The following is a 72,089-nucleotide window of genomic DNA, read 5'->3' on the forward strand; positions in this document are numbered from 1 at the left end:
TATCCAAACGCTGCTTGCAGTCTGTGTGCCATCGCTGTCGATATCGGTAGGACCTGGGCCATGTGGATCATCTTAGTCGCCACGTGAAGGTTGAGGTATTCCACACGCTGTAGGAGGTCCATCCGTCGAAGTAAGTTCCGGCGAACTTCTGTGCGTATGGCCTGTAGTAATCGTGCATAGTTCGTTGCAGCCGTGCGGCGCACATCCTGTGTAAATGTTATGCCCAAGAACCGGATCTTGTTAACTAGTGGGAGTGGGGCTAAAGCGTCCTCCTGTAGACCTCTCCCAATCGGCATCGCTGCCGACTTGGCCACATTCATGAGGCTGCCCGCTGCCAATCCATAGCGATTGATCCATTGTATCACCGATCGTACCTCGTCACCAGATCTGACAAGTAATAGAAGGTCATCAGCATATATCCTGCAGTGAAAGGTGTGATCCCTCAATGACATTCCCGAGAGCCTGTTTTTCAACCCTCCGACAAGTGGTTCGAGTGCGATCGCGTAAAGGATCATGGACAGTGGGCATCCTTGGCGAACTGACCGTCGGATCGGAAAGGGACCCGCAATCCGTCCATTCACCAGTACACGGGATGCAGCTCCACGGAAAAGGCGCTGAAAGATGTCGAGAAAGTCAGGCGGGAAGCCCATGCGGGCCATAACGGACAGAAGGAACTTGTGGTGAACTCTGTCAAAGGCGTGGTCGAAATCAATGGAGATCAGAGCAGCTCGAAGGCGACAGCATGTGGCGATGGCTATTAAATCCCTGCACTCGCTGGTTGCCGTTTGCATGTTGGTCACTCCGCCCTGTGTCGTTTGCTCCATTGAGAGGAGTAGGGGCAGAACCTGCTTTATGCGGCTGGCGAGTAGTCGGGCGAAGATTTTATAGTCCGAGTTGAGCATTGTAATGGGCCTGTAGTCCTCGACCGTCCGACCTCTGGAAGGCTTGCGTATCGGTATAAGGAGACCTTCCACGAATGCAGGTGGCACGTGGGAACCGGGGGTCATTAGTTCTTGGTACATGCTGATCCATCGGGGCATCATTAGATCGCGGAAAGTCCGATAAAACTCGAGCGGCAGTCCGTCTGGCCCAGGAGATTTGTTGAGTGCTCCCTTGTCAAGCGCGTCCTCGATGTCGTCCCGTGTAATTCCACCTAACAGCGTCGCCGCTGCTGCATTGTCGAGGGTGTGCGACACGTGCTGCAGTATGTCGTGATCGTCCGCTTCCTCTTCCTCTGTATTCACCTCGTCGTAAAACTGGCGATAGTGATCTGCAAAGGCTTCTGTAACCGCGGCTTGAGTCAGTACGACCCTACCACCTGGCAATACGAGGTCCGTGATCAGCTGCTGTCGGCGTCGGCGGCTGTCGAGCACGATGTGATGCATAGACGGGTTTTCTCCTTCCGCTCGGTCGTGACGTCGCGATCGCACGACGACCCCCTCCAAACGTTTCCTCGTAAGAGACAATATTTGATCTTTAATTCGGCGGCTTTCCATTTGTCGGTTTGGAGATGGTGGTTGGCCGTCGAGTTCGCGAAGCATCGTGTAATAAAAGTCCAATGTGTGACGATGCCAAGCTGCGATATCTTTACCGAATTGAGTTAGCACACGCCGAAACGCTGGTTTTGCACAGTCCACTCACCATGCTAGAGTCGAAGGATATCGGGGAAGACGACGTTCGCAACCCAGCCATGTGTTGGCGATAATTCGACGGCATTCCGGGTCTTGAAGATGTGCCACATTCAGCTTCCAGGGTCCTCGGCTGCGCCATATTCGCTGCTGTTGTAGAGTGAGTGTGCATATGAAAGCGCTATGATCGGAGAAGGCAAGCGGCCAACGTTCGGCGTCCAATACTCCCGGCGCTAGAGCTCGTGAGACATAAATGCGGTCTAGGCGACTGGCCGAGTGACTAGTAAGGTATGTCGGCCCGGGACGGTCACCGTGCACTGTCTCCCACGTGTAAGTGAGAAGCAGATCACGAACCAGGAGCCGAAGTTCTTGACAAGTCGAGAAGTGTGGGTCTTTGGGGTGGAGCACACAGTTAAAGTCGCCGCCGAAGATATATTGATCGTAACGGCTGATGAAGAGGGGGGCAATATCCTCCGAGTAGAACAGCGATCGTTCGCGGCGTTGGTCAGTTCCTGATGGAGCGTAGATGTTAATGATGCGTGTGCCCAGTGCTGTGATCGCCAGCCCCCTTCCTGATGGAATGGAAGTCACTTCTTCGATGGCAATTCCGTCGCGCACTAGTATTGCCGTACCGCTGCCATTCCGGTCCGCCGGTGACAGATGTGTCACGTAACCGTAGAAAACGGGCAGGGCCGCTATATACACTTCTTGCAACAGGGCAATGTCAACATCCGCAGAACGAAGCATCTCACGCAGCAACTGGATCTTCACGGCCGTTCGTATCGTGTTGAGGTTCAGCGTGGCGATACGATATGCTTGTTGCCGAACCGTAGGTGTCAAGTTATCCATTAAGACTGGAATTGCCTATGGCGCTTCTGCCTCTATTGACACCTCCGCATCCCCACAAACCGCACCTGCCGTCCTTTCTAGAGAGCCGGCGCCAATGGCGTGGGCCCTGTTGGCGTAACTTGCATGGTTCCGTCGTCGTCGTGGTCATCCGCCCACGTCGGGGAACTCAATGCAAGATCTGCTTCCCTAGCGTCCTCAGGACTCGGCATGGGTGCTTGCACTCCAGAAGGTGGTGGGCAGCATCTGTCCTGCATATCGGCATCCGATGTTGCCACTGTAGGTATATGTGGTTTGTCCTCAGTTCCGTTCGGTGGTGCCACACTGCAGCAAATGGCGGCTGCCTCTGTGGTAGCATCGTCATTGAAGGTGGAGTCGTCGTCCTCTGGAGGCTGCGTCGCATCCCGTTCGGAAGTTGCTCGACGCCTCCGCTTCCGTCGCTTCGGGGAGCGTTGCTTCCTGGAGTGTCCTTCAGTGTCAGACGACGGCAAAGATTCCCGACGTTCCGGCACAAAGGCAGCTGTAGGCACAATAAGCGAGTCTACGGCCATGCTATCGTCATGTATGTTGTTATCCGTCGACGGGGGCGGCGGCATCGGAATTGAATCCGTAGCTTGTGGAACGGGTGTGTCGTCATCGCCCTGTATTGGAGGATGGAGCCGCGACCCAACAGTGGACGTCGGCCGTCGTGGTGAAGTGGTAGCTGTCGTGAGGGCTGCTGCATAAGTCACGGGAAGCAGCGTCGGCTGCGATGGCGGGTCTGCGTCAGCCGGCGGCAGTTGCGTGATTCGACGTTGGAGACATTCTGATCTAAGATGTCCCTCCTTCCCACAACCAGAGCAGGTCTTTGGTTGCCCATCGTAGATGACGATGGCACGGCAGCCACCGATAGTCAGATATGAAGGTACATGTCTTTTAAGTTCTATTCGGACCTGGCGGACTCCATTCAGCACAGGATATGTCTGGAATTGCGTCCATTTTTCCGCAATATGATCATGGACCGTGCCGTAGGGGCGCAGCGCTGTCACGACGTCCTCCGCCGGTAATTCGAAAGGAAGTTCGAAAATTCTGATCGTGCGAAGTCCCATGCCAGAATAATCGACGTGTACAGTCCCCACATTGCCATCAGCATGGCAGAAACGGAGGCCCTGTTTCGTGTCCCGAAGGATCCGTTCACATGTTGCGTCGTTGATGATCTTGACATATACGATACTACTCACAATGGACAAGTGAATGCCGAGAATGTCGGTCGCCGGGATTTTAACTTCTTCTCGTAGAAATCGTTCGACTTCGAGTGCTTTGGGCCGTGCGAATTCGTTGCGGAACGTAAATTTGAGCGTCGATTTTCTGTATTGGTGCGCCATGGTGATCTATATGCTGAGTACGGCACGCGCGAAACGGCCGAGTACGATGTAAACAACACAAGCGCTCGCTACGCGGCAGGAACACAAACAGCGCGTCCTCACCGCAGCACAGCCAAAGGCCAACTGTCCATCTGAGCCACCGAGGACACAGAGGGTAGTGCGAATGCAAGGATATATCTCTGGCACGCCTCCCGCGAAACCCACATTCTCAACGTATTGTCCCGCACTACATTTCGTAGTGCCCCCGCCCATTATACTCATTACTCGCGGCGCGTTGCCGATTCCCGTAAGATTCTGTCCGAAAGAACAGATACCATCTTAGAATATATATAATTAAGGCTCACCGGCCCCTTGACCATCTTCTTCTTCTGTGCGAATGCACAAACAGTGCCCGAACTCTTATACGACGCTCCAACAAATTAGTAACAAAGTCACGAAAATAAGTTAAAAGATTTACTTATCTTTGTGACTAGTTGAATACCGAAGTCTGCGACACTGCTTATAGCACAAAAAGGTCCTCAATGGCTAAGTGCAAATAATAGCTGGTTAGCGTCAGAGTACATAGGAAATGCAATTACGATAACTGTCTGTTCAATTCTAAGAGTTCACTAAACGACGTTCCCTGCGTTAAGTCAGCCCTGGACGATGAGCTGTAACCAAGTGCGCGAGAGCTGCTCTTCAATCTTCCAAGTAGGCTTCTTCATCCTCACCGCCGCCCGTGGCGCTGCTGGAACTCGCGCAAGTGACGACTGTATATGGTACTCGCACCAGCTTCCGCCTTGGCTGTGTCTTGTTCGGACGACGCAGCAGTACTTGCCTTCACTTAGGTCAAATACGATTTACAAACATAATATAACACTGCTAATTACACAATTCTACACAACAACCATCCTCACAAAAAGAAATATGTCGATACGCAAGTTGCAACAAAAATTCATACTTCCCACTAGCAAAAATATACCTTGATATGTGAGATTAAATGCAAATAACCTTACTGTTAACAAATAATAGATACCAAATCACGTATCAATATCTTGTATTTCTACACATCCTGCCATACACTCTGCGAAAAAAAAATGACCAGAAAGGAATTTGCAAATGGGACAGAGATCGGTAAATGTGATGAACAAGTACAAACGCCGGTCGTTGTGGCCGAGCGGTTCTAGGCGCTTCAGTCCGGAACTGTGCTGCTGCGGTCGCAGGTTCGAATCCTGCCTCGGGCATGGATGTGTGTGACGTCCTTAGGTTAGTTGGGTTTAAGTAGTTCTAAGTTCTAAGGTACTGATGACATCAGAAGTTAAGTCCCATAGTGCTCAGAGCCATTTGAACCATTTTTGAACTTCTGGTCTGGTGAATGCAGGGTTATAAATACAAAATCTAACAGGGGTGATGCAGGAGGGGTTTGACAACGAATAAAAAAAAATAGGAAATGCAGATAAGCTACTACGAACAGCGTAGTGAACGCATTATTGTAGCCAAGATAGACACGAAGCCCACACCCACCACAGTAGTACCAGCTTATAGGCCAACTAACTCGGCAGCTGATGTAAACATTGAAGAAATGTATGTTGTTGTTGTTGTGGTCTTCAGTCCAGAGACTGGTTTGATGCAGCTCTCCATGCTGCTCTATCCTGCGCAAGCTTCTTCATCTTCCAGTACCTACTGCAACCTACAGAAAAATTCAACTATCGAGAGAAAGAGCTTCATAAACTGAGCAAGTCAGTAACGCTTTGGTCCACCTCTGGTCCTTATGCAAACCGCTGGCATTGAATGATAGAGTTTTTGGATGTCACCTGAGGGATATCGCACCAATTTCTATTCAGGTAGCGCGTTAGATCGTAAAAAATCCAGAGATTGTTGGAGGGCCCTGCCATAATGCTCCAAACGATGTCAACTGGGGAGAGTTCCGGTGACCCTGCTGTCCAAGGTAGGGTTGGGAAAGCACGAAGACAGGCACTAGAAACTCTCGCCGTTTTCGGGCGGGCACTATCTTGCTGATATGTAAACCCAGGATGGCTTGCCATAAATTGAAACAAAACGGGTCCAACAGTATCGTCAACGTACCTTTGTGCTATAAGGATGTTGCGGATGACAACCAAAGTGGTCCTGCTGCTACGAAATGAAATGACACTCCAGACCATACGCCCTGGTTGCGGGGCCATATGGCGGGCGATAATCAGGTTGGTATTCAGCTGCCACTGTCACCGCTCACTAAAATTATGTCCATGACTTCGATTTACAAAAGTTTAGAAAATGATAATCACTACGTCCACTAGATAGGCAACGGAAAACAGCCATTAGTGTTCTTCATTTTGATATAACGTCTTTTTTTTAACTAAGCTCAAAGCGTTAGAAACTCATGGCACTAATTGGTATTTTCACTACACACATAAGTGATCACATAAAAAATGTGGATAAGCTTGCATATTACCACATTTCAATACACTGCTCTCGTTTACGTCACAGTCATCAATACAGCGCCAGTGCGTGGTGCCTGTTAGTACAGGGTTGTCCCACCACAACAAATCGTTCAAAATCCAGTTTCCCTTGGCCTGACTTCTTTTGCAGCAACTCCAGGAGTTCCAGTCAATTAGGTAGTACGGACATTCGCCTGGTTGATGGGTCATAAGTCATCCCATCATGCAAGGTGTCCATTGTGTGGAGTGCCCGGTGCAGCAAGACTGAACCTCCCAGCTCTTCAAACTGTAGGAAACAACGTCAGTCAGTCGCTGCCAACAAGGTCGCCTGGAGTCTGCTGACTGCAGGTAGACTGCCGTCACGCCGTTAAGAGCCACAAACGTGCCGCAGGGAAGGTGCGGGTGTACCCTGCCTAATGCTTTACAGTGAGAGTCAGTATGACTGCCATGTGTATCTGCTCACCAATATACAGCTGAGGTGCCTCTGCGGGAAGACTCTGCTGACGCCCTCTGCGAGATTGGCACCACTTCACTATCGAGAGGCGAAATGCCTTTCAAAATATCAAAATACTTAGTCTGCTTACAAAAGAAATCTTTGCGCTTAATATTAATACAGTCTTCATTCAAATGGCTCTGAGCACTATGCGACTTAACTTCTGAGGTCATCAGTCGCCTAGAACTTAGAACTAATTAAACCTAACTGACCTAAGGACATCACACACATCCATGCCCGAGGCAGGATTCGAACCTGCGACCGTATCGGTCGCGCGGCCCCAGACTGTAGCGCCTAGAACCGCTCGGCCACTCCGGCCGGCACAGTCTTCATTACTTACCAAACAATCTACAAAGTTTATTACAAGCTATAACTGAGTACCCTCTCATCTCTCTCTCTCTTTCATTATTATACATACCCGAAGTAAACTCCTGTTTAACAGTATAAAAAGGTTACTTTTCCAAATGAAATTTCCCTAAAAGCCATTTTTGTATGTACCAAACAAATGGTTCAAATGGCTCTGAGCACTATGGGACTCAACTGCTGAGGTCATTAGTCCCCTAGAACTTAGAACTACTTAAACCTAACTAACCTAAGGACATCACACACATCCATGCCCGAGGCAGGATTCGAACCTGCGACCGTAGCCGTCTCGCGGTTCCAGACTGCAGCGCCAGAACCGCGCGGCCACTTCGGCCGGCTGTACCAAACACTTCAGCATTCAAGATAGTGTGGCCCCAATTAGGACAAGAAATGGATCGTTGTGGCTTAAAAGACCAACACCATAATCATACTAACTTGCAACTCATAATAAAAGGAAAACACAAACAAGACCACAAAACTGTGTATGTCCATCTTTCTAGCGATGGTTGCCGGACTCGGCTGTTCGGTAGAGAATGTCAAATTAAACGACTTTCAGCTGTCAATTTTTAACGTTATTTTATTGGGTAACATGTTTCAGCGTTTTGCTACTCCATCTTCAGGCCCCTGACCGACGTGTAGGAACAGTCTAAATCACTTGTGGTCAAAGCAGGTGCCAGGTGGTGATCGATTAAGATGGGAATGGCACAGTAATATAGAATGCTTTTCTCTTACATTTTTCTTGTGTAACTTCTAGTGTTGTTCAATACTAGTAACTTTGAATTGTTTTTGATTGGTTTTTGGATTATGAGAATAATGTGTGTAATGTGGTAGATATGCTAGTTGTTGGTTTCATCGAATGGTAGAAAATGAAGAATGAAATCAGTACCAATGACCATTACGTAATTTGTAGTACTGTTTGTGGTAGTAGATTAGAATAAAAGAGACGGTGACAAGATGACTCATTTCTCTGTCAGTGGAACTCTTAGGTAATGTAACGGTATAGTCGATAGGAAGTTTTGTGGTGTGTCATCTGTAGGTGCCGTTTTGCTTACGAGTACTACCTGTGTCTATTGCGTAACTTACCGGGTATATTAAATGATACAACAGGTTTAGTGTAACCAGTCACTGTTTATTTATCTCCATGACACTTTTAAAAGGTTCAGACTTCCATCAGGTGGATTTGCATTTGTTAGGATGACATATGTGTGTGTCTGTGCTGTGCTGCGATATTTTGGAGGACTTGTGGTACTGCCTAGTGGAGAAACAAACACTGTTTTAGCCCACAAGTTCCCCAAAAAAATCGTAACACAACACACACACACACACATATGTCATACTAAGAAATGCAAATCCACCTGATGATGGAGTTTTAAACCTTTGAAACTTGTCGTGGAGATAAATAAACAGTGACTGGTAACAGTAAACCTGTTGTTTCATTTAATGTCAGTAACAGTCACGGTGAAGTCCAACCTAAAATATTAGCATTTAAAGTTACTGGGTCTAACTAAGAAAGGCTGTGCAAATTGTTCAAACTGTACAGAACTTGCGTCCGGGAAATGTTTCTGCAGTAATATCTGTTTATTTAAAGCCGAATGCCTCGCAAGTACAATAAGCGCGACTGTGGTAAAGTCTGTTATGTTGTTTGAAGTATGTTGAATTGAATAGCAGCGTGTGTAGTCTTAATTGCAAGTCAGTGAAGTTACTGGTAACCATGGTTCTTGCAGTTCTTGGTTACGTACTGGCTGCCTCTGCTCAACTGTGTGCGAAGTAGCTCAAATTATGCAGTGCCTTTTTAGTTGTAATTTTAAACGTATGAGTTTATCTTAATCCTATAATGAGCTGTGCTTTTACTGCCTTGCGCGCTGCTTGAGCATTTCAGTAAGCCTCCTACTTTCATCATTTCATGGTTAAAGTTGCAATGAAAATGTCTTACGTATTTAAAAGTATTGCAATTCGCTATAAGAACTGGAGGCTTGTTGGCTTCTTGCAAGTCTGTATGTTAACATCTGATTTCACAACTTACATGCAAAGGACTGGTTGGCTTCACAGTAGGCGTAAAACGGGTCATGTTCTAATAGTCTGTTTGGTGTGTTATAGAAGGAACGTGCTGTTTTCTAAGCCGGCTATGCTGCGCCTCACGCGTTGCTGCGTGACCAGTACAACTAAGCTGGTCCACGACCGCGGAAGGTTCCTAAGTTCGAGCAGTACTGTATCTGATGCATATATTCTACATTTAAAAATGTTTTTTCTTATTTAAAACTATAACTTGTAACTAATGTTTTTGGTGTTTTAAATAATTCAAAATATATCAAACCCTTTCGGAGCCACCAAGCTTGTTAGTCCTATTTTTGCCTAAAGTGTTTGCATTGAACAAGTAGAATATCCGTAAACTCTTTTCTTAAAACTTCTTGTCCCTCTTTTTTTTTTTAGCTAAGTTTTGTCACAAGCAAAAGCATAAGTTCTAAGTTTAAAAATATTCTTTTTTTGAAAGAAGTCATTGCCATCTGTCTTAAATTAAAATATGTATTCTTAAACGTTACGCTTGTTACTTTGCAAGAGTATTCCGAATTTTTGACTTTATGTATTATTTGAACGAATAGTAAGTTGAAATATCATTGTGTCTCAGTGCTAGTACCAGTGTTAGTTGTTTCGATGCCTGGTAAAAAAAGTTCATTGTTGAGAATCCTCTATGGACGTGGGCCTTTCACTCCCCATAACCTTGAGACCTGCTAGAACATACAACTTATATCTCTCAATTCTCTCATCCTCACTCCGTGGAATAATTCCATTTCTTGATGTATTCAGACTCTCATCTTCTTGCGGCGATCTTCCCATGGTCCCAATCACACAAGGACAGTTTATCTAAAACGCTACCATAAAGGAAGTTTCAATCCTTTTCGTTTCTACATCTACACCGCTCTCCTCATCTCTGCATCAATTTTCAGGGACTAACCTCAAAAATCAACACAGCGCTCTTTCCCATACTTGTACTTCAAATCATCAAATTCTTGCTTCACATCAAAAAGTCGTAATCCTGCTACAGGTGTGCTTCTGATTTCACTAAAATCTTACTCTTTGTTACTCAACCAGACGATCAAACCAGTGAAAAGAGGATGTGAAAATACCCCATCATCCGCAATGCCTCTCAGACATCAAGACGAATTAGTATTTATCTTCAGAAAAAAACAATGACTTTCCAACATTTCATTGGTTAACACATCAATTCCCTGTAATTGATTTATCTGACATTTACCTACCAGACTCTATCTTACAAGGCTACTCCCGAAAGATCTTGATATTCAGTACATGATGTGTGCTATCTTTTCGTGTGAGACATATCCACTTCAACTACATTTGGGTAAATGTCTCTGTGGATCTAAAACAATATACTATAGACATTAAAAAATTTATTACAAAAGCACCTCTGTTTCCCGTATAAACGTCTGTTATCAAACGTATATTATGAAGTGTTTCCATCCATGTTACTACGGCATGTCTTTCTCTCGCTATTGGGGGGGGGAGTCAGTTACGTTCCTGAACTTACCATCCGGCCATTTCGTTGTCAAAACTACGATGGATGCCATCCCCATTGCCCCATGCGGCGGTTCATTAATCGCTAGTGGGAAATCTGCCAAGAAGATATCCCTGTTCCTATGATGTGCATCACACTACAAGCGAATCATCTTTCCAAGCTCTTTCATCATTCTCTGTGTAGGATCTGATGCAGGATGATAGCGATAAATATGTATTGTGGTAATTGTCCTCCTACGTAAAAGGTTTTGCCACATGTCTCAGAAAATGGCTCTGAGCACTATGGGACTTAACATCTGAGGTCATCAGTCCCCTAGAACTTAGAACTACTTAAACCTAACTAACCTAAGGACATCACACACATCCATGCCTGAGGCAGGATTCGAACCTGCGACCGTAGCGGTCGCGCGATTCCAGACTGATGCGCCAGAACCGCTCGGCCACTCCGGCCGGCTTTGCCACATGTCTCACCCGAACTGAGGTCTATTGTCTGATATGATCTTGTCTACTTTTCCCACATCTCTTAGAAATCCCTCTGCAAATGCCTTCACCTAGTCTTCAAAGGTCGCATAAATCTTGAGCACAAAAGAACTCCACACATCGAAAAATTAATGGCAAGGAAACGGTACAACTTGTTCTCCCCAAACCATATCCTGTTAATACAATATCTCTGGAACTTTATTAGGTGTCACAGGGATTCGATGTATACTCCTCGAGTCATACATTAAACGTCGTGATGATATTCGTACTATTCCCAAATATTGTGGAACAGGTTGTGTGGCAGTAATATGATCTGTGCCTGTTATTGTAATCTCTGTTCCTTTCGAAAAAGGATCGACAGACTTCCCTTTTGTTTCTTGGTAGTGTAAGAAGCCATTTTTTGTCGAGGCATGAAAACGTGTAAGTTTCATGTAATATTTAGACTAAATATAATCAAATATTGCTTAAAAGTGTCGCTAATATTTTACTGTAACAACTCCTATGAATGAAGTGAATGATTTAAATAATTTATACAAATTTTGCAGGAGAACATTGGTGCAGAGGTGAACACCATTGTTCTAAATGATAACGGCACAGAGTCGTAAAAATATTTTAATAATTGCTAATTTTGACAAATAACAAAAAATAAATGTAAATGTAGGAGATTTCTCTTGATTAGCGGTTCTTCCTTTGAAACAATAAACGTAATCAGTTTTCCAATATTAAATCATATTTAAGTAAAGTGAGTTCAGTAATTTTTTTTATCCCCACTTAACGGAAATGGCGTGAATCTCCTCAGCATTGGAATTTCACAAAAGTAAATCAAATAACTAACAACTATCATAGTAACTGCTGCTGTATTCTGGAATATTGTGCGTTCATGGTGTCTTTTGGTTCAAATGGCTCTGAGCACTATAGGACTCAACTGCTGTGGTCATAAGTCCCCTAGAACTTAGAACTACTTAAACCTAACTAACCTAAGGACATCACACACGTCCATGCCCGAGGCAGGATTCGAACCTGCGACCGTAGCGGTCGTGCGGTTCCAGATTGTAGCGCCTTTAACCGCTCGGCCACTCCGGCCGGCCATGGTGTCTTTTAATGTAAAACAGTGAGCCGTGCTGTGGCTCGCGTTAGTGCGCTGTGTAGGTTTCTGCCATACCATATCGTTTAGTTGCAATGGTTGCGTTGTTTGTCTTCTTCTCGTGTTCACTGGTGCCACTCGGTTTCGTAAGCATTGCCTGTACACTAGTGGCAGCAGCGGCGCTTATCGATATGTAGTTCTGCTGCCCTATCTTTCAAAGACCTCGTTCTTCTTCTGTGTGGTGTGAGTGAAGATTCGGTTGGGGACACAGCAGCAGCGAGGTCCGTGCAGAGCGACAACACACCGGGACCGCAGGCAGCGTGTATGGACCAGCGGATCGAAGGGCTGTGGTCACGAGGGTGCACGACCTCGTCGAAACCGGATCCTGCATGTTTAAGTTGAGTGCACTGCTATTCGCGTAGAGAAACCTCCACCATTGTGACATCTCGCGATTTTTCAGTGACTTTGGCTCGTGTTGCTGCTCGTAGTGTCGCCGAGACGGAAAGCAGCGAGTGGAGTACCTGGGGACGGCGAATCTGATTAGCCTTCCTGAGCTTCTAATTGCTGTTTACTGTTTTCAGCTTCTTACATTGTTAAGTTCAACCAGCGGTATTTTTCTGTCTTGTCGCCGCTAATGCCCCAGTTACGTGCCTTGGGGGTTAGTGTATGTAACGGCAGTGTACATTACCTCGCCTTGCCGTCGCTGTCCGGTGAGGTGTGGAAGTTTGGCAGCTTCTTGGTTGTAGGTTGGGTGGTGTTCTTCTACCTTACTGGGAGTCATTCTTTCTTGTTCCAGGCGCTCTAAGCACAGTATTCTGCCGGCCAGAGTGGCCGAGCGGTTCTAGGCGCTTCAGTCTGGAACCGCGAGACCGCTACGGTCGCAGGTCCGAATCCTGCCTCGGGCATGGATCTGTGTGATGTCCTTAGGTTAGTTAGGTTTAAGTAGTTCTAAATTCTAGGGGACTGATGACCTCAGAAGTTAAGTCACATAGTGCTCAGAGCCATTTGAACCATTTTGAACAGTATTCTGCGAGCGGAGCCCAGACTGCCGGTTCCGGCTTTGGCGTAATTTTAGATCTTGCATTTGTTTTGTTATGTCAGGTAGCCTCACCAAAATTATCATTAGTCGCTCGTTAGACTGCCACTAGTCCGAGTTACCATCTTGTTATCTAGATGCTACTCTTGGCTGTCTTTCTCTTCACTCGCGAAAGTGTTTTTGGTGTGAACTACTCAGAGGTCGATTCCCGGAGCACCGTCTGTCACTGGCTCTTGTGTTTTATTTTATTATTGTATTACTAAGTTACCATCATCTGTCTCGCCTGTTTGGTGATCTGTTGTTTTTTTAAAATTAACTTGTGCTATGCCATTCGCCATTTGACAGTATATTTGTTAAACTTTTTATAATTGCCATTTTGGCGTTAAAAGACCTTCAGCCGTGATTGTGGTTACTTGTTTTAAAATTCTGATTGGGACCACATTGGCTTGTTTTCAAAAATTATTTACTACACTAAATGCGTGAAATTGCAAAGCAAACCAATAGTAATTGATTCAGGCCCTGTCCACAATCGTCACCCAGTCCTGGCATCCTTAATTACCAGGTTTCAAACAGCGTGTCGGGAAAACCGACTCACTGATGTAAATAATTTTCCAGTTGTGAAGCAGGCAGAATAATACTAACTCCAGCTTTACATAACAAACAAAAACCAACAGTACACATACGTAAAAAGAACCACCACAGTTGGTGGCGATGGACTCTACTGCAGTTGGAACTGGCTGCAGTAGCTGTGGCAAGGATTGTGACAGAAGCGGAACGAACACACTGTCACATAACACCATAAAAATTACGAGGGTTTCAGTCAGGTGATTATGGTTGTCACTGAACCGCCATCAAATGACCTGCTTGGTCGATGCATCGTTGAGGCAAATTTGTGTTTAGGTGCTATCATACAGCCTAATTGAAGTACAGAGGCGCAGGACCTTATTCCCTGTCCTCCACTTCGTCTTTAAATGCTTCAGTATTTGGTCCTGTGAAATGTCCGATACCGTCGCCCCAAAAAAGTTCTCAAAGGATACTTGCTTCGAGTCTTCTTGCAATTGATGCAGAAACCAGAAGATAGCGTGTCGAGGTAGCAAATGTCTGTGATGTCATAGTTTGCTCCGTGTAAGGGCTGTAAATCTTCTCCTTTGGCACTACACAAAACACATTGTCCTTCGGTGAACACTGTTCATGTTCGATGGAGAAATGGAGGTTTTCTGTTCCCCAAAAATGAAAATCTCATCCAATCAGTTCACCTAAGCTTCATCGTAACAAGTGATTGTAATGATCTCACCCAATTTTTTCAACATTGTAGATTCTCCAAAACAGCTCAGATCGACACCAAATGAGCCAGTCATCTGCTCAAAGCAGAATTCTTCCTAGAACAAGAACAGGACGCAGCAAGACAGAATAGGAGAATCACGTTCAAGCAAAGAAACCCTCATGGCTTTCAAACTGCAAAAGTTTCCCGTTAGGTAATAGATAAAACAACCAACCAAAAACGCGTAAGTGTCGCAGTGAACAAGAAAAGAGGTTGCTCAAACATTTTATTTGGAATAATCGAGGTGAGTATAACTGAGGTACGCAAAGTATTCCGAAGGTAACTGTCACGATCTTCTGAAAGGAAAATATAGTGGGTAAAAATGGAAACTGCAGAATGAACAGGCATCAAGTTGTTCTGTTGTAAGATGTTTGGCAGTAAATGCTTCGTTCTTATCAGTACAGACCCGGTTCTGTTTACTGCAGAAATAGCAACATGGAGATTGCATTACGTATGTGTACGAATGTGCCCTTCCAAAATCAGTATTACTCGAATTTGCAGCTTGATTCACATAGTCTAGAACGAAACTGCTAGCCAATACAATCACAATAATTTCGCGAAAAGACATCAGTTTAATGATCTCAGGGATATGATGTGGGAGACGGGTGCTCGGTGCGGAGGAGTACTGCTGACACCGTAATTTCAGTAGTGGAGTTAGTTTCTGGAATTCAGTGGGACTTTTCAACAGTGCTGTAGGTCCAGACTTCCTGTTCATAGAATATGATACCCAACATCCTACGATCCAAGAATTTCTCGGGACTAAAGCATACACTGCAAAGAATTGCTAGCGTGGTCTCTGAAATTAAGTTCTTTAGTTGATATTTGAACTAAGTAAGAAAAGTGCAACACGTCAGCCGCCACCAACGTCTCTCAGACCAGAGAAGGTCTCTTTCAGGAGTGGTATCATCTGCCAATAGACCTCACGGTAAGAATTCCACGTTGCTGCAGAGCGTGTGTGACTTTTATGAGTTATTATACTCTGAGTTAAGCAGCAAATTTTGAGGAGAATTTGTCGCTACCGCGTTTCAAAAGACCAACTGCTGGGATTAAGTGGTCTACGCAGCCTGCACTAAATCGTAGCTGAAAGAAGACTGAAGCTTGTGGGGCACGTTCTGCACCTGAAAGATGGGACATTCCCAAATCAGTACAATAGCGGGAACTAACGGTCAGATGCTAAGACCCCTAACACCTGCTGATGAACTGTTGCAAAGGATCGTCAGAGCGTGGACATGAAGTGGAAGGAAGCTGGAAACTTGGTTGCTGATTGAGGTCGTTGAAGGAAGCTTGTTCCCGACTATGCTAATTTTCACTGGAGTAGATAGGTAAAACTTTGGTTTCAGAGCTTTTCTTGTTACATATTTTGGGCGCTGTACGACAACTATTGTTTAGCGAATTTAGATTTATATTTTTGTTTACTCATTCTATGAATTTTCCATGAAATACTACCTCGTTTCTTAATCTCTTACTGTAGAAGCTTCACGAAATCTGTATCAGGTTTCTCTCCTAAGAGATGTGAGGCACAAAATCTCTGGTGTTTCGGCAGATATTTCCGATTTCGTTTTTGCACTGTATAGCTGCAGTCAGCCCAAACAATTGCCGTTAGTCATGTCTTTCATGCGACGTCCAGTATCATCATAAAGCGTCCCCCTGTTTCCCACTAAAAACCAAATCATTTTAAAATCCGAATTTAGCGTGCCCATTCGATAGACCGCTCCAAAATTTGTCTTGCGTTATATTTGGTCTAGCGATATGTGTTTTCAGGAACATTAAATGACGAAGAATAAACAGCAATCCCACAGTGACTCAGTAGCGCTGCATGCTTGGCGGTAGCAACGAGTGCTGTCCCTGCTGGAGTGCTTGTTTATTCTCCGTGCTCTGCTGTCCCTGTTAATACAGGACGATAAAACAAATATAGCACTAGACTCGTCCGGAATCACTCTATCGAGTGGGCACGTAAATTCCGATTTAAAAATCACGTTGCCGCGCGGGATTAGCCGAGCGTTCTGAGGCGCTGCAGTCATGGACTGTCCTGCTGGTCCCGGTGGAGGTTCGAGTCCTCCCTCGGCCATGGGTGTGTGTGTTTGTCCTTAGTATAATTTAGGTTAAGCAGTGTGTAAGCTTAGGGACTGATGACCTTTGCAGTTAAGTCCCATACGATTTCACACACATTTGAACTTTTTTTTTTTGAATTCTAGCCGGACAATGCGACACACCAACACGTCCACAACTCCAGGAACAGACTTCTGAGTATAAACACTTCCACTGGCCACCAAAATCCTAAGACGTGACCATTATTGAGCATATCTGGAATGCCTTGCAAAGTGCTATTCAGGAAAGATCTCCATCCCCTCGTAGTCTTACGGATCTATGGACAGCCCTGCAGGATTCATAGTGTCAGTTCCCTCCAGCACTATTTCAGACATTAGTCAAGTCCATGCCACGTCGTGTTGTGGCACTTCTGCGTGCTCGTGGGGCCGCTACACGATATTAGGCAGGTGTACCAGTTTCTTTGGCTCTTCAGTTAGTCGTTTCCCGCCGGAAACGGCTGATGGCCCTGCTAAGACATTCAGTGTCACGTGCTGTGACGCACGCGCCATGACCTGTGTTTCTCGTGGACCTCGATAAAGCACGATCCTGGCAGTTAATTTTTTCACTGACGCCGACCGCTGTTAACAACTATCTTTCTTCCATTATCTAGATGTTTTGCTCCATCCACAGATCTTAAAATATCATCTGGGAAGAATGTGGTGCCGTGTTTCGTCTCATGGTATGTTTCGGAATGATGACGGTGAAGAGATATTTATTTCAAGAAGCTCACAGTATTTGAAATAAGAATGTACCGTCAGTTTCTGCTGCAAATAGAACTGGAATAGAACTGTAGTGTTAAAGATCAGTTTTGCTGTTTTTCGGATCGATAGATAGTGGTCTGTCCGCCAGTGTAGCTGAGCGCGCTAATGCACTGCTTTCTGGACTCAGGTAGGCGCGCCGGCCCAGGATCGAATTCGCCCGGCGGATTAAAGACGAGGGACAGTGTGCCGGCCAGCCTGGATGTGGCTTTTAGGTTCAAAATGGTTCAAATGGCTCTGAGCACTATGGGACTTAACATCTGTGGTCATCAGTCCCCTAGAATTTGGAACTACTTAAACCTAACTAACCTAAGGACATCACACACATCCATGCCTGAGGCTGGATTCGAACCTGCGACCGTAACGGTCACGCGGTTCCAAACTGAAGCGCCTAGAACCGCACGGCCACACCGGCCGGCGTCGCTTTTAGGCGGTTTTCCACATCCCGCTAGGTGAATACCGGGCTGGTTCCCACGTTCGACCTCAGTTACATGCGTCGCAGAAATTTGTAACACGTTCGCACTATTTCACGGTTTACACTAGACGCAGACAGTTGGGGTGCACTGATTGCCTCCTGGGGGGTACGGGGTGGCAGCAGGAAGGGCATCCGGCCATCCCTAACACTTACATTGCCATATCCGTTGTAACCACGCCGACCCTGCGATCGCTGCTGGACTATGGCGTACGCGAAGGAAAAAAAAAGAAAGAAAGATAGTCGTCTCTCATCACGGAAACATTTTTGCGCGAGAAAGACGTTGATGATTGATTAATGCAGAAATTAAGTGTGCCGCTTTTTGCTGAACAGCTCGGTGCATTCGGCGAGAGTGAACGGCGTGTTAATGACGGCGCTGTGTGCAGGTAGCTCGTCGTGACGTCAGCGGCGCGGCGCGCGCCTCCGCGGAGGCAGTGGCGGCGGCGGCGGCGGCGGCGGCGGCACGCATTAATTTAATTGGCTCCCCGCGTGCGAGGCTGCCGGAGGAGGGTGGCGCGCAGCGCTGTTTGAACCGCCACTTAACCAAGTTTGGAGACACTTAGCGCACTCTTTTGTTGCCGGCGGCGGCAGTGGGCTGTGTGTGTATCGAGTGCCCATATCAATTACAGCGCAGCCGAGGGCCACTTGAGTCCGGGCCCTGCCCGGCAGCCACCGGCGCCCGCCGTCTCCCGTCCTCGGCCAATAAGCCGCTCCTCCGCCTCCGGAAGAGCAGCTGGAGTGTTTCCCCGCGAGCAAACACTCGCGCCTGCTTACGGGCCGTGATGGCTACCGCGTTAATACCCTGCAGTACCGTCGACTGCTTGCCGCTTTTTCTAAAACTCATCCTCGTGACCTACAACATCGTTACCTTTATCAGAATTGCCATCATCATAACTGTATATATTATTTCTCAACTCTATGTCCCTTTTTCTCAACAAGTACTGATCGTAAAGGGATGAATGAGGTGTCGTTAGACAGGTTTTTTCCTACCATCTTCTGACATTGCATACTGATTTTGCTCTAGAACTTACCATTTGTGGAAAATGTTAACAGAAAAGAGACTTTTAACTATTATAGGCAAAAGGGCGTCGTGGATGCACAGCTTCATATATATATTTCAGGAAGCTAACTTATTAACCCAGAATAATTAGCTTTCCCTAACGGCCTTGCCGCAGTGGAAACACCGGTTCCCGTGAGATCACCGAAGTTAAGCGCTGTCGGGCGTGGTCGGCACTTGGATGGGTGACCATCCAAGCCGCCATGCGTTGTTGCCATTTTTCGGGGTGCACTCAGCCTCGTGATGCCAATTGAGGAGCTACTTGACCGAATAGTAGCGGCTTCGGTCAAGAATACCACCATAACGACCGGGAGAGCGGTGTGCTGACCCCACGCCCCTCCTATCAGCATCCTCCGCTGAGGATGACACGGCGGTCGGATGGTCCCGGTAGGCCACTCGTGACCTGACGACGGAGTGCTTATTATCTTATTACAAATATCAATGTGCACTGAAGAGCCAAAGAAACTGGTGCATTTGCCTAATGTCGTGTAGGGCCCTCAGTGACCACGCAGAAGTGCCGCAACACGTCGTGGCATGGGGTCGACTGATGCCTGAAGTAGTGCTGGAGGAAACTGACACTATGAATCCTGCAGGGCTGTACATAACTCCGTAAGACTACGAGGGGATGGAAATATCTTCTGAACAGCACGTTGCAAGGCATCCCAAATATGCTCAATAATGTTCATGTATAGGGGGAGTTTGGTGGCCAGCGGAGGTGTTGAAACTGAGACGAGTGTTCCTGGAGCCACTAAGTAGCAATTCTGGACGTGTGGGATATCGCATTGTCCTGCTGGAATTGCCCAAGTCCGTCGAAATACAAAGTGGACACGAATGGATGCAGGTGATCAGACAGGATGCTTATGTACGCGTCACCTGTCAGTCGTATCTAGACTTATCAGGGGTCACATAGCACTCCACCTGCACACGCCCCACACCATTACAGAGCCTCTATCAGCATGAATGGTCCCCTGCTGACATGCATGTTCCATGAATTCATGAGATTGTCTCCATACCGGTAAACGTCCATTCGCTCGACGCAATTTTAAACGAGACTCGTCCGAGCAGGCAACCCAATATCGGTGTTGACGGGCCCAGGCGTAGCTTCGTGTCGTGCAGTCATCAAGGGTGCACGAATGGGCTTTGCCTCTGAAAGCCCTATCGATCATGTTTCCTTGGATGGTTCGACGCTAACAATAGTTTTGATGGCCCAGCACTGAAATTTGCCGCAATTTGCGGAAGTGTTGCACTTCTGTCACGCTGAACGATTCTCCTAAGTCGTCGTTGGTCCCGTTCTTGCAGGATCTTTTTCCGGCCGCAGCAATGTTTTACCGGATTCCTCATATTCACGGTATACTCGTGAAATGGTCCTTTGGGAAAATCCCCACTTCATTGCTACCTCGGAGATATTGTGTCCCATCGCTCGTGCGCCGATTGCAACGCCACGTTCAATCTCACTTAATTCTTGATACCCCGCCATCGTAGCAGCAGTAACCGATGTGATAACTGCACCAGACACTTGTTGTCTTATACAGGCGTTGCCGACCGCACTGCCGTATTGAGCCTGTTTACATATCTCTGTATTTGAATACGCAAGCCTATACCAGTTTCTTTGCGCTTCGGTGTATTTGTTTTAAAGTCCTTATTAACTATATGATTTGTATACAGTAGTGTCATAGGTAACAACCGTGACCACTGCAGTAGTCCACTATTTCTGCCAGTCGTAGATGCCGACTTTCCTAAACGAATATACAGGGTTAGTCCAAAAGGACTTTATTGCTTTGAAGTGATATAGAATTTATTGAGATTACGTTTGTGGCTAACAATCTCAAGTTTCACATAAAAATGTCAAGTGTCATTTTGGTTCGATGTGTTTACCATTTGTAATGTGGCAATCATTCCACCGGTAATCAATTTCTTTCCACACTCGTTGTAGAACTTGTGCAGCGGCAGCCTAGACTCAATTTTTCAGGTCGGCTAAATTGTTTACTAGGCGAGGAACATACACACGCTCATTAATGAAACCCTAGAGAAAGAAATCCACTTTTGTTAAGTCTGGGGAGCGAGGCGGACCTGAGACTGGTCCTTCACGGACATTCGACCGACGTGGGAAGCGATTATCGAGGAAACTTTGAAGTTTCTTGAGGAAATGAGGCGATGCATCGTCTTGCTGGTAATAAACCATCCCATCTCTGTTGTCTTCATCGATTTGTAGAATTAAAAAGTTTCTAAACATATCCAGATGCACATTTGACCAGTGACAGATTTCTCCATGAAGAAGAAAGGGCTGTACGCTTTCAAATTGATAAGGGCACAAAACACATTAACTTTGGAGCTGTCATGAACGTGTTTCAGGGTTGTGTGTGGATTTTTGCTGCTCTATTTTCTGCAGTTGTGGGTGTTCACTATTCAACTAATATGAAATGTTGACTTATCGCTGAAGATTACTGCCTTCAGGAATGTCTCATCGTTCCCTACCCAATGCGACGTTCCCTCACAGAGGCTCCCATGAGCAACCTTACTTGCACCGCTACTGTGCTGTGCCGCCGTGAATCTGTATGGTTTCAACAGTACACGTCTACGCAGTACTCGCTAAAAAGTGTTTTGTGGAATTCCAGTCCCGCAAGACGCACGTCGCGTAGTTTTCTTGTTGTCTGCGGACAAAGCTCTCTCTGCCACGTTCGACAAAATCATCAACACGTGGGCGACCTAGTGATTTATCACGTCACAATGAAGAACCTGTCTCTACGAAGTTCTTGTGCCAAGAACAAATTATTGGTAGGATTAGAGGTTCTTTAACGTACTCGGTGCGAATTTTACGCCGGACAGTTGTTGCAGAGTTCGTTTCTTGAAACCAAAACACACAGCAGAAGTAGCGATTTTAGCGTGCACTACGCCAGCGATCCTGGTGGCCGAATGGGATACTCATGCACTACATAAATCAAAGCCGAGGTTCTTTGCTACGAAACATCTACCGATTCTGTAAGTTATCCCAACAAATGTCTACAGGACATAAAGAATCCTCCGCGGAACAATATGAGGTAGGGAATCTGGTGTCGGAAAAACCGACTAAAGGAGATATGGAAGTAAACTTGTCTACCGTTTTGTTTAGCATTACTGTTTTCCAGTTTATTTACAGCTAACATGCATACAAGTTTACATGTACTGTGGTGTTCATTTACATGTACATTCTTTATTTCCTGCAAGAAAACATGGAGGACGAGTCTGATTACTAGTAAGTCATTAAGGAGGGTTTGTTTACTTTACTTGTCCGTAAGGTGGCTCTGTTGTATCGTGTTTACATTTTCCCTTGACAGAATGTGCTATGAATCAACGACAGACACATTCATTTTTCAGTGCTGTTCAGAAACGTACAGTACAATACGATGGAGCAGTACTGGTGCCGTTTCGCAGAACTCTCTGACATGCACCTTGTACATGGGGAGTACATTGCAGTCCTCTCGCTGCTGAAAGGCGGCACAGGGAACTATTTGCTAATAGGCATCATACGTCACGATGAGCGTTTAGATGGACGAATAAGGGAGACTGGTTCACTGAAAAGAAGAAACGAGGGACCTGCCAATACGATGACCATTCGCACACCCGATTTTGAAGTCGAGGTTTTGGAGGGTATTGCAATGAACACCACTACAAGTACTCGTCGTATTGCACGCGCGTGAAATGGGCGCTGCATATACTAGCGTGTGGCATAACGTGCGCGTGGGGCACACAATACTCGTTAAAGCCTGCACTATGGTAAGTGAGCGGGGTTCACCTTATGAGAAAGGATTTTTGTATAGATATCGACCGCGTGTACCTAAGTGGTGGCAAATCAGACTTACACCCACTCTGTAATAACAATGATCCGTCAAGTAAGTTCGAAATGCAATTACACGTCAGTATGGACCAAAAGCAACACTGAAGATGCTACTAATTTAATAATAATACGGTCGCCAGCCTAATTAGGCATTAACTGAGTTTCTTCCCTCTACAAGTTGTTATATATTCATGCAAAACAACAAGTAGTAACACTGCATAATATAGTAGAATTTTAGAACCAGAAAATCTATTGAACTGATAGTTTCACGTTCTGTACTGATATGGAAAACCCATGAATACATAACACTACACTACAATGTATACTACAAAACTTCGTACTGTCTATTGATCTGATTAAAATCGGACATAGGTTACCCTGGAAATAGCACTTTAGAGCCACACACAAAATGTCAATTTTCATAAAGATAAAACACTGATAAATTTTGGCTTTTATATTGACTTTAACTTTTGCTGGTCAAACCAATTTAGAACACTTCAGAATTCAAATGAATAAAAAGGGGGGGGGGGACCCTGAAACAGTATAAAAACATTTGATTACTGAAATTATTATGCGTACAAGATTTCCAGTATATGAGTTACTACTCTTTTTTTTATTTAATGTCCATTTAAATACCTTTATATCTGTCTCGAAATAATTAAACTTCATTACTATATCAATATTAAAGTTATCTTTCAACTTCGTTAGACCTTCGTTATTCATTTACTGGTTCATTAACAAAACAGTTCTTTAAACACCATTCTAACATAACTACGTCTGCAAGTAATTATTATTAACATAAAATTTAATTTTTCATTTCGGTACACTCGGATTGCACAACATTTGGAAAGGACCGTGTCTAGGTTAGTTGTGATGATACGAGGGCTATTCGGAAAGTAAGGTCCGATAGGTTGCGAAATGGACACCACGGTAAAAATCAAAAATGTTTTATTTGCAACAGTTAGATACACCTTGCAGCTACTTATCTCCATAGTCGCCGATCCGACTTAGACGTGTATCGTAGCGTTGTACCAACTTTCCAATACCCTCGCTATAGAAGGCAGCCGCCAGTGCTTTCCGCCAATTCTCTACGCTGGCCTACGGCTCGTTGTCTTGTGCCAAAATCTTGTCTTCATAGCCAGCGGTTCGTGTGAGCAGAGATGAAACTCAGAGGGAGACAATTACGGGCTGTATTGTGGATAATCAAACATTTCCAACTGAAAACGATGCAGGATCATTTTCATTGCCCCTGCAGAATGCGGCTGAGAATTGTCTTGAAGAAGAAACAGCACGACAGTTATGTAATGTTGATTGCATAGCTTCAGGGGAAATTTCTCACCAGGCCCTCGTACTTGGCGGCAGACACTATTTTCTAGACATCTTTACGCACTCACTGCGAGCTCAGAAATGAGAAGAGCGACGTGATGCTAACTGGGGTTATACTAGAGACACTACCCAACACATCTGTGCAAAGCTTTATCGGATTTTCACTGTGGTTTCCATTTCGCGACCGATCGGACCTTACTTTCCGAATAGCCCTCGTAACTAAATGATGGGAAAGTTCTGGTAAAATTTAGGTTATTATTGAACAGTTCACTCTATGGTCCATACGAATACAGTACTAAAAGTTTCAACCTGTTCGTATCGATGCGGCGGTTGGCGAGCGGCGAGATGGCGAGGCACAGAGCACACATACAGCCACAGCTATGGCTCTTGACGTATCGGCACTTTAATTCTTCTTAGCGTCGCAATACTTTTCCGTTTAGTGCCTATGAAATTTTGCCATGCTGTGTGGGATATGGAACGGCATACCCGAGGCTCAGTGAAACTACGTCTTCCAGGAGATCCTCCTCGCTCCAGAAGGTGTTGCTCAAACCAGTGCCAAACTCCAACTAACTACTGCTGAGCCCGTTGTGCCGTGCAGTGCCCGTGTGCATTTTCCCGCGCTCGCCTGCCAACCACCTTTTACCGCTCCCTGACAGACCGGGTATTCACTCGAGGTTTTGCATTCTACATATCCTAACACATTGCCTACGTATGGACCAGACGCACAGTTACAATTTTAAACATCTTACAACAGTTCCAAAATTTGTTACATTTCAATTCTATCACAATATTACTTGACATTTGACATAAACATTAATCTTCACATTGAAACTTGTTTAAAGTTTTCTTAACACAATGGCATGAAACACAAGTTTATCGAAAAATCACAAGAAAAAAACTACTTGTATGTTGTTACACATGCCCCTGTTTCCAGTAAATTTCAGTAAGTGCAAATTTGATGGGAACACTGAACTTTGTATTCATACATAGGTTCTGATTCTTTGTGTGAATGTACCATCAAAAAATTTTATATCACAAAACCTCCTTTCACTCATTTTATATACGTCTATACTCTTTAATATATCGAGAACATTTACCTATCATTTACTTAAGTGCCTTTGGCACAGTCCAACCTCCTATCACAACATGATTTAAATAGCAAATTACTTATCATTATTAAATTTCTCAGAGAAATAAATTCAAAATCTGGAACACAAACACTCAACTACAAAGCATATACAAATACCTATATACACTATAAAATAATTTGTTGCTGCTTGCATTGAATGGCAGTCCATTTCCTTATTTACTAATCAACACACAATACTATTTAGAAAAATCACTACATATATTTGCTGCCTATTATTCAGATTTGGGCAGTCCATTCCGCATCATTTTATCACATCAGCTGTAACACACTTACAATTCTCCTTTGACTATTTATCTGCCCTCTTTGGGGTTTGGCAGTCCTTTATATTATGACTCACATACTGCCCACTTTGATTTTTGGCAGTCCCTTCTTATATTTGGCTTGCAGCATTTGCTTTTTCTTTTCAGCCCTTTTTTCCATACACCTTTAAATTTGTAGCACATTTGGTAATCTGAAACTTACGTAAGTACATTAGCACACTGACAATGGTATACATACATTTACAAAGATTTGTTGGATTTAGAATAAAATAGTTTCATCGTAAGATACAGCACATTTACTGCAGATTGATTTCTGAGTGTACTTAGGTCACTCACTCGTAGGAACATACAGTTTCAGGTCCACAACGTTTCTCACATCTAAAGGTCTCTTGGATTTTGGGTAGATCAGGTAGTAAGCATTATCGTGTGGAATGTTCTGTATTATATACGGTCCATTATAAATATATTTAAATTTGGAAATTTCATGGTTCAGTTCACTAGATTTTTCGTGGGTTTTTAAAAGAACATAATCCCCAATTTTAAATTTTGAAACTTTCAGGTTTTTATCATGTCTTTTAGATCTAGATTCAGCTTTTTGCTTTGCCCTTTTTGTGACTAATTCTTTCTTTTGACTCAACCCCAAGTGTGTACAAGGTGGAAACTCTAGTTTTTCCTCAATTAAACTTTTACTTCTGCTGCCTAACAAAATTTCTTCCGGTGGGAACCCAATAGTTTCATGATGTAAGGAGTACATGACATTCTCAAAGTCCAATATAAATCTGCCCCAGGCTCTAAATCATGCCCCTTCCTGTTTTTTCCACAACGCACCTTGGCCGACTGTGACATTGTCCCAAGTTACGCTCCTGACCTGTGAACCATTTATATCTGGCGGCTTTCTTGGTTTCTGGAGTTCAAAGTCTTTGCTTACTTGAACTCTTTGCAAAATAGACACTGAGTCATCCGGTGGCTCCTTTTTTCTGTGTTCAGTCTCAACATCTGGGTTTTGTTTTGAAACTTCGTCATCAGCATGTACATTATTGCAATTAGCTGTATTCCCATTATTTTCACTAGTACCGAAATACTCGTCATCTGAACTATCGTCAGAATCCGACCATTCTGAATCGCTTTCAGGTTCTAACATAAAAGCTTTTCTGAGACAGGCACTAAGTTCTTCCTCTGCATTTTCGTCAGGCTTTAATTTTAACTCAATATCCTCTTTAGGCAAAACGACCTCATTATCAGCTTTACTCACATCCACTGATACTTCATATTTAGTGTAATCCTCGTGGACTTCAATTACTCTTAGGTAATTACCTGCCCCTTCCCCTGGTGCCTTTCAGTAACAGCTTCTACTGTTGGCGGATCGTTAACAGAAGTTACTTCCTCGTCAATGCTTAGGATTTCATCCTCCAATTCCTTCCTATCTTTAACCATCGTCCTATCGGCAGCACGTGTACTTCGCGCGGCGCTATTTACTCTCTCCTCATTAAATTCGGGCCACGTCACCTTATCAACGTCCCTACTATCTCCATTTTCACTAATTAACCTCCTTGCCTCATATCCCTTCTTAAAATCCTCCCAATCACGTTGCTTGAGGCCCTTGTACAGATCGTCGATCTGCACACGCCAATCAGTTACTTCTGCTAATTCATTCTCGCCATTTACTTCATTGCTAACACTGCTAACCGCACCTCTCTATGTATCCGCTGTTCCATCTACTATTTCCTTCGCCACGGAATTACCACTCGTAATGTATTCACCAGCTCTTACGGCAATGTTTGTACCTAATTCTGCCGCCTTGCTAGCGGCTTCTCTCTGAACAGCTGTTCTGCTAGGCTGGGCCATTGCCCTCTGATGCTCCACTCGCCTGTTAAAATGTATCGCATTGCGCGGCGAAGATGAATCATCTGCACACGCACCTAACGCTTGTTTCGCAACAACACGCTGTGTCGTTCCACTCCTATCCCTAACCTGTTTCATAACTTTACTGTCAGTCCGGTAATGTTTCTTAAATCGGGGCCGGTATGTTCTGTCCGCTTCTGTTTGGCCCGCAACGTTCGCGGAAATCAGTTTCCCGCGTCGTTATTACTTTGCGTGGTGTATCCTCTACTGCGACCTGGATAACCCCCTCTTCCTCTGCATTTACCTCTCTGTATCATGTTGACGCGAAAACCATCGCCGTCATTCCTCTCGTCATTATTACGGTTATTCCTGAATGAGATTTTCACTCTGCAGCGGAGTGTGCGCTGATATGAAACTTCCTGGCAGATTAAAACTGTGTGCCCGACCGAGACTCGAACTCGGGACCTCTGCCTATCGCGGGCAAGTGCTCTACCAACTGAGCTACCGAAGCACGACTCACGCCCGGTACTCACAGCTTTACTTCTGCCAGTACCTCGTCTCCTACCTTCCAAACTTTACAGAAGCTCTCCTGCGAACCTTGCAGAACTAGCACTCCTGAAAGAAAGGATATTGTGGAGACATGGCTTAGCCACAGCCTGGGGGATGTTTCCAGAATGAGATTTTAATCTGCCAGGAAGTTTCACGGTTATTCCTGTTACTAAAATTCTGATAATTGGCACGACTTTCGCGACAGTGGTCTTCGTCTTCGACCCTTTCGAGAAACGCTTGGAAGCTGCGATGATTGCTTCCCACATATCTCTTCGAATCTTCTGGAAGCTTTGTTATATAGCTCCCATACGATTTCAGAATCGGATCTTCTCCCTCTTAAATGTGTCAACTTTCGGTACCAATATTCGCAGAAATCTTTCAAAGAATTCCTGCCCCTGTTATCATGAAGTTTGGCCATGATAAACTCTCGCCACAAATGATCCTGTTTTTGTTCGGACCGGTATTCTTCCGTAAACTTTTGTTTAAACTCTTCGAACGTCATTAGTTCGGTATTCAAGTTAATTCCCCAGCGCTTAGCGTCACCTGCTAAGGCGCTAATTACTACATTTATCTTCTCCTGACCAGATAAGTGTTTAGGAAACATTCTCTCGCAGTTTTTGATGAAATCCAACGGATGCCTTCCGTTATGTTTCTTGGCGGGATCGAAACGTTCCTCACCTTCCAACAGCTTCGTAAGTGGCGTGCCATTACAGGCAACACCAGGCCTATCTTTGATTTTACTCATGAGATCGAAAATTTTGCCTTGAATTTTCGATATATTTTGTTCACACTTCTGTACACATCCAGTAACTTTTTCGCCTAAATTTCTTTCAGTATCTGAAACTGCCTTTTTCAACTGTGAGATTCCATGTTGGCATTCGTTTACGATCTCAGTTTTAAGACCGAAAACTTTTTCGTCTACTTTTGTTTCAACTAGAGGCTCCACTTTCTCTTGGATGTTGAGAATTTCAACATCAAACCTACTGTTAATGTCGTCAATTTACCGGGAATTGTAGGCGACAATCTCAGTGTGCCATAGCTTCTACCTGCCCTTCTGTACTTTAGGTTCTTCCAAAGAATTCTACCTGAGTTAATGGAGTATGTACCTTCGTTGTTCGTGAAGGATGTGGATACAACGTGACTATGCACCGCCTCACTTCAGTGTGGATGTCCGCAACCATCTTAATGCTGTATTTCCTGATCGCTGAAATGGAACAGGAGGTCCTATTTCACAGCCTGCAAGGTCATCTGACATGAAATCGCTTGAGTATTTGCTATGGGGATATCTAAAGTCACTTTTTCATGAGATTCCACTGGATACGGAGATGGAATTAGGTGCCAGAATTGTAGCTATCTGTGTTGTGATTCGAAACACCCCAGGGATATTTGTCACGGTGCGTCAAAATGTTGTTTATCAATGTCATGCTTGCACTGAGATTAATGGCCGTCTCTTTCAGCACATTTTGTAAGATACAGTACAAATGGTAAGTTCATTGTGTCAATCATGGTATTTTCAATTAACTGTAACTAATGAAAATAAGAAAGTACACAGTAATGTGGTTTTATTCCTACTATCTCCTTAAGCTGGCTTCTTCGACCCCAGTTTCCCTACCTCATATTGTTCAGTGGAACGTCCTCTATGTTCTGTTAAATTTTTGCACGCTGTTACGGAAACAACCTGTACATCATTCCAAAGTTGTGAATCCTTTTTGCCTCGTCCTGTACTTTCGGAAGCGACATACATATTTGTCACTGTCGCCTTGAATTGTGATTTACCTATTGCTACTACGACGTAAGGTGCTTACTGTAACTGAGAATGCTTGTCGAGTTAAGAGTTATGTACGCCTACTGACAGTCACAGATCTCTGCGTGCTGTACAAACTGGTACAAACATTCCGAATGCAAAACACATTTTTGGTTATATGGCAATGTATATACAAGGATGTACGAGGATCATTTAATAATTAAAGAGACAAACAGGTCTGGATAAAAAAGCGTTTGTTTTTACAAAACAATACTTTTTCTACTTTTCAACATAATCCCCTTGAACAAATATGCACTTGTTCCAACTGGCTACAAACTTTTATATCCGGCTGCGAAGAACTCTTTATCTTGATGTTTGAAACAATTTCTCATAAAATTTTTCACGTCCTCGTTGTCCTGGAACCTCTTCCCACATAACGCCTCCTTCAGTGCACCAACGAAATGAAAACCACTAGGTGCTAAATCAGGACTGTAAGGGGGATGAGGCAGTACTTCCTAGCCCATTTTGTCGATGGTTTCACAGGTTAGTTGCGCAATATGAGGACGTGCGTTGTCTTGCTGGAGAATCACACCTCCCGTCTTAGATCCACGACGCCTCTCTCTCATGGCTGGCTTCACCCTGTTTAAAAACAAATCCTAGTAGTATTGGCTGTTCATTGAACACTGCTCTTCGAGATAATCACAAAAAACTGAACCTTTAGCATTCCAAAACACCGTCAACATGACTGCTGATGCTTGGGTTTTGAATTTTTTCTTGACAGGTGAGTTGGTGTGCTTCCACTTCATGCTTTGTCTTTTTGATTCTGGCTCATAATAGTGAACCCAAGTTACATCACAAGTTAAAATTTTGCTGAGGAAGTGCACACCTTCTCTTTCATAACGTTCCTTTAGCTCTGTGCGCATTCTCTACCTCGTTTCCTGTTTGGCCGCGTCAACCCCTTTGGGACCCGTCTTGCACCTGTTTTGCGGTACTTTGACTTGTTACAGATGATGTTATGAACTGTACCAGTACTAACTTGAACCTTATCAACTATCATTTCCACAGTCACAGGTCGATCGGTACGAATAATATCATCAATTCGACTTTCAAGTGAGGGATTTGAAACTGCAATTGGTCGGCCAGAGCGGCGTTCTTTAGTTACTGAGTCGCGACCATTTTTGAACTGCTCTACCGACTTGTAAAAATTTGCACAATCCATACAACCTTCACCATAAACTTTAGACATTCTACAGTATATATTCACTGGTTTCTCGCCTACAGCAAGTAAAAAACGAATAACAGAGCGTTGTTCAACTGCTGTGGACGTTTCAAGCGGACTCGCCATCTTGAAATGTATTCTCCAGGTTATAAACAAAACACTGTTGATACATCAGCTGATCAGGGCTCATCCCCGTGATGAAAACTTAAAGCCACAAAAGTAACAAACTTGCCCTACTAACGGTTTTTTCCCCAGACAAATTTGTCTTTTTGATTATTGAATGACCCTCGTGTTATAAATTCATGATGATTGTTTCACGCTTTTCTTTTCATTTTAAAGATATTTTGTCTTCTTCCCACAACTTATCTTAACCCAACGAGTACACTTATTCCAAATACCGTTATTATTTAAAAATGTGAAAGTGTAAAAGTTTCTCATGGGTCCCCTCGTCACCATAATTTTTGTATCACGTATCTATACCACCCGTTGGGTGTCACAGTTGATAACAGAATAGAAAGTTTCCGTTGGTCTGATAGCGGCCGTGCGATTTCTGGCAGACCCAATGGTGCGCGCCCGCTGCGCCACGCATCGAGCAGCTTGGACTACGAGCGTCCTCTGCGACCGCTATGCTGTATAGCACGGCCAGCGGCAGTCGTTCAGCCCACTTACACTTGGAGCCCCTTCGCTATGACTCCATTGGTCGAGCTTACTGCAGAGAGCTTCGCCGTTGTTGCTGTAATAATAGCTGGACTTATTTCTCGCTGCGTTACCTGTAATGAGTCTTTGTATGTTTGGAGAAATGCTAGTTAAGTAAATCTTCTGTTTGCTTTGTTAACTAGTTCGCTAATCATTTCTGCTTCTCTCCAGCTTCCCTACGACGCCAGTTGTCGCACCACTCTGTAGCCAACCTCTCCCTACCGTTGTGTACGAAGTAGAACACAGCAGTTTGAACTCCCTGAGACGTTCCGTTCGTTAATGTTTCGGAGCGTCCGTTGCGTCGCACTCAATCACACCAGCGACCGCAGTCAAAATACATGCTCTCTAGGAGATCTGCGGTGCGCGAGACAAATTATGCGACGTACGGATCCGTGGATTTAATCCGAAACTTTTATCGGTGCACCTGGATAAATTCCTTGCAGGGCTATACTTACATCAGTTTAAAGAAGGGTCGGCAGCCTCGTTTTGACCCGCGAGGGCCCTAAAGCTTCCGAAACAATAACCACCGTAAAATACAAACTTCATGGCAGACCACCGTCCACTTGCCACCTCAGACCAAAGGCCAATCCCCGTCTCAAAATTATTTTAACATTCGGGATTTCAGCAAGTCGGCCTGCAGAGCATAACGTCTACATCCACATATACGCAAGTCACCGTATGATACATGTACCACTACTAGTCATTTCCTTTCCAGTCCTATTCGTAAACAGAGAGGGGAAAAACGACTATCTACATGGCTTCGTACAAGCCCCAATTTCGCCGAGCGGTTCTAGGCGCTTCAGTCCGGAACCGCGCTGCTGCTACGGTCGCAGGTTCGGATCCTGCCTCGGGCATGGATGTATGTGATGTCCTTAGGTTAGTTAGGTTTAAGTAGTTCTAAGTCTCGGGGACTGCTGACCTCAGATGTTAAGTCCCATAGTGTTTAGAGCCATTTGAACCATTAAAGCCCCAATTTCTCTTATCTTCGTAGTCCTTTCATTAAATGTACGTTGACGACAACAGAATAATTCTACAGACAAGACCAAATCCCGGCTCTCTAAATCTCCTCAATAGTTTTTCGTGAAAAGAAAGTCGTCTTCCCACCCGGGATTCCCATTTCAGTTCACGAAGTATCTCAGTGTTGCATGCTGACCGAACCTATCAGTAACAAATCTAGCAGTCCGCCACTGATTTGCTTCCACATCTTCCTTTAATCTGACCTGTTGCGGATCCCAAACACTCGAGCAGTACGTCGTCGAGAAGGGGTCGTACTAGTATTCTGTATGCTGTCTCCTTCGAAGATGAACCACACTTTCCTAAAATTCTAACTATAAACTGATGTTGGTCATTCGCCTGCCCTATTGCCGTCCTTATATGCTCGCTCCTCTTCATATCGCCTTGCAACGTAACCCTTAGACATTTAATCAACGTAACTATCTCAAGCAGCCAACTACTAATGCTGTATTCGAATATTAAGGGACCGTTTCTCCTGCTCATCTGCATTAACTTACATTTTTATAAATTTTGATTAAGTTGGCAGTCGTCACACTAACTAGAAATTTTGTCGAAATGATCCTACAGTCACTCAACGATGACACTTTCACGTAAACCACAGTGTCATCAGTTGACAACCACTGCTCACCCTGTCCGTAAGATCATTTATGTGTATAAAGGATAAGAATGGTCCTATCACACTTCCCTTGGGCACTCCTGACGACACACTTATCTCTGCATACCAAAAGTCGGGAACAGCGCAGTGGGTTCTTAAAGCCACAGTCTTCACTGAGGCACCGTGTAGGCGCTTCAGAAATAGTTTATTGCCCTGAACAGTCACAGGAATTTCATACGAAATCAGCCGTTTCGGCCGATGATGGCCATCCTCAGATCATTAAATACGTGGTGTTCAATCTCGCCACTGCGTGATTCAAAAAGTGGTTCAAAAGGCTCTGAGCTCTATGGGACTTAACTTCTGAGGTCATCAGTCACCTAGAACTTACAACTACTTAAACCTAACTAACCTAATAACATCACACACATCCATGCCCGATGCAGCATTCGAACCTGCGACCGTAGCGGTCGCGTGGTTCCAGACTGTAGCGTCTAGAACCGCTCGGTCACTCCGGCCGGTTGCGTGATTCAATCCACCACTGCTTAATGCACAATGTGATTTCCGAAGTGGTGTAATTGAACCACAGCAAGTGTTTTGCGATGTGAGGACGGACAATATTGGCGAAACCAGTAATTCCTTTTGAGATTGATGATGTTGCGACGGCCAAAAAATTATATTCAAAACAATTGATTACTCCAGCTCAACTAATATGGCATCTTTTCCAAGTAGGCATTTCAATTGGCTATTTCTCGCTAACGCTAATAACACATGCGGCAAGGTTCTGCTTCCTGCAAGGACTTTCAGAAGTTTCTTCCCAGTCTGTGTTGTAAAACACGGGCCGTCATGGAAAGTCATAAGGCTGTAAGCCAGCTACGCAGATTCCGACCTAAGCCCATTTAGAAGCATTATGCAAAGACCGGATTATCACCTCCAGGCTGGAGAAAATCTCCTTAAACAGGATACCGACCCTGGTGTACTGAAAAGCCACACACAGAGCGCACAGGCGCGTCTAGGAAATGACGTATTACACCCTTTCCTCCCAGATGTGAGTCCAGAGTCTAAATAACTTAGATGGAATGACGTAGACTGGGCAAGGCTTTTCTAAGAAAATATTCTGACATTAGCATTAAGCGGTTTAAGGGAATTGTGGAAAATGTAAACGAAGAAGGCTGGATGCAGAAATGAAACATCCCATAATGTGAGTCGACGCATTTAAATACAGCATCACCTCAATCGGAGAAGTCAATTCAGATTCCTGCGATGAAAGAAATTGAAATCCCCAGGCCAAAGCTGTCAGTTAAATTGGAATCTTTTTGCAGTGTCTCATGGAATGCGTGTATGTTATAGCGTTGTAATAATCCATAAAAACAAACACACAATACTACACTGCATATTCATTCGCAACAGATACAGGTAAATAACTGAAACATCCACAGGTCGCCAGAAGCCAATGGTAAAGAGCATTCACTAAGAGCATTCAGCCAGTCAGTTACACTGACTCGATCTCTTAGTGCAAACTTTTAATAATGTGAAACTGTTATGTATTTCCCTTCATAAAACATGCCCTTTCCCTTAAGTATCGTTATTAAACAAGAAATATTTGCTGAGTATTGAAGAGGCGTTTTATATTATATCCGATCAAGAGTATCCAGTCATCACTACGTAATGCTGAATTGACCACTAGGTGTCATGAGAGGTCGGCCTGTCAGTGTAAAACGAGGCTGCAAGTATTGAGTCGTCAATAAAGAGCAGTAATAGCGGAATGGGTTGGTCAAGAGAGCTCTGCAACTTCGAACGATGAGTAGTCACTGGATGTCAACCGAGTAAGAAATCCATCACGTGGATTTGACCCCTTCTGAAGCTGCATAAGCCTTTGTTGGTGATGCGATTGTTTCGAGGATACGCGAAGGAACAACCGCATCCAAGAGCAGGCAGGCCTCAAGTACTGATAGCAACCGTCGAGCATTGCAGATGGTGGTTGCAAAAAATCACGTGAAACGAACGGAAGGAATCGCTCATGGGCTCCAAAATGATGTCCATCCTAGAACAATGACCGTGCGTAGGGAATTAAAAAGGAAGGGTTACAGCAGTCGAGTAGCACCTTCTAACCACACATTCTTCGTCAATGTTAAGGGATGTGTGAGGTGGTGTAAAGAGCGAAGCCACTAGCCAGTGGATCACTGGAGACAGGATTTGTAATGATTAATCACGTTATATCCTGTGGCAATCAGATGGAAGGGTTTGGATTTGACAAACGTCTGGAGAGCATTACCTGCCTTCACGAGTACTGCCAACAGCGAAGTGGCTGGTCAGATGAGTCCAGATTTCAGTTGGTAAGAGCTTAAGAGCTGATGGTACGGTTCGAGTGTGGAGCAGACACCACGAAGCCATGGAACCAGTTGTCAACAAGGCACTGTGCAAGCTGGTGGTGGCTCTGTAATGGTGTGGGCTGTGTTTAAATGAGGTGGACTGGGTCCTTTGGTCCAACTGAACCGATTGTTGGCTGGAAACGGTTATGTTCGGCTACTTTGACAACATTTTCAGCCATTCATGGAGTTCATGTTCCCAGACAGCGGTGACATTTTTATGGATGCGCCATGTTACCGGGGCACAATTGTTCGTGATTAGTTTGAGGAACATTCCGGACAATTCGAAAGAATGATTGGTCCACCCAGATCGCCTGAGAAGAATCTCATAGAACATTTATGGAACATAATCAAGAGTTTAGTTCGTGCACAAACTCCTGCAACCGCAAGACTTACTCAAATATAAACGCGGGGAGAGTGGAGGTAGCATGGATCAATATCAAAGACTTGCTGAATCTATGCCGCGTCCATTTGCTCCACTACGCCGGGGAGGAAGAGGACCGACGCGATATTAGGTGGTATCCTATGACTTTTGTCACCTTAGGCCGTCGGCACACGGACCGTGCTGGCGAACGTTAACGTTGAGCGCGCCAAGTTCGACGTGCTGCTGAACGCTCAGGAACGATGCCACTTGTGCATACGATACGTGGGCCCCAACGTGGTATACGCGATCGCAACGCACTCCAGCGGCAGTTGAGGGATGTTTCTAGTTCGTAAATCACACTGTTTACTCAACGGGCGCGCGTAAAATTCCCACGTTAGCTCTATTAAAACGCACATTTCTTCCATCGTCCACGAAAAGGAAAGTACCATATCCAATCAATAACGACACAGGCTTATAAAAGTTCCATTAGAAACAGCGAGTTACAAATTTGGAATACTTCTCCGCATATGATAAACATTATTTCATCATTCCCACATTTTAGTAACACCCCAAGGTAAATCTTACTTGATCACTGTTCCTACCCAGTAGCAGAATCTTTGCAACATGTGAATTACGAAGCATAAAAGAAGAAGGAGCAAAATATTTTTATACAGGTAGCGCAAGCTGTTCTTTAGATTACACCAGTCGAACGTCACCCCTCAAAAAAAGGTGAACTTGTATTTACATAACATCAAATATTATAGTCTACACTTATATTAAACTAATAATAAAGCACCAGAACCTAATAAAAACGCGAATGTTAAGGGAAAAAAATTGGTTGTGTCAGGACGCGAACCACTGCCCCAACAAAAAAACTCAGTAGCAGATACTGACACTATTCATTACGCTAAATTAACATCGCAACTTTCGTCTCTAATTATAATATCTTCGCTGTCTCTAAAAACCTTAATCGTAGATATGTTACTAACTGAAATTTAATTATAACACATTGTACCAAGAAAAATGCGTTTTGTGTGGCTCTTCAGTGTGTCGCTGCCTTCAAATAGCCTACTCTCATATACGTAAGTTACAATAATTCTTTTGCCACGAATATAATGTTTCTCATTATTTTATTGGAACGGGTTTTGCAGTGATTCTCAATTTGCTGGTGCTCGGAACGGCATATATACATATAGGCTTGAAATGAGTGCCAAATCCCCTCCCCTGTCCCTCTCCTCCTGCCACCATATCCTCAGCCATTGGCATCCTTTTTCTCCCCTCTCCCCCACCTCACCCTTGTTCCCCTCCTGGCAGGTCCCCGGACTCGCACACGCTAAGTGGAAATGGTTCAAATGGCTCTGAGCACTATGGGACTCAACTGCTGTGGTCATCAGTCCCCTAGAACTTAGAACTACTTAAACCTAACTAACCTAAGGACATCACACACTTCCATGCCCGAGGCAGGATTCGAACCTGCGACCGTAGCAGTCGCACGGTTCCTGACTGCGCGTCTAGAACCGCGAGACCACCGCGGCCGGCCGCTAAGTGGACATTCGCGCGCCGGAGATCACCGCCATCAGTGTCTCGTGTGTGCCGTCGTGTTTAGTGTTCAGTGTTCACCGTCACACTCCATCGTTCACCAGTGCCATCATCATCTTCAGTGTTTGTGCGTCGTATCAACAGTTTGCAGTGTGGATTATCGTCGAGTGTGAACGGCTCCGTGTTTGTCTTTATGTGTCTACTGTTTTATTGCCCACCGTTCTGTAACTTATGTGTCTTCTCACTGTTTTTTCTCACTGTGTATTCTATGGCTGAAGAGCAGCGTAGAGTGCTGCTGACAGCTTGCCTGTTGTACAGGTTTTAACATAACAATAAAGATAAAAAAGAATGAGTGCCAATATGGCGCCTCACAACTCTGTACTGAATGGAGACGGCGTGCTTGTGACATAGGTGGCGTTGTGCCATGTCATTGGTCAACGCTCAGACGCACGCTCAGAATATCTAACATGCCAGATATTGCTTTGCACGTCCGGAAAGACTCCCGAGCTTGCTATTCCACGCTGTGACGTCAGAAACTCGGCACGCTCAACGCTCAACGTTCGGATGCACGGTCCGTGTGCCGACGGCTTAAGAGAAGCGTACAAATGAGGGGCCAAGTAGGTAAAGGAGGGTGGGAGTGGGGGGAGGGATACAGGAGGGAAAACAAATTGCGATCATTTTAGTCACTTGAAATCCACAAGAAAACTGTAGTTTTACTTTTAGTTGCAGTTGTGCTACAGGATTCGTGATTTCCTGTCAGAAAGGTCACAGTTCGTAGTAATAGACGGAAAGTCATCGAGTAAAACAGAAGTAATATCCGGCGTTCCCCAAGGAAGTGTTATAGGCCCTCTATTGTTCCTGATCGACATTAACTTCATAGGAGACAATCTGAGTAACCGTCTTAGATTGTTTGCAGATGATGCTGTCATTTACCGTCTTGTAAAGTCATCAGATGATCAAAGGACTTGCAACATGATTTAGATAAGATATCCGTATGGCGCGAAAAGTGGCAATTGACCCTGAATAAGGAAAAGTGTGAAGTTATTCACATGAGTACTAAAAGAAATCAGCTAAATTTCGATTACGCGGTAAGTCACACAAATCTGAAGGCAGTAAATTCAACTAAATACTTAGGGATTACAATTACAAATAACCTAAATTGGAACGATCACATAGATAATATTGTGGGTAGAGCAGACCAAAGACTGCGATTCATTGGCAGAACACTTAGAAGGTGCAACAGGTCTACAAAGAAGGGCAGCCCGTTTTGTATTATAGCTAAATAGGGGAGACAGTGTCACAGGCATGATACGTGAATTGGAGTGGCAATCATTAAAACAAAGGCGTTTTTCGTTGCGACGGGATCTTCTCTTGAAATTTCAATCACCAGCTTTCTCCTCCGATTACGAAAACATTCTGTTGGCACCCACCTACATAGGGAGAAATGATCATCACGATAAAATAAGAGAAATCGGGGCTTGCACAGAAAAATTTAAGTCCTCGTTTTTCCCGCGTGCCGTTCGAGAGTGGAACGGTAGAGAGACAACTTGAAGGTGGTTCATTGAACTCACTGCCAGGCACTTTATTGTGAATAGCAGAGTACTCACGTAGATGTAGATGTAGCAGTGGCATTGAAAACGAATTTATTTATTAATGTTAAATTTAGGACAGTGTGACATTTCGGAAATTGTAAATGGCCAACTAATAGCAATCCACTGAAATTAACCACGTATTCATATCCTGTAAACTGACTTTTTGCATACCACTGCGATAAAAAGTTTTTTTTTAATGTAACTAGCTGGCTAAAAGCCGGATAAAAGCTTTCCCCAGACTTCTTAGGGCACTGGGCTTAACTGTAAGCATCCTTATTGCTCTTTCATCGTTGCTAACGTCGTCTAGCCATTTTCCATTCGGTTGTGTCCTCTATCTTTCTTTACGTCTCAAACTCCCACAACATACTTCACTGGTTGATCAACTACACATTCTCATGGTTATATTCCTGAATCATGGGATGTGCGATAACTGGAAAAGAAGAGAATCAAATCGTCTGAGGGTTGATGTCAGACGAAGCTCCTGAAATGTTAGCGAACTGATAAGTGTAAGTAGGCTGTTTAGGTTTTATGTTGGTAACACCACGTAGCGCTCTGTATGAAAATCACTGACTGTGCTGTGTGCAGTCTGTGGCTGGTTGGCATTGTTGAAATATTCGCCATTGTACTGTTGGGCAGTTGAATGTGAACAGTGTGTAGCGTTGCGCAGTTGGAGGTGAGCCGCCAGCAGTGGTGGATGTGAGGAGAGAGATGGCAGAATTTTGAGAACGGACGATCTGGACGTGTGTCCATCAGAAAGAGTAAATTTGTAATACTGTATATCATGAACACACACACACACACACACACACACACACACACACATATATATATATATATATATATATATATATATATATATATATACTCCTGGAAATGGAAAAAAGAACACATTGACACCGGTGTGTCAGACCCACCATACTTGCTCCGGACACTGCTAGAGGGCTGTACAAGCAATGATCACACGCACGGCACAGCGGACACACCAGGAACCACGTTGTTGGCCGTCGAATGGCGCTAGCTGCGCAGCATTTGTGCACCGCCGCCGTCAGTGTCAGCCAGTTTGCCGTGGCATACGGAGCTCCATCGCAGTCTTTAACACTGGTAGCATGCCGCGACAGCGTGGACGTGAACCGTATGTGCAGTTGACGGACTTTGAGCGAGGGCGTATAGTGGGCATGCGGGAGGCCGGGTGGACGTACCGCCGAATTGCTCAACACGTGGGGCGTGAGGTCTCCACAGTACATCGATGTTGTCGCCAGTGGTCAGCGGAAGGTGCACGTGCCCGTCGACCTGGGACCGGACCGCAGCGACGCACGGATGCACGCCAAGACCGTAGGATCCTACGCAGTGCCGTAGGGGACCGCACCGCCACTTCCCAGCAAATTAGGGACACTGTTGCTCCTGGGGTATCGGCGAGGACCATTCGCAACCGTCTCCATGAAGCTGGGCTACGGTCCCGCACACCGTTAGGCCGTCTTCCGCTCACGCCCCAACATCGTGCAGCCCGCCTCCAGTGGTGTCGCGACAGGCGTGAATGGAGGGACGAATGGAGACGTGTCGTCTTCAGCGATGAGAGTCGCTTCTGCCTTGGTGCCAATGATGGTCGTATGCGTGTTTGGCGCCGTGCAGGTGAGCGCCACAATCAGGACGGCATACGACCGAGGCACACAGGGCCAACACCCGGCATCATGGTGTGGGGAGCGATCTCCTACACTGGCCGTACACCACTGGTGATCGTCGAGGGGACACTGAATAGTGCACGGTACATCCAAACCGTCATCGAACCCATCGTTCTACCATTCCTAGACCGGCAAGGGAACTTGCTGTTCCAACAGGACAATGCACGTCCGCATGTATCCCGTGCCACCCAACGTGCTCTAGAAGGTGTAAGTCAACTACCCTGGCCAGCAAGATCTCCGGATCTGTCCCCCATTGAGCATGTTTGGGACTGGATGAAGCGTCGTCTCACGCGGTCTGCACGTCCAGCACGAACGCTGGTCCAACTGAGGCGCCAGGTGGAAATGGCATGGCAAGCCGTTCCACAGGACTACATCCAGCATCTCTACGATCGTCTCCATGGGAGAATAGCAGCCTGCATTGCTGCGAAAGGTGGATATACACTGTACTAGTGCCGACATTGTGCATGCTCTGATGCCTGTGTCTATGTGCCTGTGGTTCTGTCAGTGTGATCATGTGATGTATCTGACCCCAGGAATGTGTCAATAAAGTTTCCCCTTCCTGGGACAATGAATTCACGGTGTTCTTATTTCCATTTCCAGGAGTGTATATATATGATGACTTTTGAATATTATTAAGGTAAATACATTGTTTGTTCTCTATCAAAATCTTTCATATGCTAACTATGCCTATCAGTACTTAGAGCCTTCAGTAGTTAGTATCTTTTATTTAGCTGGCAGTACTGGCGCTCGCTGTATTGCAGTAGTTCGAGCAACGAAGATTTTTTGTGAAGTAAGTGATTCATGAAAGGTATAGGTTATTGTTAGTCAGGGACATTCTTTTGTAGGGATTATTGAAAATCAGACTGAGTTGCGCTAAAAATATTGTATGTCAGTTTAGCGTTGATCAGAATAAGTAGAGAGAGAAATGTCTGAGTACGTTCAGTTTTGCTCATCTGTTTGAAAATCAAATAACGTAAGAAGTTTATCAGCACAATCATTTATAATTTTTCTAAGGGGACGTCTCATAAGTTATGGGGAAGTTCTTGGCAAAATCAGAGATGAAAGCAATATGAGGGATCGACAGGATGACAGAACATGTGTTAGGACGTACGGGAATAACGTCTGTGGCTCTACAGGGAGCAGCAGAAGGCAGCAATTTCAATGGAAGAGAGAGACTGGAATATGTCATTGTAAGATGTACAAAGGCGTGCTGAAACGTAATGCCTGCGAAGTTTTTAGGTGTAACCTCACGAAGCTTTTAAAATAAAACAAACAATATTAGCATCCTACATCTTTATTCTTCCCGTCTACATATTTATTTGTCAAAATAGTCACTCTAGCGACGAACACATTTCTCCGAACGAGAAATCATTTTGTTGATACCGTCATTGTAGAATGGTTCACTATGTGGCCGGAGCTACAGCCTCGCCTCTGCTTCCACCCCTTCAGTACTATCAAAGTGAAGATCTTGGAGGTGTTCTTCAGGTTCTGGAAACAGGTGGAAATCGAATGGGGCGCAGTTGGGACTGTATGGAGGATGATCGATGCCAGTGAGCCGAGGGCATCGGATTGTCCCAGATGTCGCAGCGCTCGTGTGTTGTCTGGCATTGTCGTGCAGAAGAGGAAGGTGCTCCGTGTGTGAACGACCTCTTAGAATTCGAAACTCGATTATAGCACCCTGTTTCTCACGCGCCGACATACAGGGTGTTTCAAAAATGACCGGTATATTTGAAACGGCAATAAAAACTAAACGAGCAGCGATAGAAATACACAGTTTGTTGCAATATGCTTGGGACAACAGTACATTTTCAGGCAGACAAACTTTCGAAATTACAGTAGTTACAATTTTCAACAACAGATGGCGCTGCGGTCTGGGAAACTCTATAGTACGATATTTTCCACATATCCACCATGCGTAGCAATAATATGGCGTAGTCTCTGAATGAAATTACCCGAAACCTTTGACAACGTGTCTGGCGGAATGGCTTCACATGCAGATGAGATGTACTGCTTCAGCTGTTCAATTGTTTCTGGATTCTGGCGGTACACCTTGTCTTTCAAGTGTCCCCACAGAAAGAAGTCACAGGGGTTCATGTCTGGCGAATAGGGAGGCCAATCCACGCCGCCTCCTGTATGTTTCGGATAGCCCCAAGTAATCACACGATCATCGAAATATTCATTCAGGAAATTAAAGACGTCGGCCGTGCGATGTGGCCGGGCACCATCTTGCATAAATCACGAGGTGTTCGCAGTGTCGTCTAAGGCAGTTTGTACCGCCACAAATTCACGAAGAATGTCCAGATAGCGTGATGCAGTAATCGTTTCGGATCTGAAAAATGGGCCAATGATTCCTTTGGAAGACATGGCGGCCCAGACCAGTACTTTTTGAGGATGCAGGGACGATGGGACTGCAACATGGGGCTTTTCGGTTCCCCATATGCGCCAGTTCTGTTTATTGACGACGCCGTCCAGGTAAAAATAAGCTTCGTCAGTAAACCATATGCTGCCCACATGCATATCGCCGTCATCAATCCTGTGCACTATATCGTTAGCGAATGTCTCTCGTGCAGCAATGGTAGCGGCGCTGAGGGGTTGCCGCGTTTGAATTTTGTATGGATAGAGGTGTAAACTCTGGCGCATGAGACGATACGTGGACGTTGGCGTCATTTGGACCGCAGCTGCAACACGGCGAACGGAAACCCGAGGCCGCTGTTGGATCACCTGCTGCACTAGCTGCGCGTTGCCCTCTGTGGTTGCCGTACGCGGTCGCCCTACCTTTCCAGCACGTTCATCCGTCACGTTCCCAGTCCGTTGAAATTTTTCAAACAGATCCTTTATTGTATCGCTTTTCGGTCCTTTGGTTACATTATACCTCCGTTGAAAACTTCGTCTTGTTGCAACAACACTGTGTTCTAGGCGGTGGAATTCCAACACCAGAAAAATCCTCTGTTCTAAGAAATAAACCATGTTGTCTACAGCACACTTGCACGTTGTGAACAGCACACGCTTACAGCAGAAAGACGACGTACAGAATGGCGCACCCACAGACTGCGTTGTCTTCTATATCTTTCACATCACTTGCAGCGCCATCTGTTGTTGAAAATTGTAACTACTGTAATTTCGAAAGTTTGTCTGCCTGAAAATGTACTGTTGTCCCAAGCATATTGCAACAAACGGTGTATTTCTATCGCTGCTCGTTTAGTTTTTATTGCCGTTTCAAATATACCGGTCATTTTTGAAACACCCTGTAACTACATTACACACCGCTATGTCGCACGCTACAATTCGGAACCCTATAGTTGCAGAGGACTGAAAATATAGACATGTGGAATAAAGATGTAGAATGTTAATAATGTCCGTTTTACTTATAAGGTTTGAAGAGTTTTCAAATAAAAAATCGAAAGCATTTCTTTTGAGCTTGTCCTAGTACAGACCTGGCCGAGATTTGCACTCCCGGAGTGCACTTACGCTACACGAGTGCATCTGAGTCTGCTCATCTTTCCAGCTTACCCCACCTCTGAGCTATTCTGAGCAGGTATGTAACTGAGACGGCTAGATGCTGAAGGCTGCACACGGGGAACTTAGGAGGTACGACTGCTTCTAGTAGCGAAAGCTGCAGCATGCTCTTATAAGCAGGATTTTATCATGTGTGTTTACTTTCAACTTTATGTTTTCCTGGCAAAGCGGTAAGTTTTATTACTTGATTGCGGAAGTACATTAGATACAGGTAATACGATGAGTAGACATGAGAAAGGCTTTACATACAGACATCTAACATTGAGTTGTGATTGTGCAGTTCCAAGCATCGACTGTACAACGACCAGCACAGCGCTGCGAAACGGCATGAAAAAGGCGCTGACCGGTGTGCTAAGGGAGAGAGCGGGCAGCTCCACTCGTCCAGGAAGACAGAGTTCTACGCCCGCCCACCAACGCTGACTCAAGAAACCGCCCATCGCTGGTCGAGCCCAGTTCGGTCGCTGACTTCGAGAGCATCAGTACTGAGTAATAGGAAGACGATACTCACCCTGTGATCTGCGAGTAGTAATATTGGGTAAAGTAACTGCACGTAGGAGGCACAAGAAGCACATCAAGCCACCTCGTAACGAGAAGTTATGTTTCTTTTCTTTTTAGAAATAAAGAGTTCTGTTAACCTTCAAGCGTACCGGCAGATCATTTTGGATTCCTGCCACTGGCCATCGCAACTTCCCTCCTCCCTTGTTTGTGTCGGTGCTGACTCCCACAGTAGCCGACACAGCAATGATGTTTGTAAATTTATACGTATTTCGATTTTATAAAATGTAATATAACTAGGACTATGGTTCGTGATACAGTCAAACACATGGAGTTGCACAAATGAAAATCTGTCAAACCTGAACGTTGCTGAGACACTGTCAATTTCATGAGAGAAAAATAAGTTTGCACAAGTGCGTTGAACCAAATATTGCAATAAATTTAGCAGCTTGTCTGTGCAGTCGATGATATTGCTCTTGTAAATACCTGGAATGGAGAAACAGGTCATTCTGCTGGGTGCTATCCTGTATATCTGCCAGATCAAGATGGAAGTAATGAGGTACACTAGCTGCCAAAAGAATGAACAGACAAATAAATCGAAATCCGTCTTGGGTCGCACAAAGTCTTGGAATTTTGTAAGAAATCATGATGAAATGTTTCAATTACTAAAACATAGTCAGCTGTGTCTGGTCCACAAATGACAGCCTCGAATCGCGGGAAAGTTCCATATCATTGAGTCTTCCCTAGCATCAAGCCAATAAATTCAAATAAAACATGCTGCTAACCACAAAAGATTTTTTCACCACTCTACATTCCCTTAGCTTAGTTTTTTCTCTAATGGATGCCTTCAGCTCAACCAGCATTCACCGTCGTTCTCACAAAAGAACTGTGTTATATCGTATTTCTGTCGATCTGGTAAGTGTTTTTCTAGCCCATAATATTGCGGTGGCATATTAAGCACTTTGCATGGCTCTTAAACGACACAAAAAGTAAGGAAATTCCCATTCGGCATTGAACGATGTGGCTTCTTCATTTTTCATTTTTGAGACAAATCTGTGGATGACATAGTATTCCTAATGCAGAACGTAAATCTAATTTAACGCAAGTACTGTCGTCAGAGAGGGAAGCTTGCGGGGGGGGGGGGGGGGTATAATTCGTAGAGGAAAACCAAGAGATGAAGCCAATAAACAGGTTCAGAAGGATGTAGGATGCAGCAGTTACTCGGAGATGAAGAGGCTTGCACAGGATAGAGTAACATGGAGAGCTACATCAAACCAGTCTTTGCTCTCAAGGCCCGCATCTCGTGGTCGTGCGGTAGCGTTCTCGCTTCCCACGCCCGGGTTCCCGGGTTCGATTCCCGGCGGGGTCAGGGATTTTCTCTGCCTCGTGATGGCTGGGTGTTGTGTGCTGTCCTTAGGTTAGTTAGGTTTAAGTAGTTCTAAGTTCTAGGGGACTTATGACCACAGCAGTTGAGTCCCATAGTGCTCAGAGCCATTTGAACCATTTTGCTCTCAAGACGACAACTGTAACAACAACAACAGTGTTGTCAATAAACTGTTTGACATCTGACAAGGTGAATGCTTTGTTCAAGTGGCGTCCAGACGCAGCCTTGCTTTTCTTCTTTCTCTTCGCTCCTCAGTCCCTCTCGTGATGCGCTCGGAGTACTGGGCAGGAGCGCTACCGAAGCGCGAGCGCTCTCCTAGCGTTGTTTGGCTAGGACTGGTCTACTACAGTAGATAATCAAGGACATTGTGTGTAAATGGCCCTCTGATATGGGAGTGGATAAAGATATTGGCAGAAGTGTGGAAGCCGTGGAGGGCTGCATCATATCAGTCGGAAGACAGATTAGTCAAAAAATTTTAAAAAAAATGTTCCACCTGCCTAGTAATTACGTAATCCAATCCGGTCTTTTCCACTCATTTGTCTTCCTTCCCCTCCCATGTCTCCAATTCCAATATGCATTTCTCTATTATTCGTTTCTGAAATCTGAGTATTTCTTTTTTGCGTGAAAATTTCTGGTTCCACCATTACACGACAGTGTTGGTAATGTACACTAACTATAAGCTTTCGTTTTCGGACATATAGGAAATTTCGTTTCTAAAACACTATTTAGTTCACCAAAAGCGTCCAAGCCATTTTTATCCTTCGATTTATTTCCTTTATTATCCATTCAGTTGTTGTCTTTGGTATCTCTTAATACAAAAATTTCCACACGAATTCTGTAAGTTCATTGTCAATTGTTATTACATTCTCCTCGATTTGTTAGGTATTCATTATTTTCACTTATTATAATTGGCTGTCATGTCTAATTTCAAACGTGTAATTGAGTTCTGCTCTTAGTTTTTGAAGTTTATCTCTATCAGAGGCAAAGAGTAAAATATTATCAGCGAGACGGAAATTATTCATGTGTGTTCTATTAACATGATTCCACCTTTTTTATTGATATTTTAGAAACCCGAGCTACTGAAAATAAGTTTTATGGCATAGTACCTCTTTCCCTGACTTTTTTTTTCTCATCATCCACGTGAGCTCTAATGGAAGCTCTAGTACTGATGTAAACATTACCAGTATGCAAATATGTGTACCAGTCTCAGAAAGACAATCCTACATTTATTGCATTTACGTAATGAGACTAAGTTTAAAATTAGGCTTGCGAAAATTACAAATTCATAAAAGTGACAGACAATAGATAATTTTCTAGGAGACTGTTTTAAAATATTTCTCTAAACATTACTTAGAACAGATATATCGCACCTCCAACTATGACATCAACAAACACACCGAAAATATTGGCAGACATTCACGAAGATACTGATCTCAGCCATTGTTATGGAAGTGTAGCAGCCTTGATCACCAACGTACAAATAAATACAAAAAGCTGCAGGAAAGTTTATTTTTTCAGTCAAATGGTTAACGATGAAGTATATCGGATATGAGCTACGTAATTTAAAATAAATATGTAACACTTGTATTGCTACAAGAATGCGAGCAGTGCCGAAACATAGAGTATTCGCAAAAAATATAATATTTGCGGCGGAAAGTCATTAAAAGGAATTAATTTTGGTTCAAAACATCCGAAAATTACTAAAAGTGCTATTAAAAACTGCTTGGGGTTTCATTTACATGAAATTAATAATAATGAGAAGTCGTATAACAGCTTCATTGAGATCTTTATTTGAAAATCGTTTCTCAGATTTGCCTACGAGACAACAGCTTCCTATTTTTTATATAGTCTGGCGAATAATCACTTAACTGATTTCATGGGCGTGTCAGCTCGTAAACCGTATGAGCAAGCTGTGAAATAACTGCTGTTGTATCTCTCCACTTGAAAGCGACAGATTATTTGTATAAGCAGAACGAAAGTGCGATATTGACAGTATTCTCTTGAGCAAAGTACCTGCCGTTGTCGATGTAGAACAGACATGATTCAGCCAGCAAACACGTGTTGTTTAGCTACACCGCAGCGTCCAGTAGCCATTTCTCACCACAGTTAAACTTTGTAGATGGCACATTAGTTTAAAACGGAAAGCACGGTCTGCAAAGTTTTTCAAAAACCGTTCACTTGTTAAACACATTGGTTAACAGTACAAAATTGTAACCTTCCGTTTCTTCTTCTTCTTTCGATTTCGGCCATCTTTGGACCACGTTCAACAATTCACTTGCCCGGCTTTTTGATCTTTTTTCTCTCTTCCCAATATTTCCTCATCATTTTCGAATGGTTCCTCCTCCGCTCTTCCGACCATTTCCTGTTATTATTCTTTAGTTTCGTTTCTTCTGGAAAACCTTCCGTTTAATATTTAACGAAATGTTAGTCTGCGGCAGAAGTTAATTCTGTTAACGTAAGGACACAGACTGTACACAGGAAGCATTCAGCTCGGCTTCCTCATCCCATCTACACAATAAGCTATAATGGAAACATATAATCTTAACATTCATGAAGTTCACAGTTCACTCTGCTCAGGGAAAACCGTTCACTTCACAAAAACCCTATTCCACTGTCCACACATCGCACTTTTTCTGTTCACTTCGTGAAATCATTGTTCATTATGTGAAGGTTCTATAATATGTTTATACTGAGTGCGACTTACGTCAGTTCCCCGCTGCGTGTTTCTGTTCGTGGTCAGTATGCAACACACTGAGAAATAGCGAAACCTGTGAGCAGTGAAATTTGTTTAAAGAGTGATGGAAGAATCAACTTCTTACTAAAAACTGACAGTCTGATTGTCGGTGTCAGTAGGCAAGTCACTGAAAGGGTGAAAATTGCGCATTATGAACAGAAAATTGTCTACAGAATAGCGCGTGTTTCCATTACAGGTATGGTGAGAATCTGATCGAATTATGAAGAGCTAAGAGGATGTTTCGTAGAAAGCTACCCACATACTCTCCCACAAGGCAAACTACCCAGAAACTAAAATCGAAGGTTTGACAAGGAGGAGGAGGAGGAGGAGGAGCAGGAGGAGGAGAAGATTACTGTTTAACGTCCCATCAACAATGAGGTCATTAGAGACGGAGCACAAGCTCGGATTAGGGAAGGATGGAGATGGAAATCGGTTGTGCCTTTTCAAAGGAACTATTCCTGCATTTGTCTGAAGCCACGGAGGGAAAACACGGAAAATTAAATAACGATGGCTGGACGTGGGTTTGAAGCGACTTTCTCCCGAATGGTAGCCCATCCCTCTTGCCAGACAGGTCCACAGCCGTACAGGGCAGACAGAGCAGCCCCTCGTTGAGACAGGTCTCCAGCAGAACAATGCCGCAATACCCGCATTGGCGCCAGCCAAAGGTTGGTCTGGGGGCGACGGACTGATGGGACGCATCTACACAGTGGAGTTCTAAACCAGGCATTGTGTGTAGAGCCAGGCGTTATAAAAATTCACAAGTTTTCGTGTTCGCTGATACTGCAAATAGGCTTGTGACTCACTTCCATTGGCCACCTAGCTTGTATAAGAAACTCTGACATCCGAGAAACTTTTAGAGATAGAATCTTTATTACAGCTCATACTAAGATTGTATCTGTTGACTTGTTGCCGTGGGAAGCATCGCGACCTCAGAGAAAAACATCTTCCCCCTCTGCAAAAACTTAAAAAAGCCAATAATTGGCGGTTTCTTTCCTTTCCAGGGATGCAGGTTTCTTAACTCTTGTCCTGGTTCGACATGAGTTTGTGCTGTTGTGTGGAAGGGGAGATTTAGCGCCTCTGCATCCCTGTGATTGGCTCAAGCGGTGTCGTTCGTGCACTTTGTGGGAAAACGGATTTTTTTTTTTTTTTTTTTTTTTTTTCTGAAGAGGTGTGAACACTCGACTGCTGGACTTTTGTCTGGTAGGAGTCTTCTGGTCGTAGCTCTGGCAGGCATGGTTGGTACTTGGGACCAGTCCTAAGACAGACTTCACTTGCGAGTAGTTAGACTGGGGAGCCTGTAGGGAAGTTCTTACTGAACTGACAGTGTGACTCCAAACGTCTCAGACTACTCGTTTGCTGAGGGCACACTTATTTGTTTTTGGTTTACTAATCTTGACATTTGGTATCCTTGTGCGCTCTGTCTATAAATGAACCAAACTGGTCTACATCTACATCCATACTCCGCAAGCCACCTGACGGTGTGTGGCGGAGGGTAGTTTGAGTACCTATATTGGTTCTCTCTTCTATTCCAGTCTCGCATTGTTCGTGGAAAGAAAGCTTGTCGGTATGCCTCTGTATGGGCTCTAATCTCTCTCATTTTATCCTCATGGTCTCTTCGCGAGATATACGTAGGAGGGAGCAATATCCTGCTTCACTCCTCGGTGAAGGTATGTTCTCGGAACTTCAACAAAAGCCCGTACCGAGGTACTGAGCGTCTCTCCTTCAGAGTCTTCCGCTGGTGTTTATCTATCATCTCCGTAACGCTTTCGCGATTACTAAATGATCCTGTAACGAAGCGCGCTGCTCTCCGTTGGATCTTCTCTATCTCTTCTATCAACCCTATCTGGTACAGATCCCACACTGGTGAGCAATATTCAAGCAGTGGGCGAACAAGTGTACTGTAACCTACTTCCTTTGTTTTCGGATTGCATTTCCTTAGGATTCTTCCAATGAATCTCAGTCTGGTATCTGTTTTACCGACGATGATCTTTATATGATCATTCCATTTTAAATGACTCCTAATGCCTACTCCCAGATAATTTATGGAATTAACTGCTTCCAGTTGCTGACCTGCTATATTGTAAATGATAAAGGATCTGGTACGACCAGCGAACGCGTGTGTCACACACTGAAATCTACCGTGATTTCAGGTTGAAGTACAGAGTAAATTGCGATCCGTCTGCCTGATGGCTAGACTGCGAGATTTTTGCATTTCTTTCGTGGGCGCGATCGATTCACAGGTACTGCCTCATGTCTCGCCTCCACTGCACACATCTCCCCAGCTGCAAGTTACTTCGCCGCACGAAGCAAACAGGGCAACATACTGCTGCTCAGGCATTGTCAGGGCCTGCAGATCTCAATTGCTACTTGCTCTCAGCTGCACCTATATAAAGAAACTTCTGTCGATTTTATCTATCATAGTCTGCTCAGCGTCAGATCAATTCAGATGACGTTATCCACATTTTTAGGACCAGAGTACTTGACTCACTTCCACCACGCAGGATCCTTGTCCATTGTCGTCTTAAACCACCTGTTAGTTGTTTACGGTATTCAATTATAACTTATATAGCATCATTTATGTCTTTTTTTGTTTTGTGAAAATAAATGTTGTCAGTAAACTAAATTTTACATACATTCTCAATTATTTTTATAGTCCCCACAGGATTAACTTTCAAAATTAAGAAATTTGCCATGACTGCAAGAGGCCGCATAAGAGTGTCACATCAGAACTGAGTAACATTATTACATTGGAGGCTGCTTGCTGATACAACTGGAATTGTCGTTAAGAAACTGTGCACAAACCACATTGCCAGGTCCAACCGAGAGACCAGTGTTGAAATATCACCAACTCAGGAAGAATGCATAGCCATTGCAAGGTTAATGGCCTTGTATCTTCTCATGTGACCCACGGAATTGCTGTGGCTTACGTGTTCGAAGCAGATGCTGTAGCAAAATAAGGTCAGGCCAACACAATAAACAGTCGTCATTTCTAGTCAAACACATTGCGGTCTGCTGCTCATCAGTCACCATGGAGTGCATTACATATAGTGCAGTGACATTAATTTCAACATCTGTCAATACGTCTGAATGACCATTTGGAGTACTAAGAGAAAGTCAGTGAGGTTCTCAAACTGACCAACAGGTATGCGCAGCCATGGTATCTCCTGTGGCGTGGTCAGCTGCACTAGGTTTTTCGGTTGAGAATCGATGGTGCGCCGGCCGAGGTGGCCGAGCGGTTCTAGGCGCTACAGTCTGGAACCGCGCGACCGCTACGGTCGCAGGTTCGAATCCTGCCTCGGACATAGATGTGTGTGATGTCCTTAGGTTAGTTCGGTTTAAGTAGTTCTAAGCTCTAGGGGACTGATGACCTTAGAAGTTAAGTCCCATAGTGCTCAGAACCATTTGAACCAAACGATGGTGCAAACAGCTTGATTGAGGTATCCCTCAGATTGTCGACTGAGGCTAAAGGTGCTCTTAGAGCCACGCATGTACACGACGAGCTGTCTGATATTTTGCATTGTTCTACTGATAGATGCCATCGTGCCAAGGAAAAGCCAACTGCATGTAATGGCGAACATGGTTCCCAAAGACAGGTGCATACTTGTATTCATCCACTGTGTCTTCCAGGATGAGGAAATCACACAGGAGACTTTCTTGGTAGCACTTTCGTTGATCTGGACTGTTACTTGCTCAACACTTGTACACATATTCGCCTGTACACTCTCCACAGCCATCGTTCACCTCTGTCATCTATAGCCCGTGGTGCACCATAGTTGCCTCAGCGCCAGTTTTAGATAGAGCTATTTTGCATGCATGCGAACAGTTTATAAACTTAGCTGTGTCAGAAATGCTTTCGCCCTTCATCTCAATGCGAATGATATTATATCTTTGGAAGTCAGATAACTTTCTCTATTACTGCATTTTGACAACGATTGCACTGTCTTCCACCCCCCCCCCCCTCCCCCTCCCTGACACGCCTTCTATACCCAGCGCTACTATTGCCACCACCTGCTGTCTGTAGTAGTTATTATACAGTGGCGTCGAACATAGGCAGTAGTCAGGTTAATGTGACTGGGCCATGAATGTCACATACAGCACATAGATTTCCCCCTCTCCCTGTACATATCCTTCTTCCCACTCTCTCTGTCTATCTCTTCTTCCCGCCCCTTCTGTCCATCTCTTCCACCCTTTTCTCTGCCCCTCCTTCCCATCTCTTTCTCTTCCTGCAAGCTCTACCTGTCCCTGAATGAGATTTTCACTCTGCAGCGGAGTGTGCGCTGATATGAAACTTCCTGGCAGATTAAAACTGACAAGGGGAGGCCGCCAATTGTGAAATTCAGATTCAATTCATACTGCGCATAATAAAAGCTCATGCCCAGAGGTGTAATGCGGCAAAGCACCAAGATGCACTTCTCAGCCGTTGTCGAGAAAATCGACAGTTAAAAGAAACCGTTGCGGTGAAATGCTCTCTACGATTAACAATTTTCTACAGCGTCGTGGCGCAGCGGAAAGCGCTGGGGTTCGTAATCCGAAGGTCGCCGGATCGAATCTCGCGCCATGCAACTTTTTGTTTTAGTATTTGTTTTTTGCAATTCAAATGTGTGTACACACACAGATATATATATATATATATATATATATATATATATATATATATATATATATATATATATATATATATATATGTGTGACCAAGCTATTGACCAACGAATCAGTGCATGGAAAAAATTTAGTTGCCATAAATCCCAAGAGAATTGGATGAACTTCTTGAAAACACAGAAGCAATCAAGCAAAATCATTCGCAGTGAAAAACGACAGTATGACAAACGGCGACTGACAGAGATCGAATCGGACTTCATGAAGAACAATACAAGAAACTTCTACAGAACGTTCAGAGAAAATATGACTGGATATCAACCACCCAACTTGTGCTTCAGAAGACCGGATGGAACCCTAGAAACCAATACCAAAAACAATTGTGACATTCTGGCAAAGTACTTTGAAAAACTGCTCAACACGGACCCCCCCATGAAAGAAATGATGACAGAAACGAGCACATACAATCCAGATAGTGAACCTCCAACTCTAGAAGAAGTTAAAGAAATAATAAAGTCACTCAAGAATCGTAGAGCACCAGGAGAAGATGGCATCATCGCGGAAATCTGGAAGTTACAAGACCCAGAACTCACCAAAGACATCCACAGGATCTTGGAAGACATCTGGAAAACTGCCCTGATACACCCACTACACAAAAAAGGTGACAAGACTAACCCGAACAACTACAGAGGAATATCCCTACTACCGGTCACATACAAGATCCTCTCTAAAGCTTTACTGAACAGACTAGAATGCCAAACCGACCACTTGATTGGGAAATACCAAGCATGCTTCCGTAAAGGGCGGTCTTGTGCGGAACAAATTTGGAACCTGAAAATGATTTTACAACACAAACAGAACCTGATCATTACCTTTGTTGACTTCAAAAAGGCGTACGACTCTATCGACCGGAAAACTCTCTTCAAAATTCTAGCAGAATACAAAGTAGACAACAAAACACGGGCTATCATAGAGCAAACTAACCAACACGACCTCCAAAGTAAATTTCTGTGGGGAACTATCAGAGCCCTTTGAAATTCGCACAGGTGTCCGACAAGGCGATGGCCTCTCACCTCTCCTTTTCAATCTGGTGTTAGATAAGGTCATAAAAGAATGGGAAACATCACAACAGGGGATAACCTTAGGAAACCTACAGATTAAATGCCTGGCTTTTGCAGACGATTTGGCGATTGTCACGAAAGGTATAAAGGAAACAAAAGATGCTATTGAAAAACTGCACGAAATCGCTGCCAAAACTGGACTACAGATCTCTTACGAAAAGACACAGTTTATGAGCACAAAGAAACTCTCATCTCTGAACACAAAGTATGGCACGATTTACAAAACGGCAAACTTCAAATACCTCGGTGAAACACTACAAATGAGTGGACATAACAGAGACTCAAACGAAGAAAGAAAGACTAAACTGGACAAGGCATACAAAGTAGTGTGGAATCATTACAACAAGAAGTCTATCTCACAAAAAGCCAAATTACGCCATTACGACACGGTGGTGCTCCCCGAGGCACTATATGCAGCAGAGACCACACTAATCCTAGGGCATACACGTATCAGACAATTAGAAAAAGTAGAACGGAAAATACTTTGGAAAATATTTGGCGCAACTAACAACAATGGAATATGGATCAAGAAACCTACAGAGGAACTGTACAAACATACGGAGACAATCACAGAAAAGATTAGAAAACGCAGACTACAATTCTATGGACACCTATACAGAATGCCATCACACAGGCTGACCAAACAGATCTTTGACTGGGTAACCACTAGAAACAACAAATGGGTGGCAGAGGTAGAAAACGACCTGAACCAGCTCAATATAACAGCAGACACAATAAACGACAGAATAAAGTTCAGAAACATCATTAAGAAAAGTAAACTACATGAGATACAATGCGACAAACGAACAGGCATAAAATGGACCGAAGAACGCAAGCAAGATCACAGCAAGAAGATGAAAGAAATATGGGCAACCAAAAAGGCAATCAAGATGAAGCCGAAGACACAAAGCCGACAAGAAGCATGGACAGAGGACCGGAAACAGAAACACAGCGAGCGAATGAGGGAAGTTTGGGCAGCAAGGAAGGCAGCAAAAGGAACTGGCCATGTAGTTTAGTCCAAATGCGCTCTTTAAGGGCAAAACACCAATAATATATATATATATATATATATATATATATATATATATATATATATATATAATTCCCGGCAATCAGTTGCAACAATTATGCATATAATAAGTTGTTGAAAGTCGTTTGTCGTGGAAAAACTGGCGTCTTCGAACAACATTATGTTTTCCGCAAACAAAGTTGTATTACACAAATGTTATTAATTGTCTTCATAATGTTAACCACGTATAATTAACGGAAGACGTAGAAACGATATTCGGAAACGAATACGTATAGCGTAAGTCAAACGTTCGAATTAGAATAGAAACCCAACGAACACAAATTTGCTGTGGCAGGTATGAAATATAAACTCCGTTACTCGCTCGTTACACTTGGACAGATGTTGAATGGGCCGAAACGAGCCGCCGCATAACAGCGTAGTTGCGTGCTAACTTCGAAAGAAGGTAGATGCGGTCCCTAGCGCAACTTATAACATCGTCGAAAATCAGTGCGGACGTGAGAGCTTTGGTACACCCTGTTAAACAAACGGATAAATGGAGGCGGTACAATTTGAGAGCGATCCGCCTTCACCAACACGCATAATGAATTACAAAAAACTAATAATAAAAAATGTTGCATGGCGCGAGATTCGATCCGGTGACCTTCGGATTACGAACCCGAGCGCTTACCGCTGCGCCACGAGGCTGTAGAAAATTATTAATCGTAGAGAGTATTTCACCGCAACGGTTTCTTTTCACTGTCGATTTTCTCGACAACGGCTGAGAAGTGCATCTTGGTGCTTTGCCACATTACACCTCTGGCCATGAGCTTTTATTATGCGCAGTATGAATCGAATCTGAATTTCACAATTGGCGGCCTCCCCTTGTGAGTGCCGGACCGAGACTCGAACTCAGGACCTTTGCCTTTCGTGGGCAAGTGCTCTACCAACTGTGCTACCCAAGCACGACTCACGCCCCGTCCTCGCAGCTTTACAGACGAGGTACTGGCAGAAGTAAAGCTGTGAGGATGGGGCGTGAGTCGTGCTAGGGTAGCTCAGTTGGTAGAGCACTTGCCCGCGAAAGGCAAAGGTCCTGAGTTCGAGTCTCGGTCCAGCACACAGTTTTAATCTGCCAGGAAGTTTCTACCTGTCCCTTTTCCCCCTCTTTCTCTGTCCATCTGCTCCTTCCCGTTTCCCTGTGTACCTCCTCCTCCACCCCTCTCTCTGTCGACCTCGGCCTCCTTCTCTCAGTCCATTTCCTTGCCCACTCTCTCTCTATCCTCTTCCCCATCTCTCTGTCCATCTCCTATTCGCACTCCCTATGTCCATCTCTTCCTGCACTTCTGTCTGTTCATTTCCTCCTCCCTCTTCTCACAGTGTAACTCTTCCTCTCCTTTCCTTACATGTTCATCTCCTCCTCCCTCCTCTCTCTATCCATCTCTTCTTCTCCCTGTCCCTGTCTACGTCCAATGTTACTCCCACTCTATGTGGGAGTTGAGTGGTTCTTACTCCCATAGTACTTCCTTCCAGACGGTAAGTGTTACGTGTACCAAGTTCAGTTGAAATCCATCCAGTAGTTTAGGTAGGAAATGTGGAACATACACACGTACTTACATACAACACACGCATATACCCAGAAATATTCGTACCGAATAAATTTATGTTGGAAGATTTATGGAGGAAATGTAAACGTTATTGAATTTAATGTTTCAGAAAATCTTTGTTTTTGAACAGTGTGTTCTTCCAGTACTACCATCTGGCTGTATAACTTGGATTTTAAACCAGTTTTTCAGAAGGAAACTTGGAACAGCTCAGAAGACTTGCGAAAAGTCTCTCCTAGACCCCACCAAGAAAGATGGGAAAAGAAGTGAAGACATAAGAGCAATAACAGGAGTTCAGGACGTTGTGGGAAGGGTGAAAGCTCTAAAACTGAAATGGTCGAGACATATCGCATGAGAAATGACGCATAAAGAAACAAAGAAAGTCGCAGGCTTCAACTGGCGGAGGACAGCAGAAGACAGAGAAGCATGGTAATGGCGACTGAAATTGTGTTTGTTACCTTAAGATTACAGACACATCTTGTGAAGATTGAAGTAGCTGAATAATAATAACAATACTAATTATTATTATTATTATTCCGGCGTAACATCAAGCGACGGCACGTCGGCCCGAAACGTTGCAGCAGAGAAGGCTGTGAGACGACGTCAGCCAATAGCACGCCGACTAGGACGACATCACGACGGGAGCGGCCTTTATACGAACAGAATGTAAGCTCCGCTCCACACTAGAAGAGCTGCACTGGAAGACGAGCCGTGATCCAAACGATTTAGCCGTGACTTGTGATCTATATTAATTGCTTGCATGGAAATTGCATATATCGAAGGACATTGATTATTTGCATGTCGCTAATTGCTTGCGACACCTTTTGTAAAAATGCAAAGATAGATATTGTCAATTCAATATACTGTAATAAACTCCATTAATAAGATTTGCTTGTATGTTTTTCAACTATCCGAGAAAACAGCTTCCTAGGCACCCTATATTAGACGTGTGGGCAGGACACCACAATAATAATACATGCAACCTACAAAATCCTATCAGCTTGTCTCTTGAATAGAGCTCAAAAGCAATTAGACCCCAAGTTAGCAGAATATCAACCAGGATTCAGACCGATCGAGTCATGCCCTGAACAAATTTGCGACCTCGAAGCCATACTCAAAATGCAAGCCCTGAGACAAAAATCTCTAGTATGCACTTTTGTAGATTTCAAAAAGGAGTACTAGACAGGCAATCACTATTCCACATTTCAGAAGGGCGTGGACTACATCCCAAGACACGAGAACTCCTAAAAAAAAAACACTAACTGGCTCTATATCTAAAAGAAAATTCATAGGGGAAATGTTAGAACCCTTTGATATTCAAACAGGTCTGAGATAAGAAGATGGAGTCTCTCCTATTCGTTCAGCATCATCCCAGACAATGTTATGGATGAATGGGAGAATTTATTCAAGAAATGTAGGTTCTGGAAGACAATCCTACTTCGATTTCGCAAAAAGACATACCTCGCGTTTGCGGACGACCTGGCGATACATACAGAGCACGAAGAGACTGCTGTCAAACAGCCTGAGATACTTAAAGTATGTGCAAGAGAGGTATGGTTACAACCTTCATTCTAGAAAACGCAATTCTTATGTTCAAGACAGAAATTGTAAGTCTGAAAAGAAAATACGGTAAAATAAAGAGGGTCCCGTAATTTAAATACCTTGGAGAATTCAACAAACCCACAGGCCTTGAAGAAATCTCGCAGCAAAATCGCATCCAAAAAGTGAAAACAGCATTAGTGTTAGTTAAAAACCTCTACAACAAGAAATCCATGTCAGGACAGACAAAAATTGGGCACTACAAAACAGTCATAAAAGCAACAGTCCACTACGCAAGGGAAACACTGACACTTAACAGAAAACACGAAGTTGAAGAAATCAAAAAAGAAGAGAGGAAGGTGATTAGGAAAATTTCAGGAGGAAGACATACCCAAGACGGTTACTGGTTACAAACAATAAAAACAACAGACAAGTTTTCAAATATCGAAATTGACATTAAGAAAAAAATGTTCAAATGTGTGTGAAATCTTATGGGACTTAACTACTAAGGTCATCAGTCCCTAAGCTTACACACTACTTAACCTAAATTATCCTAAGGACAAACGCACACACCCATGCCCGGGGGAGGACTCGAACCTCCGCCAGGACCAGCCGCGCAGTCCACGACTGCAGCGCCCAAGACCTCTCGGCTAATCCCGCGCGGCTGACATTAAGAAAAGGCGAATGAAATTGTTTGGTCAGCTCAACAGAAAAGCGATTTACAAAACACATAACAGACTATATAACACTAGTTAAGAACTCAACTTGGCTAAATGAATTCCGAAAGGACCTAAAAACGCACACATAAGGCCAACCGACATTTGGGGCAGTGACACGTTCAGACACAAAGTAGACAAATGGGAAGTTGCGCTCTTGTACAGATGGTTGCGGGACCTCTGGTGTCCAGTATAAAATGTCAAATCGAAACACCTTCATCATTCTAAATTTCCAGTTGTTATTTCACTAAGCAGCCAGTTTCGGCGCTACACTGCGCCATCTGATGACTGAAAGGATCGCTGTGGCACCGAATGCTGGCCCCTATTTCGACTGGACCAGGAGTAGGATTCTTCCTAGACGTCGGTCAGAGAGCTTGAACATCGCGTAACATTATGTCGAAACTGGTTGCTCAAATAAAATAACATCTGGAAATTTAGACAGCTGGGGGTGTTTGATTCAACATTTTATAAATAAAAACTGTACTGATTATACTTATCGGAAGACTGTAAACTAGTCCTCTCGAAAATAATTAAAGCCTACTGGATCTACAAGAGGAACATACAGGAAAGTTGATTGAGTTATTTGATTTACGTCTTCCATTTATTGGGAGAATCGAATAATAATAAAAATAATAATAAATATGAAACAGCAGCGTTCATTGACACCCGACTTATTACAAACAACAACGACGACCGGCTGGACGCTGCCATCCACAAGAATCCGCTGTATTCGCAGAACAAACCGCCACTGCGTTGAAGTCGGCCTGAAGGGAGCGACAGTGCAGCGCGCCGGCGCGTGATGGCAGCACCGTCGCCAACGCCAGCGTCCGAACATCGCAGGCTGCACGGGGCCGCGCGGGGCGGGCCAGAGCGCGCGTGTTTGCCGTGGCCAGGCCGCGCCGCGGGTCAATATCGCCGGCAAACACGGCCCGAACACGCCGCTGGCTGGCCAGCCTGTTGCTTGCTCAGCCCGCAGACTGCGCTCCTGCGTCAACAGACCGCCGGAGTCGCCTCGCCCCACGGCCAGTTGGGGGGGGGGGGGGGGGGCGTGCCACAGCATCACCCGTAAGACACACGCGTCTCGCACGGTTAAGTCGGTCGTTACTTGCCTTACATCACCACCATCCTCCACATATAGACTCCCAGAGCATTACTCGGACTGGTATTTGCGTAAACCCCAGCAGCTGGTGTTAGTCCACCTCTCCTCCACCTACCACTGATATCTTATATGATCACCTATCTTTTGGCTCTTGCACTGTCTTAAGCACCTTTCACACCAGTGATGGTCATTTTTGTTTATTTGACGACGCCAATAATGCGTGAATGTTGAGTCAGGATCGCCTCGTACTGAAGTCACTGACGCGAACTCAACTCAAAAGACACACTCTTGAGCCAAAACCTAACGACACCGAGTGGTACGGATACAATAAGCCCTTGGTAGGCCTCTGGAGGCACAGACGTCACATATCTATACATCTACATCTACATGACTACTCTGCAATTCACACTTAAGTGCCTGGCAGAGGGTTCATCGAGTGTAAAACAAAACACTTGTACTGCACAAACCAGTAATTCTTTCAAAACTTCATTTTGAAGTTAAAGAAAGGATTTTATTTGGTGTACATTGATTATGATTTTCCCTAAATTTGCATGATTATCTGAATTCTACTAACCTATTCCAAACTTTCTGGCTGTTCACTATTATCCTGCAAGTGCAATTATTTTAAAAACTTTCTTCGGTGGTAAGTTATTAAATATTTTTAGAAGTAACATAATTAATTATAGCCAAATAGTTAAAGTTCGTGATAAAGTTTCGAAGTTTATGATAAAGTGTGCCAGGGAGCTAACAACGAGTTCAAAACTGGTTCAAATGGCTCTGAGCACTATAGGACTTAACTTCTAAGGTCATCAGTCCCCTAGAACTTAGAACTACTTAAACCTAACTAACCGAAGGACATCACACACATCCAAGCCCGAGGCAGGATTCGAACCTGCGACCGCAGCGGTCGCGCGGTTCCAGACTGTAGCGCCTAGAACCGCTCGGCCACACCGGCCGGCCAACAACGAGTTCCTACGCTACATTATGACTGAGGAGGTTAGCTTAAGTCATCAACTTAAATATTAAGAAATAGTTGCGAATTAAAACAGTGGTATGAGATTCATGTCTGCTTCTTAAAGACTTATTAATTTGACTGTAATCAGTCAAATGTCTAAAGCAGCAGAGTGAGATATGTTTCAGAGTTCCTCTGGATACGACCTGTGCGCTTGAAAATCTAGAATCCAACGTTTTGATCGTCGTTGCAATGAGCAAATTGTAAATTGATGGCTTTGACCCATAATTATTCCCTGCATGTACAGCATTTGTTTCCTGAAGTATAAGAGTTGAGGGCTTTTTTCGGTAGATAATCGAGCAGTAACCAGAACAAGGATTTAATTGACTCTGAAGATCACTGTGAAGGCAGATGTCTAAGTTGGAGACAAACCATAAACCCAAATGTCCTAGAACAGGTAATCAGTAGGTCTGGAAATTTTGTTCTCTCACTTACCGCTTCTTATTTGTTTCACAACTATTTGTATTCGTGAAAATTTCGTAGCTGACTTCGGTTCGGGATCAACGTTAAATTGAAGACCTAACCATAAACCTCCGGATAAGTCAGTTCAGAAGTCATACCACCTACGAGGGGACCATTCCTAGTAAATCGCTGCGGTGTTCTAACAAACCTTACACTTAATGACAGCTTTAGCCTTTTCTATGATTATTACCATTTGTTTCGGCTACAGTGCGTCAGAATATACAAATGTAATCGATTGTGTCTTAATTTGTCAGTTAAGGTTTCTTAATACTGCTACAGGCAGGCAAGTCTTAGGTTAATTTACAATTTATTACACCTATTTTCCTTAAATAACATAAGTAACCACTGCCTACCTAATTATCCGAACCACTGTCAGATCATCACACCGCACACAATATGAATAATTAATCGCCTAAATGGAGTGAAATAAAACTGAGTTCTAAATATACAGTGTGACAATTATTGAAGTATATGAAGTAAAATCGTCATAACATAGGTCACCCAATACTCATAAATTACTGGCCAGTGGTATGTGGGTGCGGAACTGGCATTGGATAATGTGTTCCGTAGGGTAACAATAACACGAACTTCGTGGCTGAGAAATCAACTCAAGTTCGCTGTTGTACTCCTGAAATAACTGTAACACGATTGCCACGCGAGGTAGCCGATCGGTTTATGGCTCTTGTTACGGTCCGCGCGGCTGCCCCCGTCGGAGGTTCGAGTCCTCCCTCGGGCATGGGCGTGTGTGTTGTTCATAGCGTACGTTAGTTTAAGTTAGATTAAGTAGTGTGTAAGCTTAGAGACCGACGACCTAAGCAGTTTGGTCACATAAGATCTTACCACAAATTTTTTGTAACACTATTGTGCGCTGGAGACATGGACAGTTATCCAGCTGGAAGATACTGTTGCCTTCAGGGAAGAGATCGGGTATGTCCCAATGACGTTTACATAGTCCACAACTGTCACAGTGCGTTTGATTACTACCACAAGTCCCACTGAAACCCAGATAAATGTATCCCACAGCATATTATTGTTCCCGCCTTCCCACATCCATGACACATTGAATGTTTCTTACAGCTGTTTGCCTGGATGGCAGCTTAGCTGCACACGACCACCAACCTGATGAAAGAAGAGAGACGCATCCAACCAGGAGGAAAATTTCCACTGATCCCCGGTCCTGTCTCGTGATTCTGTGCAGATAGACGTCAGATAAATTTTTCGTTCGAGGTATGGCCTTCATGGACAGTTACATCTATAAAAGCCGAGACTCTGATTACCAATCACGGACTGCCACCTACAGAAGAAACAAACTTCCAGCCGTAAGTACCAGCTTTGACCTTAGGTCTCGTATTACACGGTATATTCGACGTTCTTCGCATGTCGCTTTATTTGAACATGATGTCAACACACTCATCCATATTCCAATTTATTATTTTCACAGGACCTGCTGAGATTGTGTTGATGTCATTTGCAGCTTTAATATCTCAGTGCAACGCACTGGACTCGTTATGTATGTATTTACTCTGATGGATCCAAAACTCTTCAAGAGGAATGTATTGCATTTTCATGCCTTCAGTTCCAAGTCCGTAAAGCCTTCAAGCTGTCTAACACCACTTATGTGTTTACAGCGGAGGTAATAGCACTATTGGCAACACTCTTCAACTCCGTTCTCCAAGATATTAATTGTCTGACTCCTGAACGTCCTTAAAAATATTCAGCACCTGAAATGGAATAAAACAGTCAACAACTTCATATTGGTTGCGCGTTTGGAATACGTTCACAGGGTCTAATCATCCATCTACTGTGGTTGTTTTCACACACTGGCATCCGCTATAAAAAGGAAACGGATGTATTTGGGAAGGAAGCAGCCTCTGTACATACAGTCCACATCGTCCTTGATCTGAAGTTCCCATCTACAGATTGCTTGCATGAGATGGAGAGACATGGAAAACACCAACTTCGAGTGAAATGGAAACATGATTATTACATAGTGTTACAGCCTCAATTTCCTACAAAGCCATCGTTTACGAGGACACATTTTGACCAATCTATGATCCCCAGTATCATTCGACTCTGCTTCAACCGTGCCTTTTTTCCTCTTCATCTACATGGAATCAGCATTTATAGATCTCCTGCATGTGAGTGTAATTCTGAATCAGAAGAAGTTGATGTCAACCACGTCTTGTTTTCTTGTTCCAGATTTAACTCTGTAATATTGGACTTCCTGAAAACAAAGGATACTACCAACCTCAATCACCCTCTTTTCTTTAGTTTATCAATTACGTTCACCTCTATAAGGTGATGGTTAGTGTCCTCGAGACTATTGCGAAAAATTTGCAGATTTTATTAACTTCAGGAGTATTGGAAAAAAATCTGTAGTTTCTAATGATACGTAAATTTCAATATTATTTATTACTTGTGATGAAATGTCAGAAATATATAGCGCTCTCTGTTGCAGATTGGGGCGGCTATGAGCCAGGATAGTGCGAGCAGATAGTGGAGAAGAGTTGGGAGCCAAGGTGGCCGCTGAATTCTGCTGGGCTGGCTTCCCACACACTGTGTGTCACCGAAACGGTACTATGTTGGACTGGCAGCCTCATTACCCAAGCTGGCCGTGTGGCCCCCTCACCAGTGGTGTGTGAACTAGGTAGTGCTGTAACCACTATGGCGCCTGGCGCGGTCCGGTGGCGTCACGGCAGCAGATCCCAACCACACTGAGACGCGCGTTCAGTGGCGCAGAAGGCAGCTGGTGTATGTGGAAAGCGACCTGCTGCTTCCTTGCCAGGAGTCGTCAGTTCTGTTAGAGATGACGCGGTGTTGCCAGCCACGCCATGGCACTACGTCTGGGGAGGAGCTTAGAGCACAGAGCTGTTGTCCTGTAGTGACCTCGAACCATTGGCTGGTCCATGTGGCGTTCTGGTCCGAGACAGCATCGTAGTTCTGGTTGGGCTGCTAGGCACAGAATAATTCTACTCCAATAATGAGCATTACTCTCAGTGGCAGCAGTGAAATTATTGTACATATTTATCACTACCAGTCACTTCTCTTAAAACGCTATTGCCACTAGCTCCGTGCTGCACTTCTCAGTGCAACACCACTGAGTTCAGTGTTTCAGCAAGCTAACCTGCTTCACAACATTGCTCTGGCCTGATTGAACTATTACAGTGACCACACCTTGTGCTCGCCCGCATCAGCATTACTGCAATACGTAGTTCAAGCTCATACTAATATTCCCGTATATGGTCATTACACTAAATTACACCCTTCTATGATCAAAACCCGGTCCCTTGGGTTGATATTAAAACCTGTTTCATACCAAACTACACATTCGTGCAGAATACAAAAAAAGTTGTAACTAAACAATTGTGACTAGCACAAAGGCTTATTTAAGAAACCCAGTCTTGCTTACTATTCTGCTTATTGCTACTTTCCTTACGGAATCTACTTCCTACATTTGTTTTGCGCTTCTGGCAATTCAGCGTTCATCTCCAGTGGTTTCTTTCCCTCTTACCCCAAAACTTGCATCTATTCTGCATTCACACTATAATATTTCGCTCTCACTCTCTCTTATGCTCTAGGGACTCAGTCTACTGGAATATGTACTATTTATTGGTGGTTTATGCTGACAATTGGCTCTCTGCCTCAAAACAATAAAATCTACATGCAGCACGGTTAGAGCCAGAGTGGCACTTGGTATTGCGGTATTCAGCATCACTGTTAGCATTTTTATCCTTCTCTGGACTACTCTATGTGCTGCATTAACTGCTCGGTTCAAATGTCCCCTTCTCACGAACAGTGAACTGATCCAGGAAATTGATTAGGTCAGGTTCTCGAGTTTGATTTAGAAATGTTATATATGGTGCTGGAAACCTGTCCAAAGTTACAAATGGCCAATACAACTGTGGTTGTGAGATATTCATTTGCGTGATTCACGAATACACAGCTGGTAGATGGAGGATTGGCCCTATTATGAAGCATGTAGTCAGTTTCCTTCAGTTCAGTCTGTCTTGCCTCTGTGAGCTTCCCCTGTTAGTAACATCATGCCACTATTACCAAGGCATTGTAAGTGGAACAAACCTATTGAAAACCTGATTGCTGGAAATGCAGTCTGGGCTTCCCACTATCTCTCAGACAATGCAGCCCCTTCTGTGTGGCTAAGAAGAGTTGTACTACACATTACATGCTATGGCTCGTTTGTATTACCTAGGTCGGACACACAGTCACCATCCTCCTTCGAATATGTTGAAGCTCCTCCTCGTCATTACTACATGTCTGCTCTACCCTAAATTAATAATACTCCAGAGATCCCCACTGACAAGAATTTTCCAAGAACTTCTACTTCATTAAGTACAAATGGCGGAACACTTAAACCGTACATGTATTCGTGATACTAGGAATCAAATTAGAACATACAATCGTGCTCACTTAGTTTTCACTTCTTCTGCTGATATGTGGTAATAGGAGAGTAGATTCTGGTTACTAGTTTCCATAATTAGATTCAACTTAGGGGGCAAACACTCTTCTGGCAACAAAAGATTAGCAATCAGTTGTCCATGAAATGCGCGATGTACAATGTGTGTGAGAAACGCAATAAGACAGACAACACTGCGAACGATGTGGCAACACTGTGTTGTTCTACTTGTGTAGAGAGGACTGTTCACCTCCTCCAGATGCTCAGTCTAAGTTTCAGCTCTATACAGCCGTCTGGATCACGGGGGCACGGGTTCGATGCCTGGCCGGTTTGTGAATTTTCTCTGTCCGGGGACTGGGTGTTTGTGTTGTCCTCATCAGTTCATCATCATCATCATCATCATCATCATCATCATCATCATCATCATTCATGACAGTGACTATACTGGATTGGGTAAAAAAATTGGACTGTGTAAAAATTGGGACTTTGTACGGGCACTGGATTTCTGGTCAGATGAGTATCGGGTAATATCAACAGCAGCAGAAAATGGTATAACAGGTGTAGGATTCGTTATGAATAGGAAGGTAGGGCAGAGGGTGTATAACTGTGAACAGTTCAGTGACCGGGTTGTTCTAATCAGAATCGACAGCAGACCAACACCGACAACGATAGTTCAGGTATACATGCCGACGTCGCAAGCTGAAGATGAACAGATAGAGAAAGTGTATGAGGATATTGAAAGGGTAATGCAGTATGTAAAGGGGGACGAAAATCTAATAGTCATGGGGGACTGGAATGCAGTTGTAGGGGGAGGAGTAGAAGAAAAGGTTACAGGAGAATATGGGCTTGGGACGAGGAATGAAAGAGGAGAAAGGCTAATTGAGTTCTGTAACAAGTTTCAGCTATTGATAGCGAATATCCTGTTCAAGAAACACAAGAGGAGGAGGTATACTTGGAAAAGGCCTGGAGATACGGGAAGATTTCAATTAGATTACATCATGGTCAGACAGAGATTCCGAAATCAGATTCTGGATTGTAAGGCGTACCCAGGAGCAGATATAGACTCAGATCACAATATAGTAGTGATGAAGATTAGGCTGAAGTTCAAGACATTAATCAGGAAGAATCAATACGCAAAGAAGTGGGATACGGAAGTACTAAGGAATGACGAGATACGTTTGAAGTTCTCTAACGCTATAGATACAGCAATAAGGAATAGCGCAGTAGGCAGTACAGTTGAAGAGGAATGGACATCTCTAAAAAGGGCCATCACAGAAGGTGGGAAGGAAAACATAGGTACGAAGAAGGTAGCTGCGAAGAAACCATGGGTAACAGAACAAATACTTCAGTTGATTGATGAAAGGAGGAAGTACAAAAATGTTCCGGGAAAATCAGGAATACAGAAATACAAGTCGCTGAGGAATGAAATAAACAGGAAGTGCAGGGAAGCTAAGACGAAATGGCTGCAGGAAAAATGTGAAGACATGGAAAAAGATGTGATTGTCGGAAGGACAGACTCAGCATACAGGAAAGTCAAAACAACCTTTGGTGACATTAAAGGCAACGGTGGTCACATTAAGAGTGCAACGGGAATTCCACTGTTAAATGCAGAGGAGAGAGCAGATAGGTGGAAAGAATACATTAAAAGCCTCTATGAGGGTGAAGATTTGTCTGATGTGATAGAAGAAGAAACAGGAGTCGATTTAGAAGAGATAGGGGATCCAGTATTAGAATCGAAATTTAAAAGAGCTTTGGAGGACTTACGGTCAAATAAGGCAGAAGGGATAGATAACATTCCATCAGAATTTCTAAAATCATTGGGGGAAGTGGCAACAAAACGACTATTCACGTTGGTGTGTAGAATATATGAGTCTGGCGACATACCATCTGACTTTCGGAAAAGCATCATCCACACAATTCCGAAGACGGCAAGAGCTGACAAGTGCGAGAATTATCGCACAATCAGCTTCACAGCTCATGCATCGAAGCTTATTACAAGAATAATATAAAAAAGAATGGAAAAGAAAATTGAGAATGCGCTAGGTGACGATAAGTTTGGCTTTAGGAAAAGTAAAGGGACGAGAGAGGCAATTCTGGCGTTACGGCTAATAATGGAAGCAAGGCTAAAGAAAAATCAAGACACTTTCATAGGATTTGTCGGCCTCGAAAAAGCGTTCGACAATATAAAATGGTGCAAGCTGTTCGAGATTCTGAAAAGAGTAGGGGTAAGCTATAGGGAGAGACGGGTCATATACAATATGTACAACAACCAAGAGGGAATAATAAGAGTGGACGATCAAGAATGAAGTGCTCGTATTAAGAAGGGTGTAAGACAAGGCTGTAGCCTTTCGCCCCTACTCTTCAATGTGTACATCGAGGATGCAATGATGGAAATAAAAGAAAGGTTCAGGAGTGGAATTAAAATACAAGGTGAAAGGATATCAATGATACGATTCGCTGATGACATTGCTATCCTGAATGAAAGTGAAGAAGGATTAAATGATCTGCTGAACGGAATGAACAGTCTAATGAGTACACAGTATGGTTTGGGAGTAAATCGGAGGAAGACGAAGGTAATGAGAAGTAGTAGAAATGAGAACAGCGAGAAACTTAACACCAGGATTGATGGTCACGAAGTCAATGAAGTTAAGCAATTCTGCTACCTAGGCAGTAAGATAACCAATGACGGACGGAGCAAGGAGGACATCAAAAGCAGACTCGCTATGGCAAAAAAGGCATTTCTGGCCAAGAGAAGTCTACTAATATCAAATACCGGCCTTAATTTGAGGAAGAAATTTCTGAGGATGTACGTCTGGAGTACAGCATTGTATGGTAGTGAAACATGGACTGTGGGAAAACCGGAACAGAAGAGAATCGAAGCATTTGAGATGTGGTGCTATAGACGAATGTTGAAAATTAGGTGGACTGATAAGGTAAGGAATGAGGAGGTTCTACGCAGAATCAGAGAGGAAAGGAATATGTGGAAAACACTGATAAGGAGAAGGGACAGGATGATAGGACATCTGCTAAGACAGGAGGGAATGACTTCCATGGTACTAGAGGGAGCTGTAGAGGGCAAAAACTGTAGAGGAAGACGGAGATTGGAATACGTCAAGCAAATAATTGAGGACGTAGGTTGCAAGTGCTACTCTGAGATGAAGAGGTTAGCACAGGAAAGGAATTCGTGGCGGGCCGCATCAAAGCAGCCAGTAGACTGATGACAAAAAAAAAAAAAAGAGGGCGCTGATGACCACGCAGTTGAGCACCTCACAAACCAAACATCATCATCATCAACACAGCCGTCACACGATTTTTAACAGTGCCATGAGTGAAGTTATCTTTTTCCCGTGTGGAGTTGCTAGTCTCCCATCAGGCGCCTCGCCGGGTGGCGGATAGGGGAACGCTCACCAGATATGGTGGGTACCGGGGAAATAAAATACCCAGGGCGGACCAAAACCAGCAAGCCTCCGCCCCTCCGACAAGGGAAGGGGTTTGGCGGCAGGAAGGGTATCCGGCTGTAAAAACATTGCCAAAACAAGAGGAATGATGGATGCTTCTCGAGATAAATGTTCCGGAGTAATAGCCTCCCATTCGGATCTCCAGGGGAGGCCCTTTGCAAAGGATCCAAAGGTGTTCAAGATCAGAGTTGGAACTCAACGTGGGAAGGATGATGGGAAAGGGAAGAGAGATAATAGACATGATGCAGCGGAGGAAGATAAATGCTTTGTGTGTGCAAGAGACAAGGTGGAAGGGCAATAAGGCAAAGATTTTAGCTGGAGGCTATAAGCTACTTTATAGTAGTGCAAGCACGGAATCAAGAAATGGAGTTGGAATTATTTTGCACAGAGAGCTTCAAGAAGAGGTATGTGAGGTCAGCAGAGTAAATGATAGGATCATGTATGTTAAGATGATGTTTGGAAGAGAAATGGTAACATTGCTGACAGCCTATGCACCCCAAGCGGGATGTTCGGAGGATGAGTAGGAAAAATTTTGGAGAGAGCATATGACAGAGTCCCAAGGGACGAAATATGGAGAAGCCTGAGAGAGCAGTGCGTGCCAGAGAAGTATGTGAGGTTAGTGAAGGAAATGTACAGAGGAGCAATGACACAGGTGAGAAGAAGTGTGGGCATGACATAGGAGTTTCCAGTAAAAGTAGGGTTACATCAAGGGTCTGCGCTTAGTCCCTACCTCTTTGACCTGATTATGGATGTGCTGGTGAAAGATGTGAAGAAGGAAGCGCCGTGGAATATGATGTTTGTGGATGATGTGGTTCTTTGTGAGCAGAGCATCGACAGACTTGAGGAAAAGCTGGAGGATTGGAGGAAGGCACTAGAAGACAGAGGGATGAAAATTAGCAGGACAAAGTCAGAATATTTAGCGCTGAAGGATGTGCAGATGAGGTATTGCAAGATCCAGGATGATGAGCTGAAATCGGTCTGCAAATTTAAATACCTGGGGTCGTACATACAGAGGGACGGAGGACTGGAAAGCGAGATACAACACCGAATAAATTGCGGTTGGAACAACTGGAGGAAAATGAGTGGAGTGTTGTGTGACAAGAATGTGAGCATTGGGTTGAAAGGGAAAGTGTACAAGTTGGTGGTAAGGCCTGCGCTGATATTCGGGGCAGAGACATGGCCAATCACAGTAGCCCAGGAAAGGAAGATGGATGTGGCGGAAATGAGGATGCTGAGATGGATGTGTGGGGTAACGAGGAAGGACAGGATTAGAAACGAATTTGTTAGAGGAGCTGTGAAAGTGGGACCCATGGGGAAAAAGATACAAGAGAGTAGACTAAGGTGGTAAGGACACTTACAGAGAAAAGGGGAAGAGTATATCGGAAAAGGAGTTGAATATATAAAGATTGAAGGAGCGAGAAGGAGAAGAAGACCGAAGATGAGGTGGAAGGATAAGATATCGGGGGACCTAAGGGAGAAAGGATGGAAGAAGGAAGAGGCAATGGATAGAGTACTATGGAGGAGAAGGATCCAGAAGAGCAACGCTGACCCTATGTGACGTAGGACAAGGCGACGATAAAGAAGAAGAAGAAGAAGAAGAAGAAGAAGTTATCTTTTTGTTGTGTGTTATGAAAATGGGACAGCTGAATTTAGAGCCATCAAATTTTGTGTTAAACTTGGGGAACACACGTGTATGACCTTTGGAAACATGAAGAAGGCCTATGGGGAAGATTCATTATCAAGGGCACTAGTTTTTCGCTGGCACAAATCGTTCTTGGGTGGTCAAGAATATGTTGAAGAAGAACCTCAGTCAGGGAGACATTCAAAAACCGACGCAAACATGGAGTGTGTGCGTGCACTTGTGAGATGACGGATGATCTGTTAAACTTAAATAGTTTCACTGCACGTCATATTTTCACCAAAGTTTTGCACAATCAAAAGCTTTGCAGCAAAATGGTGCCAAAACATCTCACGACTGAGCAGAAGAACAACCGAAGAAACGTGTCAGTGACCATGAACGGTTCAGTCACATGAATGGTTCAGTCATGTAATCACAGGTGATTAATCCTGGATTTTTAAAAACGATCCTGAGATAAATTGGCAAAGTGAGGAACGGCATACTGCGACATATCCTCGACCGAAAAAACCTCGAATGACCAGATCAAATATAGCTTTTCTAACAGTAGGGGTGTCGTGGATTAAGAATTTGTTCCTCCAGAACAAACTGCCAACCAAGCGTTTTACAAAGGTGG

This window comes from Schistocerca nitens, chromosome 6, assembly GCF_023898315.1.
Source record: "Schistocerca nitens isolate TAMUIC-IGC-003100 chromosome 6, iqSchNite1.1, whole genome shotgun sequence".
Lineage (NCBI taxonomy): Eukaryota > Metazoa > Arthropoda > Insecta > Orthoptera > Acrididae > Schistocerca > Schistocerca nitens.